The 72,089-nt window shown below is 35.1% G+C and overlaps 3 protein-coding genes across 9 annotated transcripts; 2 read left to right on the forward strand and 1 right to left on the reverse strand.

Annotated features, from left to right (window-relative positions):
- The first annotated feature begins 2,544 nt into the window (after positions 1-2,544).
- LOC108990262 (ornithine aminotransferase, mitochondrial-like) lies at positions 2,545-13,106 on the forward strand. The gene is made up of 10 exons (XM_018964167.2): positions 2,545-2,887; positions 3,770-3,878; positions 4,334-4,564; positions 6,595-6,754; positions 6,940-6,995; positions 8,416-8,568; positions 9,700-9,797; positions 11,092-11,172; positions 12,242-12,475; positions 12,722-13,106. Exons 1-10 carry the CDS (start codon positions 2,745-2,747, stop codon positions 12,879-12,881), a joined length of 1,425 nt encoding a protein of 474 aa, XP_018819712.1. The 5' UTR covers positions 2,545-2,744; the 3' UTR covers positions 12,882-13,106.
- Positions 13,107-27,396: 14,290 nt separating this feature from the next.
- Positions 27,397-29,989, forward strand: LOC108990256 (F-box protein At5g46170-like). The gene is made up of 2 exons (XM_018964157.2): positions 27,397-28,967; positions 29,568-29,989. The coding sequence occupies exon 1, from the start codon at positions 27,792-27,794 to the stop codon at positions 28,944-28,946; it is 1,155 nt and encodes a 384-aa protein (XP_018819702.1). The 5' UTR covers positions 27,397-27,791; the 3' UTR covers positions 28,947-28,967; positions 29,568-29,989.
- Positions 29,990-32,624: 2,635 nt separating this feature from the next.
- On the reverse strand, positions 32,625-43,397 carry LOC108990257 (transcription factor TCP2-like). Of its 7 annotated transcripts, none has more exons than XM_018964159.2 (6): positions 43,153-43,397; positions 42,938-43,073; positions 42,553-42,708; positions 42,285-42,411; positions 40,134-41,976; positions 32,625-32,965 (listed from the first exon to the last, which is right to left on the reverse strand). In XM_018964159.2, exon 5 carries the CDS (start codon positions 41,561-41,563, stop codon positions 40,178-40,180), a length of 1,386 nt encoding a protein of 461 aa, XP_018819704.1. In that variant the 5' UTR covers positions 41,564-41,976; positions 42,285-42,411; positions 42,553-42,708; positions 42,938-43,073; positions 43,153-43,397; the 3' UTR covers positions 32,625-32,965; positions 40,134-40,177. The 7 variants fall into 7 exon arrangements, with proteins under 7 accessions (XP_018819704.1, XP_018819703.1, XP_018819705.1 ...); XM_018964158.2 differs by having other exon boundaries at positions 42,270-42,411; XM_035689584.1 differs by lacking the exon at positions 32,625-32,965 and adding an exon at positions 34,124-34,352 and having other exon boundaries at positions 42,270-42,411.
- Between the last annotated feature and the right edge of the window lie 28,692 nt (positions 43,398-72,089).

Below are 72,089 nucleotides of genomic sequence, written 5' to 3' on the forward strand. Positions count from 1 at the left end.
TAGCATTTTCCTTTTCAAATTTCAAAACAAGAATAATATCAAACCAGTTCTCTCTCCTTTTCCAAAATAATATTAAACCATTTCTCTCATTTCCCAACCTTTTCTCACTCATTTCCAAAAATTCAATAAAACATCTTAATTCAAACTATTTAACTACTATTCACAAAATTCTGAGATACTTAAAGTGGCCAAACGAGTCCTTAGTCCTTGAATTGAGCCATAACAGTATCTTTACATTGACAAGAAAACTTGGCATTACCTCAAAGTTTTTTCTTGTGTTCTTTATAATGGCAATCAGCTTACGTTTTGTTGAGATATTGATTTCTTGTAGTTTATCTGGCTCTCTTATTGATCCTATCGTGCTATTCAAATTTATGTAATTAATCCTGTATAGTAGCATTCATTGTTGTTGATGCTGCCTTTCAACCACAGTTCCTCCTCAAATTTGCGTAATTGTTCTGTTGGAACTATTGTGTCCAACATTTAATTCTCTGTGCGAAAGAGTGAATTGCAACAATGTGCATGCCATGCTGGGACTTTCTGCTTTCTGCTGTAGATCTATTTAGATGACCTTGTTTCCAAAATGAGACTCTCTTGAATATCGGCAGCGATAGAGATGTTCTTTTCTGTAAGAAAATTTGAGAATTTCAAGCAAGCAAGGAGATGAGAAGCTTATAGATAGGAACACTTCCTTGAATGATAGGACAGTTGACAAATCCTGCTGAAAACCATCGTTTTTGCTTCCATCTGTATGACGAAATGTTTACTATAGGGTCCCTTGCCAATCTTGATTATCTGAAAATATATACTCTCTACATTCTCATCTCTATTCATTCCAAAGATATCATCAGTGTTGATGATCAGAGAACCAACGAAGCTGGTGTTGTGTTTTGGTAATCGTTGAGGATATAGTTCTATTATTTGTATTCAGCAGCGGTGGCAGCACAATGTACCATTTGTTTTATGGCAAGTGTATCTTAACAATATATTCCTACCGATTTCATGAATGCTGGTGAAAATGTGGCAAGGTCTGTCACAATTGTAGGTGTGAAATGCTGGTAGTGGGGTTGGAATATACATGTACTTTGCTTGTAAATATTGTTGTTAAACATTAGATTCCAAGAAACAAAGTTCCAACTTGCATTGAATATGCTTTCTGCTTTGACATTTGAGCTTCTTTCTTTCCATGTTTGTCTCGATTCAAGTTCATAAGGTACTGGACATTACAGTTGGGAAGGGGAGAAGATGAAAGAGTATGTCGTGGTTTATAATTGATAAGAGTGAGTAATTGAGGTAACACATGAAAGGGTATTATTTTCGTTTAGGAGCGGGGCTCATTGATGTGAGCATGAGATGCTGCGATCTCCTTGGAATCTCCTTGGAAACAGAGGAAATTAGAGATAGTAGTAGAGTCCTCCATTTAACAACTATCAATTTTTTAAATTATCCCAAGAATAAAAAAATCAGAAAGATTAAAGTAATATAGTTTGTACACTAATTTTCTAGAATTCATTGTGATCAAGCATTTTTCGTAGTTTTATATTGATTCAGTCAGATATAATATTCAAAGAGTAATTCTATATATAATCGTTAAGTGTATAAACGTTACGTAATTTATTGAAAAAGAGTGAGGTCTACTATTAAAAAATTAATTTTTTTCATATAAGTCTTATATTTTATTCATTTTGTTCAAACTGATTACGCACACGATTGTAAATATATTTTCTTTCTCATATTCAAATGGGTGTTAACTGTCAAGGACATTTTTCAGTAGAGATACATGCTAGTCGGTCCATACAACATGATAAATTATGCAATTCCAACATAAGAAGCACTTTTTTTTCCCAGTAATCCGTCTTATTTAGGCAACATCTAAGGTAGTGACCACTACTTTCTTATCAGAACAGTGTTCCTCGTTTTGTACCTCTTGTTTTTTTTTTTTTTTTTAAATGTACGGTGAAAATGTTGAATTTCTTTCTGGGTAATGTTGCGGACAAAGTGAGCCCCGTCATAAAAGCTTTTTGATGGTGGTGGTTGTATATGGTTTAGATTTAGAAGAGTGGATGCAATAGATCTACCCAAACTTGATCTAAAACAATGGGAGCCATGCCAGGTGGTGGAGAGAGGAGATTGGAAATGAAGAAAGTGAGGAGAAAATAACATTAACAAGTCTCAAATGGATAAATTTTACACATGATTTTTGTAAAAAACCTTTATCACACTAAAAAGGAAGTGGAGTTTACTTTTTTTCAAAAAAAAAAAAAATTACGTTGACTTGTCTATTTAGAATTTATACAAATTATTACTTTATTTTTTTTATTATTAATAATAACCTTTTTGGCTAGAAATCTTATTAAAAAAAAAGCTTTCTTGTTGTTTTATTTATGAAATTATATTTAGAAATTTGTTTATTTCTTTAACTATATAGAATAAAGTAAAATAAAGTTATGCAATAATAAATAAACTGCAATTTTATAAATTAGGATTTATTTTTAATGATATGATATATATATAAGTATATTAATTGATTGTAAAATAGTTTTTAATTAATTTATTTTTGCATTTCCTACGTTTATGTGGGATGGAAGGAAATGCATTCGGAGGCGTATCACCGCGTAACGACAGCCAATGATAAAATACCAGCCGCAACACCTTTCCCTTTACATTCCATGAAAGATATTGTGTGTGTGGGGGCAGTCGAGAGAATCGAACAACAAAAAGGGTGATTGAAAACAATCTCTTCAATGGCAAGCAGGAGAGCTCTGCAGTCATTGTCGCTTAGATTTTGCAGGGGAGGAAGGAGTTTCGGTGCTGTCCCTGAAGCCAGCAAGGGTACTTCCTGCTCTCAAAAAATCATCAACTTGGAATATGAATACAGTGCGCACAAGTGAGCATCCTTTTCTCTCCTTCAAACCCTATGCTTATGATTGAAGAACCTTAACTGATGTTTTGGCTTCTGGATTTTCTTATTTTCGTCTAATGCTCTCTCTCTCTCTGGATTCTCGACATTTATGTGCGGGGTCAATTGTCTAATATGGTCAAGAGTATTGTTTTCCGTATTTACTTTTATCAGAAGGGTCGTGTTTTCTGTTCTTTTGATTCGTTTCATTTTCCATTGTTCGTTTCCTTGCTAGTTACTGCTAATTGAATTCTTGGACCTCTTAGCGTCTACTCTCCGAATCTTTTTTTGATTGATTCAGACGTTGTGGATAATCGTAGAACTGAGTATATATGCTATGTTGAAGTCATTAGAACAATAAGTGATTGTCTAGATATCCAATCGATCTCATGCTATGTTCCTAGAGGCATGCTCGCAAGACTGCATTAGATTCTTAAACTACAACGCGGATAAAGACTGGAAACTTACACTTATAAAAAAAAAGACTGGAAACTTACTAGATTGTGCCAGCTTCTCTTTTTTCTTCACCAAACTTCCTTCTTCTGGAAAAGCCCTCCAAATCTTATCTTCACCACCACCTCTCTCCTTAGTGGAGTACAATAGGTTGAAGAATGAGGAAAAGGACTCCTTACTTATAAAAAAAAATAAGGAAAAGGACTCCAATTACCAATCTTGTGCTGACTGAATAAAAGTGATATTAAGTTGTGGAAATTTATGTACTTTGTTTTTGGTGTGTTGGTTACTTCAGTAGTCTGCAATGGAGTTATATTCTCGCTGTCTTTTATATATAATATCCTTCTCTTGGAGTCATTTATCAGGTGTTTCTTGCTAAGTATCCTAAATCTAGCCACTTTCCTGGTTCAAATGCAGTTATCACCCAGTCCCCATTGTATTTTCACAAGCAAAGGGATCATCTGTATGGGATCCAGAGGGCAACAGATATCTGGATTTCCTTGCAGCTTACTCAGCAGTTAATCAGGTTTGTAGAATGAACTAGCTATGATATGACATATGCCAATTGAAGTTATGATTGAAATAAAATCCATCTCCAAAGTTACCTACAAAAAAAAGCCTTCTCCAAAGTTGAAATCTGGAAATTGTTATAAACCTATGTAACTTAGCAGATGGCATGGATCTGTCTTGCCAAAACCTACTTACAAAGTTGAAATACAGAATAATTCTGTTTGTCAAATCCATGAAAGTATCATTATCCTACTTTGTATTCCAAAATCCTACATTTCTCAAATTGTTTCAAGATACTGTAGCAACTTTTCCTCTATCCCTGAATAAAATCTGAAGCTAGAGAAGGAGCTTATGAAATGTAGAAGTCCTTGAGAAGAAATTTGCCTTCATGACTATTGCCTCACTTTTTATTTTTGTTTTAAATTTAAAATGAGATTTTCACTATTCAACTTCATGGCTTCAATGCTGTAGGGACATTGTCATCCTAAGATCATGGAAGCATTACAAAAGCAGACAGAAAGGCTCACCCTCAGCTCTCGAGCCTTTTACAATGATAGATTTCCAATATTTGCCGAGTGTCTGCGTGACATGTTTGGCTATGACATGGTACTTCCTATGAACACCGGTGCAGAAGGTGTGGAAACAGCTCTGAAGTTGGCAAGGAAATGGGGTTACGAGAAGAAAAAAATTCCTAAAGACGAGGTAGAGTCTCAGGACAGTTATGCTTTTTGAGAAGTATCCTACTATTCTGCTTTTCATGTTTCAAATTATTGTATGTGGAGTGAACTCTCCTTTCACCTGAAATAGGGCCACTGAGGCCTCACTTAATTGCCCATATATGCTTATTGTGATATGAACTGGTTGGTAGTTATGTTGATGCAAATAGTGCATAAGAAGGACAAATAGATGAAGCTGAGATAAAAGAGAATTTTTCCGCTGATGGTGATCATAGTTTCAGAAGGCAAACAATGATGACAAAGCACAGTACTATATTAATGAATTTTAATTATGTTTGATACTTTTATTATGTTATGAAAAAAGTGTGTATTACTATTAGTGAAGGAATATATTGAGTTGGAAACCTACTGTGTTTAGTGCATTCAATATAATCAAATAAAAAAAGGAAGAGTATGTATGGAACACCATAGGGATTCGTAAAGTCTAGTTTCAGTAATTGAATAATTGTATGCTGTTAAGCTAGACAAATGAAAACCTCATTTATGGTTCTTGAAGTCTTTAATGGTTGGTTAAAGCTCCTCATCATTTTCCCATACATGAGGCTCTTATATCAAGCATAAGGTGAGCTCAAGTAGTGAGGTATGTATCTTCATGGTGTTTCACAATCTGAGACATGGGCCCCAGCCTCCAGGGGTTTTGGGCTGAAAGATCATGGTTCTGTGCATATTGCTTCAATCTATTCTTGAGTTGGACTATGAGGGCCTCGCATATGTTTGCAAATTATGACTATGAATTTTAGTGAAATGGATTCTTAATATGTGAGAACCACATTCTGGTCTCGGAAAAATAATTTTTTACAAAGATTTAACCCGATAACAGATACATAACACAATGTAATTGTTGAGGAAGATTATAATTGTGCTACTTAAATCTGCACGCGTACATCCTTGTTCTTTTGCTTTTAATAGCTTCAGTTTTATCCTCCTCATTGCTGCCGCTGTCTTTGGTTTTTGTTTTGGAGGAGGATGAAAACATCTTAGCGGGCTTTCTTTATCTTGTTCTAGATCCTTCACTTCTTTTACAAGTTGGATGATAAATTTGGTCCTTTTTACCAATGAAAAAAAATTGGATGATAAAGTTCATGTTTTTATTAAATTCTGAATTTGGTAATGCTGGAGTAAGAATGTTAGAAATTTGATGTTCTATTATATCACCTCTGTATTTCTGCTACAAATACAAACTTTATAGATCCTAACTTGTGCAAGTTTAAGCTTTTCTATTTTATTTGTTATACTTGCTGCATCTATGGCCCCGTTTGGTTTCAAATTTTCAACTTTTAACTTTTTCATCTAATCATTACTAAATCATTACAACTTTTCTAAACTTTTGAACAAAACACAAAAAATAATTCAACTTTTTCAAATCTCAAAACAAAACTAATATTAAAAAATAATATTATAACAATATTTTAACTTTATAATATTTTTATTTAATTATTTCTCTCTCCTTTCCCAAAACCTCATAAAACATCTTAACTCAAACCATTTCACTACTATTCACATATTTCTCATCTCATCTCATCTGTGTAACCAAACGCTGCCTATATGTTTATGTTAGTCTCTTTTCACATCAAAATTGTTACAATCTGTGATATGAGATTAAAGCCTGCTGCTATCCTTTCTCTATTTGTCAAGTTATACTCGTTAATGTATTTGCTGATGGCTACTTAAGGCCCCATTTGGATAGTGAAAGTGTTTTTTCTAATCTAATCTCATCTCATCTCATCATTACAACTTTCTCAAATTTCCACACAAAATATAATAAACAATTCAACTTTTTCAAATCCCAAAATAATAATAATATTAAAAAATAATATTCTAACAATATTTTATTCAACTTTCATATTTCATTTCAACTCGTCTCATCTCAACTTTCTATCCAAACGGCACCTAAGTGTTTTCCTAAAGCTTCTACTTTCTGTTTTTTGTTAAGTGATCTGTGGACCGGTTAAGTTTTTTATTTCAGATGCTTTACTCAAAGTGAGCCATATGCAGGCTATTATTGTCTCGTGTTGTGGCTGCTTCCATGGTCGTACGTTGGCCGTTATCTCAATGAGCTGTGACAATGAAGCTACTCGTGGTTTTGGGCCATTGTTGCCTGGCCATCTTAAAGTTGATTTTGGTGATGCAGCTGCTCTTGAGAAACTATTTAAAGGTTTAAAAATCACTGAAATTTATCCTAAATTAATTATTCTTGTTCTTTCTGTACTGTAGCCTTATTTGAGTTAATTTGGATATATCATCACATAGTTCACCATTTTTTAATCATTCATCCAAACTGTTTTAAAACTGGTAGATGAGAGTCCACTATTTACTGCATGTTTCTGTAATTTGGTGCAGAAAATGGCGATCGAATAGCTGGATTTCTGTTTGAGCCCATTCAAGGAGAGGCTGGGGTATGTGTGCTTTGGAATTGAATATTTGATCACTATAACTACATGGGATAAGTTAACAATGAACAGTTTATAACATTACTAGCGTGGTCTGTAATATAGACACTCTGCTGCAAGCGAATTAGAGCATCTCTACTGAAACGGGAACACACTCTTGTCGTCATTTGGATGATACACTTAAAGAATATGTGCTTAATTACTAGAATCCAATTTGTATCACATGCTTAGAGCATTAGTATTGGCTTCATCAAAAGTCTAACCAAATGCAAAATTTGATGAATTTCATTAAAATAGAGCTGCATTAGATTAGTCAAATAGATAAATATGAAACTTTGAGTTACAGTAAATGTATAGGTTTCTTCAAATTTGAAGGTCTACTATTCATTCATCAAATATATTTTTTATTCACTTTTAATCTCCAAATGTCGTTTTTATTCATGTTTAATCTCCAACCGTCTTGTAATAATAATGTAAGAATCAAATTAAATTATTAATCAACATATGATTAGTGTAATTGTAAAATATGAAAAAAAATAAAAATATTTTTATTAAAAAAATAATATTATATTATTATTTTGATGAATTCAATGACTAATTCAATGTGGAGTTATGGCTAGGAAAGTTTTGGATTTATAGAAATCATGTACTTTTCATCAAACTTTAGAGATAATTTTGATGAAGCCAATGCCAATGCTCTTAAGGGCCTGTTTGGGAACACTATTGTTCTTAGATATTTAAAAGTTATTTCACTACTATTTACAAATATTCTGAGATATTCTTAGTATCCAAATGAGCCCTTATTCTGTGAGTTGTATCCCCAGTTGCTATTCTCAATAGGTAACACTGGCAATGAGAGCTAGCCTCTTTGTCTGAAATCTGACATGTATCCTGTACCACCGTTGTGTCTAGTTTTCTACCAAACCACACGTAATAACCATTTAATGCAGGCAGGGGCAAATAACCAACTTTGCTTGGGAAGGTTTTGAGATTCTTGGTGAGTGATTAGACTTTCTTAACCAGTTTTCATGTCAAAATTATTGATATTGAATTCGTAATTAGTTAACCTTCCTAAGTGGGTCCTTTTTTATATACGTTTCTTGGAATGTATTGAAATATGAAAATAAAAAGCTCCCTCGTTAATACTTGGGTTACACTTTTTCAAGGTAGGGTCCACTTTTTTACAAAAGCTTGTGCAGGGATTGTCTATTTGGGGCTTGTACAAATTATTTCTAAAAAAGAAAAAGCTCCCCTATTGCATCTATAAGAAAAAGCTCCCTCTTTGCTTTTAGCACTGCCTCTTTTTTATTATTTTTTCTCTCTTTTAGAGGGAGGGGTTGCGAGTGTTGCTTTTAGCACATCTTAAATCCACTTTTTTTCCCCATCTCTTGGTTTCCCTGAGAAAAAAATATTTATATGTTGGTAGGTCATTATTCCCCCAGATGGTTATTTAAAAGCTGTCAGAGATCTATGCTCCAAACATAATGTTTTAATGATTGCTGATGAGGTACAATCTGGCTTAGCACGAACAGGGAAAATGCTGGCTTGCGACTGGGAAGAAGTGCGCCCAGATGTAGTGGTGAGCACCGACCAAACACGGGTTGCCAGATTCTTAATAGTTCAATGACTTTTTATTGGATGCGAATGTAACTTACAAAAAAAGTACTGGATATGAATGTAGAAATATTTCAATTAATGGTGTTTATATGAAACATTATACCGTGTGCTAGTTACATCGGATGATACTTAGTTTGTATGTTGGCCTCATAGAACATTCGCATGGTCATGGCACTTGGTCATTTTTGCCTTTTTGGGTACATTTTTATATCCTGATAACAAAGAGTATGAAGACTGGTTGTGAAACAAGTTTATATATCACCCACAATGTTTACTCCAAATGAAATATTCTTGAGGTTTTGATGTATAACCCACAATTTGGCCTCCAAATAAAAAATTTGCAATATAAATATGCACAATTATTTGTAGGGTTGAGATGCCGAGCCGTCCACATTTTGACACCAAAGCTCTCTACATCACTCTTTATATATTTCTGTGTGGGATTAAGAAAGTTTTGCTCTCTATTTAGAACTTGAAACCAAGATCATGTAAGAGGACTTGGAAAGCAAACTCCTAAAAAATCTTTAGAACTTGGTTGTTTCCTGAAGGCTACAGTTGCCTTTGTTGGATTTGTACTCGAGGAAAATTTGACTATACATTGTCTACATGCAGAAGCTTGATATCATGATTTTTTTATTTGTTATAGATATGAATTTATAATGAATTTATTTCAATTGCTCACCTAGCAATTATCTTATTATTGGATTCCATAAATAGTCACACAAGACCGGCTGTGATTGCCAACCATGCAGTACTAGAAACAAGTGAAGAATAATTATATAGGAATTCACATTATACTTAAAATTTACTAATATTTTCATTCTTTATTTTCCTTGCCTGATAAAACTTGTCTCCTTCCATTCTTGTCATGATGTGTCTTGCATGATGAATAGATGTCGTTATTTGAGTAAATTATTTGTTGTATAAGTTAATTTTGAGATATATAGAACAAAACTTGCAGCTGAAATTCACAAATTCTTTTTTCTTATGCTTGGTATCCACTTTGTTTAGCTAACTTTATGATCATATATACTGCTCCAATATACTGTACATAAAATGATTTAGTTTGCCTGCTTGTGGCTGTCTTATTAAGATACTTGGAAAGGCTCTGGGTGGTGGAGTGATACCTGTAAGTGCAGTGCTTGCAGACAAAGATGTGATGCTTTGTATCCGACCCGGAGAGCATGGAAGGTTTGCATTTACAACTTGTATTTTCTTCCCGTGCCCCCATTTTATGTAATCAACCTTTAATTATTAACATTATCTATCTTGATCTGGAGGATCTTGCCTCCAAAATCCATTTTAATATTTTCATTCAGAAATTATCTTTTTGTTATCAGTAAACATTTTCATTCAGAAATTATCTTTTTGTTATCAGTAAACATTTTCATTCAGAAATTATTACCAAGACATGACCCCATTGTCGTATGGATAATCTTTTGATAGAAGGTATATGAATAGATAATGTTATATGGCATATAATAGGCGAAGATGAAGATATTGCACCCAAACACATAAACTACCAACAGGACGATGGTGTGTCCAGGTCTAGGCAGATGTTAATCTCGTTTGGATGGGACAAGCAGTATAGATCCTTTTTTTATTCGGGTTTTTTTCCAATTAATTTGGGTTGTGGTTCAGCTTGTAAAATTGTATACATAGACTAATAGAGTTTCGTAGAACAGATTACCAGAAGAAACATCATCTCGGATTTTAGATCGAGTGTATCAGCCTTCAATCTGCTACCTACCTTTGATCTGTGGCACTCACATTCAAACAGTCAATTGTCTAGAGTCCAGAGTGACATGAGTTACCTATTTCCTTTGTTCTTGGAAGGACGAGTGAGGTTGGAATACTAATTTGATTCAGCCTAGCCTGTATTTGGAACCATTTATTTTTCTTCAAACATGGCTGGAACTTGACGTTCTTATCAAGTCGAGCTCATGTTACCATGTATTGGAGTCTATTGAAGAAGTTGAATATGGCAATATACCTCATTCACTTGGTTCTTGCAGGCATCTTCTGCTTTAAGTATATGGAAATCCAATTAATATGGCTGATAAACTAGTATAGTGAGGAGCCATGACCATAAACTATTTCTTTGGAAAACATTTCACATGGTGGGCATCTTCTCAATTTTCTTTTTGTCTCTTTTATATTACAATATTTTCCATTCTGTTCTATTAAACAGTTTTTATTTCTGTTTCACAAAAAGAAAGAGAAGAAAAAAAACATTGATTTGGAAAGAGTTGTCTGTTTAGGTGACTCTTCAGAGTTTATTTTTCCTAAAATTATTATATGCTATCGTTACAATTACTTTTCTTTTCCATATTTTGTTGTCTTTCATTTAAGTCTGCTACTGTCATTACAATTGCTTCTTCTTTTTGCAATATTTTTACTTTCATTTAATTCTGCTACTTTATTGCATTGCTGTTGGGATTTATCGCATGAGAGTTCACATCGCTTTTGTCTGTTACATTCTCAGTACCTTTGGGGGTAATCCATTGGCCAGTGCAGTTGCTATTGCCTCACTAAACGTGATCAAAGATGAGCAACTTGCTGAGAGGTATCAAATCCACTGCCTATTGTTGTATCATTGAGATCATATAAAGCTAATTGGATAAGAAAAGCTAAGTCAATTGCTTCATGACAGAAAGTGTTTTCTTTTCTGATTACATTGGTTTGGGCATTCAGAAAGTATCAAGGTTTGAAGGGGGAAAAAGACTATTAGTCAAGACCTGATTTTGTGTTTGTCAGTACTTAGGAAAAAACTGCCCAATTTATGTTTATGCTAATGATGCATTGTGATGATTAATGGGGTTTACTACACTTTTCACTTCTGTAAATTATATTCATCCCAAGATTTGTTGTTTTAAAGTCTCTAACATGCATTTAGAATGGCAGCCAATCCCAGTGAAGTACAAATCCTCCCAAACTTGTCTGTAGCCCAAGGCAAGGCATACAGAACAGGTGGCCCTGTTAGTCTTCTATATATAATTGAAAGCTGAATCATTTTTTGACATTATAGGTGCCAACTTTTTGTTTATTCCTATAAATTATAGGCGCATCATCATCGAATGAAGTAAAGTATGTGAATGCATGGAGGAGAAAGTTAACATAATTTATGACTAAGTGTCTGGTGCAAAAGTAATGGTTATAAACTACTGTGTTGGCCTCAAAACCTGAATGTAAACTGCCCCAGATCACTTTATTCAAACGCCAACCTGCCTCTAAACCATTAAAGGCGGGGGGCATGGCCTTGAAACCATTACCATCCCTAGTTCATAGCAAGGGTGGATTTTCAGCATGAAGTGTTTGTTTAATGGATTTCACCAATATTATAGTTTGGAATAACTCTTGGTTTTACTCTGTTCATCAACCTATTTGATTTTTTCCCTTTTAACTAGAGTCCAAAGGTTTTGGTAGAACCCTGTCCTGCCAACTCAATTGAACCAGCCTTAGAAAATAGAAAGTGGGGTTTTTTGCCTCTAGAATAAATTTAGGATTTGATATAGCCATGCTCACTTTCCAGCTTCCTGTTATATATCCATGGTTGTGTTTCTGTTTTCTTGCTTTGATTTTGTTTTTCTCCATTTGATGTGTATATATTGTCTCTATAATATTTGATTCTATAGATCTGCCGAGCTGGGAGAGGAGCTAAGGCAACAGCTACTTAAGATTCAGCAGCAATATCCAAACTACATAAAAGAAGTTAGAGGAAGAGGTTTGTTCAGTGCTTTGGAGCTCAACAGCAAGAGTCTCTTCCCGATTTCTGCATATGATATCTGCCTAAAGTTGAAGGAGAGAGGAGTTCTTGCTAAGCCCACCCATAATACTATCATCCGATTAACTCCTCCACTCTCAATAAGGTAAGGAAGCTTGCTTGTTGCATATTCAACATCTTTATGTGGTTGAAACTCATCATTTTTACTAGTTTTCCAATGGTTTCATAATTTTTTTTCTCAAACTTTTGACATAATTATGACTGGGAAAACAAGGTTGGTAAGTGAGGGGACTTTTGGATGCCAAAGTCCCAGACACCAAATAGAAATTACGATAGACTGAATAACTGTATTTTTATAATTGTATGACTTGCATTATATATGCATTCTCAGTTTGGATGAGCTCCAAGAAGGCTCAAAGGCACTTTGTGATGTTCTGGAACTTGATCTACCAAAGATGCAGAAAGCAAAGCCAGAGCATGTCTCAATTAGTTCTAACATATGTGACCGTTGCGGGCGAGACTTGTATGGTTCTCCGGATAAAGATATCTGAGAAATATGTAATTGCAGAAATGTTTGTCGTGCGTATCTATGACATGGATTTTCTGAACTCCATTTCCAGTTTTTTAAATATTTTTCAAGTAGTATTTAGACATCATGATATCTCATCTCAAGCTGGATGATGTTTTTGGTCTATTCATCAAATATTCTATATGATGAAAGAATATTTATAAACATGTTAGCACAGTCTAATTATTTTCACTTCTTTATTTTTTGAGATTTTTCCAATTTATACTTATTTGCAGTTGAGTTTTTGAGTGAAGCATAAGCTATCCATAAATGTTGGGGCAAATGCTTGACAACGAACTAACCTGAGCGTGTAGGCCCAGAGACTAGATACTGATCGGAAGTGAAAACATATATGAGTTTGAACATTTTAGATGTTTCCCATTTAGTATATAGAATTTGGAGAAATGTCTTAGCAGAACTATGGAAAATGAAGTTCATAACTAGAGCTGCCATACATAGAGATCTAGCTTATTGAGTATATGTTGTGCTTTTTTCAAAGCATGGGCTGGAATGGAGCAAGGCATGTGTACTGGTCGTGGTCGGTCTGATTGGAACATTCATCATGATACCAGAAATGTGCACATAATTTAGTGTAATCAAGGAAGATAAATTCAGGATGAATAATAGCATCGCTTTTCTCGTGTGCGGATATTGATCCACATGTTTCTTTTTTCTTTATATATATATATATATATATATATATGTGTGTGTGTATATATTCCCTTTTTAAAGAATAAAAAGGGTAAACTAACATTTAGATTCGGAATACCTGATTTACTATAGCTTCGTTGTTTTTTTTTTTTTTTGTTCTATTTGATCTCGTATATACTGCTTTTCTGACTAATATTGTTCTATGTTAAAGGAGACATGGAATAGACTCAATAATGCTAGAATTTTGGTGCATATTGAATGCTGCCTCTTTTTTTCATATTGAACTTTAGGAAAGGTAGATTATGTTAAACCCAGAGAGATTCGGGAGCCTTTTAAAATGAGACATGGTCTAGACATTTTGTACTAACCTTAGCTGGATATATTATATAATGCAACTAATTGCTGCGAAAGTGTGAACTGTTTTCTGATTATTTTATTGAATGGAATTTGTCACTTTGCATTCAGTAAACTTCAGATCGACCTAGTAAGCGTATCTGCTCATAAATACTATTTTATGCATAGATAGTCAACTATTATAAAAATAATTCTACTTTTTCTTGTATAAAATATAGAAAATATGTTGGCTTAATAGCATTCAAAGAAAATGTTAACGAAGGTGGGCCCTCAATTCTGGAAATGGGAATTTGTTGAGACCAGGAGTTTAGTACATGTATAAAGAACATAGCAGGGTAAGGAATGTAGACTCTACAGACTTAAAAGCTCATATTTTGTTTAGGTATCATCAATTAGGGCACACAAGTGTTGGACTCGACAGACCAGATGAAACTGACAAGAAATTCTCCATATGGAGGAACTGAGTTGGAGACCAAAAAAGCAAGTTAATTGACATGCTTGTACCTATGGTAGACTGTAAAAATCTTCTGTATGGTTTACTTAAAGTTGGAACGGTAGTTGTTTTCAAAGAGTTTACCTATTGATTTGTGGACTAATCATTTTATCAGAATGGGTGCGATTATTTTTATAGGCATTTTCTGCATGCACATGTGCATGTGGGTGGCAGGTAAGGTCGGCCTGTTTGTGTATGATCTTCCTTTAATGATGTCTCAGTTTCTGTACTAAAATAAAATGAAAATAAAAAAGAGAATGATTTCTCTGCAGCAGTGAGGTGTCTGCATGCGGACGATCTGAGGGTGTTTTGATTACTTGGTTCTCTTGAAGAGTGTTTTAAAATGAGCTTATGGACACAGCATATAAATCTCGTTACATTAAATGTTATTCATAGGTAATGTGAATTACCCCAATATATAATATGCATAGATCGACATGTTTTGTCAATGAATTATAAAAAAGTATTTGATTCAGAAGATTATAGAAAATCTTGATCGGAATTTCTTTATAATTGCTTTGTTGACATGGGGAAGTATCCCACTTTTTATGCCTGCCCTGACTAGAATATCCAGTACTTGCAGCAGCAGTATAAGATCTTGGTTTTGAAAGTTATGGGCAGCTATCAAAAGTGTACTAATGCAGGCAGGTGCATCAGACAAAAGGTATGTGTTCTTTTAAGTTATAGGGATTGCTAATCATTCCAAGAAATGTTTGATTCATTTTTTAGTCATAGCTCCTTCACATCACTTATACGCCAAAACTTCACAAAGTTAGATGAAGCAGCTTGTCCAAGAAACACAGAAAGCTCACCAACATGTGGTTGGAGGGTCAAAACTAGAATTTAGTTTGGTATTTCCAATTGATTGATTACCCAATAAACTTGTGTTTTCAAGGAGATGCTTCCATAAAGAGATATTAGTTTAATACCATTTTCAATGAAATTAACACTTTGTTTCTTCCCCAGCTTTATCTAAACTAACAACATTGGAAAAGGTGGATTTTGGGGACAATCCGACAAGTACCTTGACCAACTTTATGATTTTCTATCTACTCACACTAATTAATAACAACGTTTGGCCTTTAATCTCTGTCTCTTTTTTTTTTACCCTTTTTCTAGAGAGAAGATTTCTTCATCTTTATATATACACACAGGTGTGTGTATATTTATCAATATATGAATGAGTTTTAATTGAATCGAGCTAACGAGTCAACTCAGGCATAAACGAGTGGGCCTTAATGAGCATTAATCGAGTCGAGTTTAGTCGGGTATGTGTCATTTATTAATCGAGCAGGTATCTACTTTCACGGTCGAATTTTTTTTTTCATGAGTCGAGTTCGATTCAGATTTAACCTAGTGAGTACCGAGTGGGCTATTGAATAAACTGGTTTATTTACAGCCTTAATTTTTATATATCATGCACAAAGAAAGGAATCACTAATTTCGATCAAAAGGACAATATTTTTATCATTCTAGAATAGTGTCTATCATTGCAATTATCTTATTAATTACAATAACTATGCTAGAAAACAGGAAGAAGAACCATTAATTAAATCATATCATACAAATATCATAGACTAGAAAGGTTAGGTGCCGCCTATGTATCATTGAGGGTGGATCTTTCTTCATAGAACCTATGGAGGAAATTGCATTTATAGTTTTAGATGCATTATACAAGCCTGTCACTATCAATTTTGGGTACCACAAGTAATTACTCAATCTTGTTAATATGAACCCCGTTAGCGGGGCCCTGCCAAGCCCCCCGCTCCGCTCTACATATATAATTTATTTATTTATATATATAAATAAATATATTGTATATAGATATATACAATTTATTAAAGATTTAAAATTGTATTCAAGTCATTGGGTAGTAAGTCCCACATTGCTTAAGGATGACTATTGTATTGCCTTGGCCTCCTATATAAAAGTTGGCCTAAGAGGCTAAGACAATCCAAAATCTAACTCTAATGAGTTTAAGTTCATTTTATATTTATAAATTTTAATTTATTATTTAAATTATATTATAATTTGGGTTTAAAAAAATATTTTTGGACCAATTTTTTTTTTTTTAAACATAATGTGTTGGCCTAAGCTGGGCGGATGAGATTTTTTCCCCCACCCCTGACACCGGGGCGGGGGGCCGGGGAAAAACCCCAACCCTCGCACCATGCGAGTATCACCCCTACTTCACCTGTCACCCCACCTCACTCCATCCGAAAAATATCTCCTCTCAAATTTGGACAAGTAGAGGATGTGAAATGAATCTTACAGTAGTTATTATTTTCCATGTAAACTTCTAATGCAGTATTAAATGTTTAATAAATTCTGTGAAACTCATTTTATATGTTTATTTATTTCTCATTTTAAGTAAAATGTTAAGAGAGTCTTAATCTCCACCTAAAAAAAAAAAAGAGAAGATAAATAAATAAAAGATAGAAAAACAAACATTTACATGGTTAAGGGAAATAATAAAAGATACAAATAGAGCAATTTATCAACAACTTAAATGCTGGTTAATTAATTTCCTACTTACCAAAGAAAATAAAATTGTCCATTCTCTCTTATTGAAAAAACATCCCTATGCTAGGCGGTTTTTTTTTTTTTTTTTTAAGTAATGCTACAAACTATACTTCTATTTCACTTTTATCTCATTATATAAAACGCAACACTTTTCATCACCATTAGATCATTTCTTATTTTTTATTAAAGAAAAATTCAAAAGTTGATGGACAATGTTGCCTCGTGAGATAATAAGATTAAGAGTAAGATGAGAGTGTAATTTTTTTAAATTTTTATTTTTTTGGATGTTGGAAAATGTGTCAACTCATGGTGTGTTGTCTAGGTGGGTTAAGATGTTGGGTGGATAGGTTATTTTATTCATTCGACATTAGTTAATTAACTCTCTATCAATTAATTAACTCTCCAACCAATCTAGAAGTCTTTTGTTAGTTTTTGGGCGTAGGATAATAAAATATACAAATGATCTCTCATTTCTATCTCTCTCTCCAATTTTTCTAAAGAAATTATTTTATCTAAACTCTTGATCTTCAAGTGTGAAATCATTTTAAGATACTCTAATAATCTCTTAAGTGACGTAGAAGTACAATCTCAAGAAATGGACATGAAATCCAACTTATGAGAATTCCCCTTTATTTGAAGTTGGCATATCTAATAAACCTCATCTAATATAGAAAAAGAGTAAATCTTCTAAATGGTTGGTCTATTAAAAGGCCGAGAACAGCATCCAAGGCTATGCTACCACGTAGCCCACCCATTAGATGGGACCTACATCCCTCACCCCCTTCGAAACCTAATCCCTCCCTCACCCTCGTCTCCCTAACTCTCATAAAATCCCTCGCCCTTCAAGCGCCGAAACCCACATCCCTAGAGGATGACAAAACCCAATCCCTCCCTGATCCTCGTCTCCCTCTCATCAATCCCTCACCCCTCAAGCATCGAAACCCACATCCCTCACCTCGTTTCTTGGGTGCTCTTTGACGGAGGGTACATTAACTAAAAATGTTGGCCATTTCAGCAGATCTAGTGGTATTGACCGAAAGTCTATTCGTGGGTGCATTGTTAGTCCAGGACCTGTTGGTTCTGAATTTGGTTATTGTTGCTACGGTGCTCTGTTTTTGTGGGGCTAAAACAGGGCATTTGGCTTTTTGTGTGTTTGCAAGCAGGGTTGAACGTGGGGCAGCAGTTGTTATGGAAGGGAGTGAAGGTGGTGGCTTGAGGAGATGCAATGGCTTGCTGCTGATTTGAGTAATAGGGGTGGATTGAAGGGTGTAGGTGGTCGTGCGTGGTCGAGGGAAAAGAAATCGTGAAGACTGAACGACTTGGGAGGAACTGTTGTGCATGGTGAGATCCCTTGGAGGGCTCGTTGGTGGTTTCCTAAACAGTTGTTCAGGGCTTTGATGATGGTGGTTTGGGTTGGCATGGAGGGGAGGTTGCAATACAATACAACATGGTCTGCCCGAGGGGGTGCCGTCAAACTGCGTGGTGGCTATGGATGGTTGCGTCGGGCTGCCTGCCATCGGCCTGGCTGGTGTCAGCAGGCTGCCTGGTGTCGAAATGGCTGGGCGGTGACTGGATGAGTTTTCAAAAGGGGCACAACGGGTAGCAACAAAGAAAAGGGAAGGAAAATATGTTAGAGTGTTTTAGGTAATAATTTGATGTAGTAATCCTCATGGTTTTATTTTGTATACTTCTTAGATGTCAGTGTGTTATTGGCTGCGGCTCTAAGGCCTAAAATGGTCATGACCGCTCTAAAGCGAAACTCTATATAAAAACACATTACATAAGTTGAGAGACAAGTACTTCAGCCTTATTTGTTTTAGAAATAGCTTCAACTTTGACCTTGAATTAACAAACTGATGCCTTATCCTCCAATTTCTTATCCATTCTTGCTTTACATGATCTCCTAAACGGACGGCCAGCTAATGAAACAAGGTAACAAAGCAATGCCTGTTATCTTGAGTCATATCCATGAAGCTGTGGAATTCTTGAATAAAAAAGCATAGTACCTTTGCTCAAGATACCATTTTTTTTTTCAACTTCCCAGCAGCCTCATCACCCTAAGAAAAGTCAGCATCAACCACTTTAGAAACCTTTAGCTTTTAACACTTTTTCTTAGAATATTCAACGCAAAGAAAATTTATGGGCATATATGCTAGACAACATGTGTTTGATCAACACAAACGTTCCCCGGCCTCGAGTTAATAGCGCCCTAGACTTTCATCAACCCAATTTCCTCAACTTTCAGCACCAATGAGTAGCCTAGCATTGCGACATTTGATTTATTCATAGGAACTAGAAAACCTAGATATATAGATTCATTGGAGAATATGCATGCCTCCCTATGCCCAGTAGTAATCAGCATAATAGATCTTCTAGAGGTCTTCAAAAAGCCTGTACCCAACTCTGAATGGTTATTGGACAAGGGTGGGAGCCGCATAGCTACTTTAGTTGTCTCTAAAACAAATTAAATTAATGCCAATACAAAGTTTGGACCATGCATGTTATGGTCGTAATCTAATCTCCAACAATGCAATGGGCAATCTCATTTCCCTACTTTTGGATCTCAAGTTTTCATTTTACATCATGTCCAGAAGATAACAAGGGAGGACCACTCCTTAATTGGGAGCCCCAACCTAAGGACTAACATCACCTTTGATTTTGATTTTGAGTCTTTAGAATTGATCATTGTCTTCTACCAACCTAGAGAATTGGTTATGTATGTGTTTTTCTTATTTTGAAAAAAGATTATATATCTCAAGTTCTTATCGGATATAGATAGCAAATAAATGTTGTAAGGTCCACTTTATATATCCATATCTCGTATTTTGGGCCCTCGTGTTCAAATTAAAACTTATGCAGAACGTGACGTTCATTCTCTATCGAAAAGTCATTTATTCATTAATCATTCTAATTCATGTATATAGAATTAGTCATGCAATTTGTTAGGAAAAAATATATGAAAATAACCCATGTTCTTTGGTCAGAGTATGTAATGAAATAAAGTTGAATATAACTTGCTTGAAAGAGCTCCCGCATAAGTAAGGTAGAAAAGAAGAAAAAATCTATTCATCATCCATTTTATCATATCCTCGCATCATCCCATGATGTGAAATTAGATAATAGGTTCATAAATGAAATCTAATAAATAATCTCCAATCATTTAATACCACATCATAGGATAATGAGAGGATGATGAGAATTTGGATAATGAGTAGCATTACTCAGAAAAGAAAGGCTAGATGATCTTGCTCTTGCTCAATCAGCTCTGTTATATATAATGGGCAATCCCAAATTGCGTTTAGGACTATTCATCTAGGTCCCAGCCTAGGAACCTGGGTTTCAAACCCGGGCTGCAACTCGGATGAATACGAGGTTACAACCCGGAACCCGATTTTTTTTTCTTTTATTCTTTTTCATTTGCTTTCTTTTTATCTGCATCCTTTGCATGTCCATTGCTTGCTTGGGTCTCTCAAGGTATACAATGGGCCAAGTTGTCTGTATCAAGGCATAAATCATAATGTTGGGGGTGGGTAGTGACTATTTAAGCGCATGTATTTTAAAACTTGAAAATGGTGAAATCACATGTATGGCCTTTGGGGAATCCACTTTTAAACTGAGGAAAAAAAAAAAAAAGGTTCCGGGTTTAAAACCGGATACCCGGATCGGGTGTACCCGAGTTTTGCAACCTGGGTTCCAGTCCGAATTTGTTCTGGACCAGAACCTGAAACTGGAATACGATTTCTTGGATACCGGGCCAGGAAAAAATCCGGTCCGAATGAACAGTCCGAATTGCATTCAAGAGCGGCAATTTAATTGCATCTTCATGATGCCTTTATTATTGCATACATGCTAAAAATTTATTTTCTAATTTAAATCAAGCAAAACCAAAAAAAAAAAAAAGGCAAGGAAAGAAGAAAAGAAATCTAGATGTTTTCTTTATGAACGTATCACGGCCAGTGAGTTATTTTTTCTTAAACCCCAGTGTGTAGAACTTACCTTTCACTCAAATTATTTATGTAAATACTTTAGTAAATGTGCTCTATGTATATACTGGCTTGATAATAGAATTTTTCATCACAATTAACCTATGCAGCTTCTTCGATCTTGCTTAATTGTCTTATAACTAACATGTATTGATCTTAATTGTCTTATGACTAACAAGCATTCTTAATTATCCTATAACTAAGTTGTCACCCACTGCAAAGTATACTAGTCATGCAACCACGATAAATTATTAATTATCAATTTTATTTATAATTTGATTGCAAGTTTTTAAAATGTGACATTTGTCAATTATTAATTACAAAATACTTGACATAGAGGAAAGAAGAAAAAGTTATATAGAGTAAAAAATGCAAAGTGTTCTAAACTTTTAAAATCCCAAATTATCTAATATTTATTTATACAATCTATTATAATTCTTCTTTCATAGTCATAAATATGGCGCTGGATGTAACATCATTCACCTCCTAATTCATTATGGGCATGAATATTAATTACAAAGTGGGTGTCACATGATGAATTTAAGATAAATATGTTGTCTAAACAATCACTGAGGCATTAATGCATATCTTTCACATTTCCACTGACAGGTAGGCCAAGGTCACCATACAACATTTCCCAAAAGGAGGGGGAGGGACCATGTAATTACAATGTCCATTATCATATTGGATAAAGGAGATCATGGATTACTTTACAATCATATGCACAATTGGGTGACAAGCAAGCACACATGACATGATCGATCATGTTGATTATTGTTCCTTATTCCCATGAAACTTCAAAGTTTAATTTGTCCTTTCTTTCCCAACAATGCAATCATAGTTTTTGACTTAGCCTACATGAGTATCATGGCTTTGATTCCTTCCTCCCCATTGTGTGTAATGTATATGACACTCATGTCTTTAAAGGCCTCAAGTTGTGGTAGGTTATATATAGGTTCTCTTCCATTTGGTATGGGGATATTCTTTCACTTTCTCATTGCAAAGTTCAAAAGCACATTTCTAACTTTTGACTTAAGTTCCTTATGCATGACAAGTTGATAATATGATAAGAACATATATTTTGCCCTACCCTATTCTAATTATCCTGCTATCACGCAAACTTGTTAGACATACGTGAGATGTCTCGATCAAGCAAATTGACTCTCTAGACATGCTTGAGATGTCTTGATCAAACAAACTTGCTTGGGTTTGATTCTACAATGTCTCATAATAAAATTGTGCTAGTAATTGAAGTAGGAGCTTACTTCTCTTGTAATTGGTAACACCTTCTAGAAGTAAATTAAGAGAAGAAATATTCAATTTGAACACTTGTCACACAATGCAGTAGAGTGAACATTAGATAAACCTCTAGTTAAGATGTTAGCATGCAGGTTGATTGACAATAATTATAAATGGCCTGAGGGATCTCATTTACTACCTTACATACTCAATCCAAGGTAGACAAGGTTTCCAGCCACCCACATCAAGGAAGGGTCTATTGTGGAGTAGGTAAAGTCCTTTGTTGCCATTAGCGATAGATCATTAAGAGATGTCCTTCACCTATTGGTGTGGTATGGCCACCACATAAGCCCATTGGCTATGTAGCAAAGGTTAGCTCAAGGAAAATACGCCTCCCCCACCTCCCCCTCTCCCTAAACTTGGGTGGGAAAGTAGACATGATGAGGAATGAGTCTCTTTTTCTTATTTATTTATTTATTTATTGGTAATCTCCTATCTACTAACTACTACATCATGTTCGAAAGTAAACCACAAGAACTAAATAATATTTCTCATATTTTTATTTACTATCAAATTCTATCTAAAAGCTAGAGACAAGTGAATTTGCCTTAGAAAGAAAGGGAGAAAAAATTTAGACCATGTTTAGATAGTGAGATGAGATGAGATAGTTTTAGATGAAAGTTGAAAGTTGAATAAAATATTGTTAGAATATTATTTTTTAATATTATTATTGTACTGTGATTTGAAAATGTTGAATTATTTATTATATTTTGTATGAAAATTTGGAAAAGTTGTAATAAAGATATGAAACCGTTTTTATATTCAAACGGGGCCTTAAACTTGAAGGTTTTAGTATTGTAGCATTGTTTACCAAACTCCAACCCACCCTAACAAAAAACTAAAAGGAAGAGAATTAAACATCTATTTGCAATTGAGAGTGATTGTTGAGTTGTTATCTCTGCTAAAAGTGGGCCAAAGTTTGATAGAATGTCACAAGCTTTAGGCTATGTTTGGACACTTAGATGAGATGAGATAATCTTAAAAATTTACATAATTTTCTTTCTAAATATCACTCAAATACGAAGCACTTTTTAATTTCCTTGTTTTCAACTTTTTTTATCTAATAATTACCTAATCATTACAACTTTTTCAAATTTTCAAACAAAACACAAAAAAAAAAATACAACATTTTTAAATTTCAAAACAAAAATAATATTAAACAATTATATTCAAATAATATTTTAACTTTATAATATTTTAATTCAACTTTTTCTCTCTTATTTTTCAAAATTCAATAAAATATCTTAACTCAAATTATTTTAATACCATTCACAGAATTTTCATTTCCTTTCATCTCAAAATAGATTAGATAATTTTGAGTATTGTTCAGCCTACTCCCTCCTCGATGTGAAATCCGTGTAAAAAAATCTAACATTAGGAAAGAATGGCCAAGATTTAAAAGAAAAGTTTTTACAATGATGAAAATCTTAAAGTAAAGGGCCTTTATCTTTTCTTATATGTAGTTTTTTTAACATTTTCGTCCTTACTCCTCTTCTATTTTTGATGGAAGGTTTTATTTGATCTTTTGACTTTTTAACCGATTAATGAAGAATTTGAAGATGATAAATACTGATGAAAGAGATCTGTCATTGGGCCAACCATTTATTTGATGGGCTTAGCATAGTATTGGGTCGGCAAGCTCATCAAGTCGAACCGATCAATACCAAGTTGGGCCATGAAAGTAAGCCCATCCAACCTGCCTAGGTGACTTTACCTCATTCACAACTTGAAGCAGAATATTGTCGCCTACATCCTCTTGTTGTCATTACCTACAAGTCAATAAGGTCAATTTTACAACTAATGTTAACTTTTTTTTGTGTATGTATGTATGGGAAAAGGGCTATTGAACTTTTGGGGTTGGGATAAGGCTACTTAATTTTTAAGAAAAGTTAGGGTATTTTTAAGGCATGGTTTTGTTTCACAAACCATTTCATTTCATCTAATTATTATAACTTTTCAATTTTTTAAAAAAATATAATAAATAATTCAACTTTTTCAAATCTCAAAACAAAAATAATATTCTAATAATATTTTATTCAACTTTAAAATTTCATCTCATCTCATCTATATAAAAAGTACCAAATAAGACCTTAAACTTTTCCCTTTTTAAATGGGAGGTGAATGGGAAGGAAGTTTCCCACCTTCCTATGTTGGGCTAACTAGCCCATTTCCGTGAGAGCCTAGTTGGTGGGTACACAACCCACTCCTAAAGAGGGGTCGAGCAAGACTCGCTGGGTACATACACAGGAAGAGAAAAGAGAATCATCTCACCTGCACGAACAACTCCTCATGCAATTGGACAATGGATGCCACGCCGCACAAGTCAAAAGGGGCAGCAGGCAGTGTTCGGAGCCTACCACCAGCCTGTCCTTGAGGTAGCAGTGGTGGGCGCACCTTCCTCACTCCTGCCACAAAGGACAGACGTGGGAGTAAGATTAGGTCATGTACGATGCGACATGACAACAGCTGGCATGATAGGCGGACACCCTGCCATTAGTGTGGCGCTTGGTATATACATTGCACTGTAGTTAGGGAGTACTCGAGACCACCCTGCCAAGGTATATAAAGCCATTTACTAGCTCAGGTAAAAGATACTCATTTTCTCGAATATTTTCTATATGCGAACTTCTCACAAGAGACTTGATCATAACTTATGCATCGGAGGTATCCCTTACCAACCTGAGCCCTCACCCTGGTGGATTTTGTAGATTAACGATGAAATCGATGAGTTGTCTGGAATATGAAACACAACATCAACATTGAAGATAAATTAGAAAAAGAAATTACGTACTTGGGATGTTACCAATTTTATCATGAAAATCTGATACAATTATTTATTGTCCAAGTCAGTGAATATCAAATTGATACATGAAACAAGCTGTTAACGCCAAAAAATGGCGCAGCCCAGAAAGAAGAAAGATCCATTCCTAGATGCGCAGAGGTGAGCTGGGCCTTGATCGGTGAGGTGTGGAACCCCTGGCGATAATTTGGTGTGGTTGTACAGTGTTTGTGCGTATGTCCATGGCAATGAACAATATTTAAATGCATAAAAAATAAGGAGATTCCACTATAATATGCTTGTTTACAGTCTCTCATAGCCTCTCATTTCTCACTGTATAATTGGAGTTGTATATCTACTTGCTGGAGATAATATTATCTTTGTCTCTCTCTAGAGGTTGAAGAAGCAGCCGAAAAAGAAGCCCCTCAAGAAGCATGGCCAAAATTCCCTCTAAGCATTCAAAATAAAAGTATTTGAAACCGTAGGCATGTTGTCCCCTTTATCTCTTGTCCTCTTTTGTTTTATGTCATTTCTCTTTACTTTACATCAAATCACCAATTTTCCTTCCTGACACATTATGCCTTGCCTTCCCTTGTCCCTCCTCTTCTCTTTTCCCTCTCTCTTCATTTGTCTTCTAGTTATGACCCCTTAATGGGCTTGGCTTTGAGAACCATTTTGAGCCTGGTGTATTTTACACCTTGACACAAGCAATTGGAGCTATATTATGTCATTCTAACACCATTTTATCTTTTTGTACAAGAGTTATTATATTTTCAATACGATATATAGAACACATTACCCACATTATTTATGTGATAAGATTTGATTTTTAAATTTTAAATTTTAAATTTTAAATTTTTTCTTCCTAATCAAATTATGTTAGATAAACACTTTACTATGTACACACCGGCTCATAAATATAATTTTTCTTAGAACAATCATATAATTTCTAAGAAAAATATATTGTTAGTAAAATTTTAAATATTAAGATTTTATAAAGTAAAATTATTAATCTTCACACTGAATATTAAAATTCATAATACAATTAAATATGGTTTCATATGGAGAAATAATATATTCTTTTATCAAGAAAGAGTTCTTCTAGGGAGTATCCACTGTAGTGGTCCACACATTGCACACCCTACATAGTTACTATTTTTATTATTTTTTTTGTTATAATGCAAAATGTGCGTTTTACTAGTTTTATGGTTTTGTTTTCTTCCCCAATTCAAATTTGTCCCGTGCGAAAAAACTCCTCCCTCGCCCGCGTCACGTCCTTCCTCTGCCCACCGCCACCAGCGACGCTGTCTCTGTCCGGCGACACCGAGCGACATTCCTCCGTCTGCACAGCGCCTCTGCCCAGCTCTCCTCCCTCCCCATCGCTCGCCCATCTTCTTTTGTACCTCAATGTGAGAGGTAGAGAAATCGAGGAACATGACCGGTGAGAGTTTACCGTGAGGAGAAATGGTGAGCCTAGGGTGTACCGCCAGCGTCTTCTGGTTACACTGGTGATTCACGACTGCTCCGTCGTGGGTCTAGAGTGGGATCAACTGGTGGCAACGTGAGTATTTTTCTCTATTTTAATGGAGAAACATAGAACACTCCCTCTATAAATTTTCTGTGGCTGATACGGTGGAGGTCAGAAATTATAGTGATGGTGGTCGGTGCAAGTCTGTGGGAAGCGTCTCATTGCTAAGGCACGATGAAAAGTGGCAAGTGGCTGGCAACTTGCATCGCTGGCGACAGAGGTGCAGAGCGAAAAAAAAAATGCTCCATTTTCAGGTGCTTAAAACAGAGGGTCACTAGTAATGGTTTCTAGTGACTTGGGTACACGTCGAGGTGGCTTAGGTTGCTTCCCGAACGTGGAGGCAGTTGCTAGTATGAAAAACTGAGTGGTTGAGCAGTGGCTATGGCGTATGAGATGCGCAGATGGGCTTGGTAGGGAAATTTCGATTTTGCATGGTCTGGGCAATGACAATTACATGACGGCTTTGAGTGGAGGGAGGAACAAAAGAAAGTGGGAGTCGACGCGAGGGGGGGGAGAGGAAGAATAGAATTTCATCTATTGTGAACTGAGTCTAAGAGGAGGAAACAAAATGTTCTAATCGACACGTAAAGTGTGCGATGAGATGCATTCAAACAGTGGCTGATCATAAGATTTTTTTTGTCAAGAAATTAGCAAAAACTTTTAGAAGGAAAAATAATATACAAAAACACAGCGCAAACATAAAAAGTCGCTGTTTTGTTTGAAAATTTTTATTTTTTATTTTTATACTACACTATATATAATTTTTTTTATTTTTTTTCTTATTAAATGTGTGGTATATAAATAATAAATAAAAAAAATTAATTAATTTTAGAAGAAACTAAAAAAAAAAATATAGCATATGGTTTGTAACAACGATCACAGCAAAACTCGTTTTGTTTTTCCTGAGCTTTAACGCGCATTAATTAAGATCCTCTCTCTCGTCTGTCGATCTCGATTCCGTGAGCCGTCTCGTTCTCTTTCAACGATCCTCTCTTCTTCCCCGAGGTGTCTCCTCCACCATTTCCACAATTCTATCTCCCTGTAAGACCGAACAATTACGGTTTTTTATGTTTTTTGGGTTGGTTTCTCATCTCTCTTTCTCTCTCTCCCAAATCTCCATCTCAATCTCCAAATCAAACCCATGCCTTATCGTCTCCCAGATCTACGCCTAACCCACTTTCCCCGCACACTTCTTCTCATCTTTTAACCGACCCTTAATCTCTCCCTCTGCCTATATATCTCTTTTCAGGTTTAGGCGGAAGCTGAAGCCCACTGTTGATACAATGTCTCCGTCGGCCTCTGTTCGACCCGATTACTTACTCATCGACCACTTCGACGGATTACCCGACTCCCTCCTCCTCCTTGTCTTCAACAAGATCGGCGACGTCAAGGCTCTCGGCCGCTGCTGCGTCGTCTCCCGTCGGTTCCACTCCCTCGTCCGCCAGGTCGAAAACGTTGTCGTCCGTGTGGACTGCGTCATCTCCGATGACGATTCCACCACTTCCTCTCCTTCCTCCTCCGACAAATCCCGCAACCCCTTCTCCAATCTCTTCCGTTTTGTTTTCTTTGGCACCATCGTCAAACCCTTCCAGTTCTTGAACCAATTCCTGGGCGGCCCCAAGAGACCGTCTTCTTCCGGGGCGTCCTCTTCCTCGTCGTTGTTCCTCGCTGAGGATGGTGAGGTCGACCAGTGCGGCGTCACCCACCACTCCCCGACCCAGGTTCTCAAAAACTTTAACGAGGTTCGGTTCCTTCGCATCGAGCTCCCCAGCGGCGAATTGGGCATTGACGACGGCGTTTTGCTGAAGTGGAGGGCCGATTTCGGTTCTACTCTCGACAATTGCGTCATTCTCGGCGCGTCTTCGGTGGTCTACTCTTCGAAGAGCGCGTACGACAATGGTGGAGATGGATTCTGTACCAATAACAATGGAGGTGGAGGTGACGATAACGGAAGCATTCCGGAGTCATTTTATACGAATGGGGGCCTCAAGCTACGAGTGGTTTGGACTATCAGCTCCTTGATCGCGGCCTCGGCAAGGCATTACTTGCTCGAGCCGATCATTTCGGAGCACAAGACTCTTGATAATCTGGTGCTGACCGATGCGGATGGGCAGGGCGTATTGTGTATGAACAGGGATCAGCTCGAGGAGCTGAGAGTGAAGCCCTTGTCGGCTTCGTCGGCATCAAAGAGGACGCAAGTGCCTGCGCTTAATATGCGCCTTTGGTACGCGCCGCACTTGGAACTGCCAGGTGGGATGGTTTTGAAGGGGGCGACGCTGGTGGCGATTCGTCCCAGCGAGCAGTCGGCGGTGGCAATGTCGAGGAAGGAAGTTTCGGATGTGTCATGGGTTTCCACGGCTTTTGAGGAGCCGTACGGCACTGCGGCAAAGATACTGGTGAAGCGGCGGACTTACTGTCTTGAGATGAACTCCTTCTGATTGTGAGCAATGGGATCTGAGGTAAATGTTGCATATCGTTATTGTTAAAGTGAAGAGCATTGGATTTCTCTTTCCCTGAAATTTATCTGATGTATTGATTTGGTTTCGTGTGCTGTTAATTTTGGGCTTGAACTATTAGAGGGGGGAAGGTTTACGCATTACCCACTAGATGGCAATTCTCTAGGAAACAATAATTCTTTTGGCTTTGAGATTGATCCTGCTGTCAAAGTGATGCATCTTTTAACGTTTTGGGCACCTCAATATTATTGTGCCCAAAACATAGAAAAAAATGTTTTGGGCAGTTTCAATTTTGTTGAACTTCTAATTTGTTGTGGTTAGAGGGAGAACTAAATGATTCGAGTTAAGATGTATTCTTGATGGGGAATCAAAAAACAGAAATGATCGGCCTCTCCCCCACCCCCAACTGGCTCACTGCATATCACATCGACTGAGGCTCAGCTGTAGTACGAATGCATCAGTTTCCTGCATTGTTTTCTGTTTTGAATTTATGCTCGTTCTCTCCTGTAAATTATTCTAGTTGAAAGACGTAAATCAGAAATTACCGACGAAGTATTCTTATGTGTCTTGTACACCTCTCTCTTTGAACTTGGACTTTTCCAGGGAAAGCGCAATCACTCAAGAAGAGAAAATGGATTTGACATGTTTTTGGCAAAACAGGGAATTAGAATACAAATTTCCTTGTATCTGGATTTGGATGCCAGTCCAAATAAATCTTGCTTTGGACTGCCAAGGAAACACCAATCCCCGGTTAAAAATGCAAGCAATGCTAGTCTCTCTCTCCTTTCATGCTTAAACAGATGATGGAAATGCATCTTCTAGTTGTTTTAAACTAAAGGCATATGCTTGTAAAAAAGGGTGCACACGTGCAACTAGAATGATGTTGTATGATCTTTCAGTTTGTAGTCTTTTACTTTTCCTTTTATCGCATCTGTATGTGAATATTGCAGGTGCGAGAGTATGTCATGCTTGTCATATATACTTTTATACAGAAATGTACTTACTATCCTTCTGCTTTGTTCTAAGTTACTCGTAGCATGAACATCAGGCAGAGCTGGGGGAATAATCAGGTCGGTCGTGTAGTAGTGTGGGGGTAAAGGGGGATTTACCATGGCGTTTATTGTCATTAGAGGTTTCATGGGTCCTCCTTTTCTATTCCCTATTAACAAATATTCACAATTTAACGGCCCGACTTTTTTCTTGTATGACTGGTTATTGGTGTTTCTGGTTGTCTTCTCTGAAATTGCTTTGGATTATTGATTACGCCATTTTGAAATATTGAAGTTTTTTTTATTTTTATTTTTCATGCATAAGATTGTCTCTAGAGGCAGGTTTGGGGAGTTAGATGAGAATTTTGTATTTTGTTTTAGTGTTTAAAATATTATATTTTGGTATTATTATTATATTGAGATTTGAAAAAGTTGAATTGGGATTTGAAAAATTGAATTGTTTATTATATTTTGTATGAGGATTTAAAAAAAGTATAATGATGAGATGAGATGAGAATTTTGCTACGTAGAATTTAGATCAATATTAATTTTCTTTGATTGAGGTGACTTCAGAAAGAAAAGCATGCCAAACAGTGAGATTCATGGGCAAAAATTTGAATCGCTACGATTAGCATTGGAGTTTTGCACAGGGTAAGGTAACACCCACACTACTTTTGATGCTGCTGGTAATTGCTGGTGAGAGAGAGGCTATAGCCTATAGGTATAGAGTAGAAAACCCCATTTAGTGCGTGAAACACTGCAACTGATGGTTTTGATTCAGTGTAATAAATACTTAAATACTATGCAGTTGTTTTAAAATAATAAAATTAATTTATAAAAAATTAATTTTTTTTATATAAATTTTATATTTATATTTTTTTAAATGATTGTTCGGTACTCACCTATTCATAATTGTAAGTATATTTTTTTTTTTATTGTATAAAAGGCTTTGTTTAGATCTTAGAACGTATTGAGGTCAATTAATTTAATATTTAAATATTTAATTTTTAAATTATGAAATATCACTCAATTTAAAATCATTTTATATATAAATTTTATAATTTTTTTAACTTAACATTTCTTTACATATAAGATTTATAATTTTTTTTAATTTTATATAAATTTATTTTAACATTTAAATGTATTTTAAATAAATTTTATAAAATTTATTTTATTATTTCAATTTACCTCATCTCAATTAAATTCAATATTACGTGAAAGTGCTGGGGTTGGGCTGCTCTCGTCCCATCTTTTTGTTATGGGGTTCTTAGCTTGCCACGTTACAACTGACACTTCATTCAACAGCAAGCATTAATTATGAGAGATTGGTTTTCATAGAATTTATTCTCACTAAATGCTCACCTAACTTCTTTCACAAGATTTTATTTTCAATAATAATAATAATAATAATAATATGAAGTGACTTTTTTTATATTATTATTATTGAACCATAATTAATCCTGCATTCAATTAGGTTTGGCTAACTAGAATTATTCAAATTCATTCAAATACTCTTATTATTATTTTTTATTTTATTTTTATTTTTATCTGTTTTTATTTTTATTATTTATTTTTTACTATTATTTTATTTTTTTTATTATTATTCACAAATATTCTCAAACAATTTTACTATCTAAACTTAAAATTTTAAAAATTTTAAAAATTTTTCATCTTTTTATTATAATTTTTTTAAATTTATATAAAATAAAATAAATAATTTATTTTTTTTAATTTTAAAATAAAAATAATATTAAAAAATATATTTTAATAATTTTTTAATTTTAACTTCAACTCGGGAGAATCTTGATTGGTTTTTTTGTTTCGAAGGAGGAGAGGCTTAGGCTTTTGTAGGTAGCAACAACTAGACTGCATGCCCAAACCTTTATGTTGTCATGCTCTGCATTCACCACCTACAGGCTACAGGTCTACCTAGCTACCCTACTTCAGAAATTTTAACCTTCACTTCCATTTTTCCTCCTTTGCTCCCCAAGCAAATGCTTAAAAATCCTCGGCTCAATTTGGGTTTTCAATGGTCAAGGCCGGGCTAGCTAGCTAGCTTCACAAATGTTCCCATGCATGCACATGATTCAACGAGTCAACTTTTTTTTATTCTCCTTTTTTACTTTTTCTTCGTTGGCACTAACTACTTGGTAGTCAAAATTTCCATTTAATAATACTTTTCTTGTTGTTAATTGTCTATAATTAATTTGTTTATGTTATAATTTCGATTCTAACTAAAAGGAAATTGTTATTAATATTAATAATTGAGGATGTCCTAACCATATTATTGATGATTCTGTTAATTATAAATCCTACTACCTGTTAGATCATCATGAGCAGACAAATGGATCCAATTAAGGGGATCGAGAGGAATCTGGTGAGAAATTAATATATACACACTCAAGCTACGTACGGATGTATTACATACCATCTTCATCAACTCATTAATTCTGATATATGTGATAAGAAGAATAGCTGAGTAATGTTATACATCATATTTTCATATTATTTTAATCATACTAAATAGTATGTGGCACATTAATTACTATTAGATAATAAAAAAATATGTAATAAATAATTATTTAATAATAATAAATGTGTCATATCTTATTTAGTAGGATGAAAATAATATGGTAGTAAGGTATATAAAATTTTCTTTTTACAGATCAAGTAAATATTCAAAAGAATAACTTCAATTGAATTGTAATTATGTCATATTATTTAATTAAAAACACACAATATTGCGAGCTAGCTAGCTAGGCCCGACTAAATGATCATAAATCTATCCAGGCAAGCCGAATGACTTGAAATCAGACGTAAAAATAAATAAAAAAACAATTTCCAAAGCGTAAAACGTAATTGCATTAATGGGGGTGGGGGGGTACTTATTAAGCTATGCAGCTAAGGCGTACGTGCATTTGCTCACCCACGTACGTACGTCTTGCCTGCTGGCCCCTGGCCTGCGCGCGCTTTAGATGATGATGATGATGATCTCCTTAATTCATAATTTCCCTGCATTAATATGAGCGTTTGCCACCGTATGATATCAGCAGTGTTCATCATCCAAATTATATAAGAAGACTTTTTGTCATTGAAATTAATACTGCACCAAAAATCATTTATAAGTATATATATATTTCACTGAGGAGAAAAGGGATCGATCGCAGTTGGAAGCTGCTTCCCAACATGCAAACAATTTTTGTACCAATCAAAATATGACATATACAGTCAGATAAATATATATATATATATATATATATTATCTCATTGAAGAATGATAAGCTTCGTGAAGAAAAGGTATATATGTACCAAGTCATGATATTAATGTATTGAAGTATTGTTGATCATCACATTGTCTAGCAGGCCAGTTCTGATCTTCGTATCATTTTATATTTGGATTATCAGATTAAATAATAAAAACAATCAGATTCTCAAAGGAATAGATCTTCAATCAGGACATGAGTGATGGCAATATTTCAACAGCATTCTTTATATATACTAGATGGCAATTAAGAAATACTAGTCGAAAGGAAGATTAATCAAAATTCAATGAGTAGAGACAAGTGCAGATCAGGTCAAAGCATGACCCTCATATATATATATAGCACCAACGGTCACAATCATGAGAACTATGAAAGCATCGGCCAGAAGTCATAAATTATATATGTACTTGATTTTCTAATAGAAAGTGTAAAGTGTGGCATTGTATGTCCTTTACACGAAGAATCAGCACGAATTCTAGGAATAAAGAAAACCGAAAGATCTACAATGGGTGATCTAGTGGCAGCCAGTATAGGATTCATGTCTTTTCCAAAAGGAAGATCGAAAAGGAATGAATTCTAGCACTAAAAGGCATATAAGGTAACAGAAAAAAATAAATAAAAAATGAGAAGAAGGGGACAATATAAGACCATATCAGCATAGGATATGCCAATGAAACAAAAGGCCAAAGACAGTTCTAAGTGATTCACGACTTCTAACCATATACATTATAGATTTATAAGTAAAATATAATAAATAGTCTCCAATTATCTAATGCCACGTCATGAGATGATGAAATGATGATAAAAATTAGGATGATGAATAACATTATTATATATATATATATATATATATATATATATATAGAAAGTTCAAGAAATCTCCGGTGTGAACAATTACTGTCGAAAAAAGCCAATCAACTCACTATATATAATGTAACTGTTCCGGCCTTTATCAGGGAGTGTGCTTTAAGACAATTACTTTGAGACTCCAATCTAAGCATATATATAGATCAAAACCTCAAGGACCACTGGTATGAATATGTGAAATGCCCCTTAGTGAGAGGTGCTCATGTGCTTATTGAGCTTTCTTCAATTGGTATTCCTTCTGCAGGTTACACCTTCATGATGTGAAAAACCTTCAAAACATTTTAAACTACTCTTTAATTATCAGTATAATGGATGCATTCATCATATTTAGTCAACAAGTTGTTTTAGTACATGTGTAGGCTTTTTAGCTGATCATAGTTAATATTCTAATTTAAACATGGATTAGAGAGGGTGGGAGGCGGTGGGTTTGAAGGACAAGCCATGGACGTTAGTCCTTAAAAATTCTCTGATACCATGTTAAAACTGGAAATTACTCTGGTTCTCTCTATTCATTTCTTGACCTTTTTACAGGAATGCTATGTACATTTATAGCTAAAGGAAATGCTTTACAAAGAATATTCTAAACTTAGGTTTGTTACAAAAGGAAATGAGGTACACTGCTGCATGCTGCAGATGGTTATTACGTGCTTCTGGTATATTTCTTTGGTTGTACAGCAGATGGTTTGTTACGTGATCCTGCTATAGTCATTTGGCTGTGAGGCTTGTGAGCTGGATTTTATTGTTGAGACAATATTATCCTTGACAAAGTTCATGTCCAAATTTTAAAGTCTTAAGTGAGAGAAAGATAAAAGTATGAAATAAATCCTACAATATTTATAGTTGTTACAGACACTTAATTAGAAGATGATCTGAACCTGCTAACAACTTGGTGCCTAGCAAAAAGCATGTGAATGTTGCAGGTAAGGTGGGAAATAGCTTATGAAAAAGATACTAGAAGTATATGTTATTTTAAGGACTTGTTTGGACACTCAAAATTTTGTAAATAGTAGTGAAATAGTTTGAGTTGAGATGTTTTATTAGAGTTTGGGAAATGAGAAAAAAAAAAAGTTGAATAAAAATAATATTATAAAGCTTAAAAATTCTTTGAATATTATTTTTGTTTTGAAATTTGAAAAAAGTTGTATTGATTTTTGCGTTTTGTTTTGAAATTTGTAAAAATTGTAATGATTAGGTAATGATTAGATGAAAAAATTGAAGATTTGAAATTGAAAAGTGTTTTACATTTGAGTGATGTTTGGGAAGTATTTGTAGTAGTACTTTTGAGAATTTCTTATTTCATCTCATTATCCAAAGATGCCCTTAAACTTTGAGACTGGTTTAAACTTTGAACCAAGGAAAGCTGTTATTTAAAAACAATCAAATTCATACTATATAAAAGCAAACTACAAACGTCCTTGTATGCAAATTAATTTATGCCAATAACTGTAGTTGAGCTTTCTGGAGAATAGATCAATGGGAGATTTGGTAATTAGATTGGTCTTTGGCACAGAAAACATCAAAACACTGCATGCTATGGGTGAGATGTGGAGTACTGGTAGTGATCATATCATGATGTTATGTGTTTTTCTGGTAGTGATCGTATATAAACTAATTAGTAGAACTCTTTCTTAAAACACTCTATATAAGCGCGCAGTCTAGCTACTTAGAAAAACTAATTCACTATATATTTGAAAATTAACTTACAAGAAGTCTAATTACAAAATCTTTACAATTACCATTCCCTTGAACATGATGAACTCTCTAGACAAATTAATCCACCTGAAATTCATCATCAATTGAGAGTCCCATGAAAGTTTATAGGAAAATATGTGGACAAGCACTTTTGACCACCACATAAATGTTGAAACTTGACTTGAAAATCTTCACAAAATATGAAGTTGAGAACTTTGAATTGTCTTTCCAAAGCAATGGCCAAGATTTCTTTAATTAATTCCGATTCCAAAATTAAAAGTTATGACTTTTTTACTTTAACTAGGTATATTATATGGACGACATGGAACAGATCAATGTTAATTAGGAGTTTTTCATTTGAGTTGAGGATTAGTACTTCTACTAGTACTGCTGCATGCAATTTCTTTTGTGATCTGCCTCTTTAATTCGATTATATATATATAATGTTCTTTGTACGTATTAATTAGTTATTTATCCCTTTTTTTTTTCTCTTGAACGATTGTTTTATTACCTAAAACACTGATGCAACTAAACTGCTATATATCTCATTATTCATTAATCAGTAACCTTTTAGTCTTCAAAAGTTTGAACCCATCAATTATCAAGTACTAATCAGCTTAGACCTACAACGTGTGCGAATGTTTAAATTTAGAATTATTCTATTCTCAAATTAGTGTGTAGAACACACCACCCACATCACTTAACTGGTGAAATTTGATTTGTAAGATTCAAATTTTAAAATTTCTCTTCCAAACCAATTATGACATGTAAGCACTTTTCTAGGTGTGCTATGATCTGCACTGGCTTAGAAATTGATTTTTTTTTTCAATTTATTAAAGCAAAAATACTATATGTTAGTGATGAGAAATCACAAACTTTGATTTAGAGCAAGAAAAGCAAAAAGGTATTCATATAGTGGATCAATGTAAAATAGAATAAATTGAAAATACAAAAAGTATGTGATAGAAAAACTAAAAGATCACTACTAATTTTAAATAAATAAATAATAATTTAATTAAATATATTAATTAATTTTATATAAGAAATAAACTTTAAATATAATGAGTGATTTAGTTTGGTAGATTGTTTTCTACTTTATACAATTTTGATTAATGATATACAGTGGACTAGTTGGTAATTACAGGAGCAAACCTTCTTGCTTTGATAATTTGCAGTATATATAATATATTTTTAAATAAAACTAATGCTTCAATTCATGGACATGTTATTTTTTTATAAATTTAACTTGATGGTAATACTATATAATAATTACACCAATATATAGTAGGTGAATGATCATCATGTGGCTTTTACAAACCCTAATTATTATTTAACAAATAGTATTTGGCATATACATATATGATATATATATATATATAGTATATTGATGAAGTGGCTTATATATATATAAGAGCAAAGCTCCAAGCTTTCAAAATTATATGGGATATAAATTGTATCTATTAATGGTTCATGAAAATGGAGCTAGCTCCCAATATATAATATAATTCCAAATTCAAGCTGTAAACATAAAATTCAAAAGAAAAATGAGAAAACGGACGTTAAAGAAAGATGAAGCTATAATAAAAGAGAACTTCATGGCAACTTATATTAATAGAATTCAAGATTTCCCTCTTCCTTTACTAATTAGAATATTATAACTTCCCCTAAGATAATGATCAATATTATTATGCGCGCTCGATCGTCAACCTTAAGACAAAATAACCTACAGAAGTATTTTAATCAAGTAATTAAGTTTCTTATGAGTGTGTGTGTCATCATGTATATGTATATATGTTAAATGTTGTCAGTTATTAGAAGTGCGATGACTCAGTCTCACCCTTGTGCAAGGTCGGACTAAATGCCCCCACCGTGGGTGGTGAGGAAAGGGAAGATCTCGATCCCCCTTATGTACAAAGGTGGACAGTGAAGATATCATGTGGGGAGGAGGGAAGAGAAGATTTCTCTCTGCCATTTGCACGATGGTGCGTGTGCACACAACAATGAGGGTATATCCCTTCCGTCCTGCACAGTACATATATAGAGAATATGTCCCTCTAGCTAGCGCAGAGATGGAATCTCCTCCATGCATGAGAATGGATCATAGAGATCCCTTCTCTACACCTAGTGTTAGCTAGAGTCGAGAGTTAGATCTCCCAACCACACCTTCTTCCCTGCTTAGTGAAGTGACAATTGGGACATGTACTTGTAAGGCAGTACTGCATGGAGATATCTTTGCTCTCCCTTGTGGAAGTTTTTTATACTTTTTTGGGTTGAGAATTCTTTTCTAAGGTGTTTTCATGTTGTGTTGGCAACTATGAAATGTTCTTCATGTTGCCAAACCAAGCCCTGGGTGCATTAATAACAATTTTTTTGAGAAAAAAAAAATATTTTCATTGTTAATTTTAATTTCATTTGTTTAAAAGTCATTGAGGACTTTATTAAAAGAGCTTTGCTACACAACCTCCACCACACTCCACACTCCACACTTTTTTAAATTTTTTAAATTTTTAATATTTTTTTTAAATTTTTTTTTGAGTTTATTCTTTTTAAATTATTTCAAATTTTTTATTCATTATTCATATAATAAATATTTAATAAAAGAAAAAAATAATAAAAATTAAAAATAATGTGGAGTGTGAAGGTTGTGTGAATAGTAGGAGGTTGAGTAGATTTTTTGTTATTAAAAACCCGCAAAGGTATGTACACTAGTGTCATCAGTACACAAGAAGTTCTATACAAGCAGCTGGCAGACGCGCGCTTATTTAGAAATAGAAAAAGATAAATTTTACTCTCAAATTAGTACGTTGAGTACTATGTATCAACATTTATATCTAAAGTAAAATAATTAATATATTAAGTACGCAAAACAGGAGCCGATATTATATATGAATCTAATTTCCTCTTTCACTTACTGTCTAACCTAGCTCGCTGATGAAATACAGACAAAAAAAATAAATAAATATGTGTTTTAATTATTACTTCTTTTATTTCTTTCATTCTTCAAATTTCTCCAAACGTCTCATTCATCTCCATCTGTTATGATCTCCTGTACAAATTAAGGTACTTTTTGGGGGCTTATGACATTTAGAGTAACGAAAAATTATTCTATTGTTCATGAAAATTTTTATACATTATATTACCATTCTATTTTCATCCCATTAAATAAGATGTGATATATTTATCATTATTAAATAATTATTTATTATATACTTCTTTATCATCTAATAGTGATGAATGTGTCATATATTACTTAGTATGATCAAAATAGAATAAGAGTGTGGCGTATAGTATTACTCATTATTCATTATCTCACACCCTATATTCTATAAAAAAAATTCTCACATCCTATAGAAAATACTCCTATAACCTATAAAAAAGTTATAAATATAGAGTATAAAAGAGAATAATAACCGATCTTACATAGCATATATATAGTCTAATTCATTATTATTTATAAACAGTTTATTACTATTTATATAAGAGTAATGTTATATACAGTCGTAGAATGTGTAAACGTCGTGCAGTCGTTTTGAGAAAGAGGAATTCACTATTAAAAAATTAATTTCTTTTCATGTAAGTTACATATTTATTCATTTTTTTCAAAACTATTATATGATACTTAATAATCAAGATTATAAATATTATTTCTCATTCATATAAATAGTTTACTACTATTTCTAAATAATTTTACTATTGATGCAACAGTGATTTTCCTTACTGGCTACGTGCATGGCCTTTTCGAACAGAACAGCCGTAGCCTCTCGTACGCCTATTGTCTGAATCACCAGACAAAAAACGACTTAACACCTCAAACCCTAAGCAACGCTTTCCAGAACCCGACAGTGCGCCGAGCTACTGCCATGTGGAACAGCTTAAGTTAATTTTTGGGGGCAGAAAAGAAAGTTGGGATTCTAAAGCTAGCTACCGCATGGGCTAATTCGTATCATTTTTATTAAAAAAAGTATACCTTGCTCCAGTACTACTCCATTCAGTGCCTAACACATGGCCTCGCCAATACACAAGCTAACACCTGTCGTGGAGTTGCAGATGCTAGAGATAAGGAAACCAGGAAGAGATCAAACATGGAGACAACCACCTGATCTTTATTCACACCAATTCATGCAGGAATTAAATAAACATGAGGTGACGCCCAAAAAAATGTGCTCTGCGGTTCAGTTCTTTATGATTACCGAGAAAGCAAAACAGTTCATGGTATTGCACACAACACGTAGATCCAAAAAGGAGAGAAAAAAAATCATACAAGCACAGGTATAGAGAAGCAATGTAACTAAGATGGAGGCAAAAACTAATAGAAAAAAAAAAAAAAAAAAGTAAGGATCGAAATTTCTGTAGCTTACCAGGAAGAAGATGGGCGAAGATGATAAGTTCATCTAACAGGAACTCAGTTCTTTCCTTTTCCCTTCTGCTCTGAATGCCGGCTAGCGTCGCCATAGCTGAGCTGCAAGCGACCGTCAAATATTCCAGGTGAGAACTGGTGGTGATGGTGATTCTCCATGGCTAAAGACGCTGAAGGTGCCGAAGCCATGAAGAAGGGTACGTTTGGTCCGTCTATAGGAGAAAACCTCTGGAGGTGAGGCAAAAGAGACGGTGAATTGGACTGAAGGGTCCCCCTATTATTGTAACCAGCAAGCTGGCCGGATGAAATGGTGAAATTGAGGTTGTAGTCAACCGGCCCACCGCCTGGCTGTGATGTCGCCGAAGCCACCGGGATGAGAGGGTCAGGAACGAATGAGAAATGTTGCAGCTCTGAATGATTATCCCCTGATAAATTGAACGCTGGAACCGACATCGTCATTGGAAGGGAATTTCCCAGATGGATTTGACCTGAAAACCCCGAAGAGTGATGGGCTCGGGAAGAAGGCCCCAGAAGCCCCGAGTCGAAGTAGTCCATTGGTGTCGAACCAGTCCACTGCCTCGCCGCCGCCTTATGAAACAAATTAGCCTCACAGCCGGGGTTTTGATGCGCTGAGCGAGTGGGACTATTTGCATTGTTGTTAACACTGCTGATTCCACCGGTGAGAAGCTCCGTAAACGAAGCATTGTGGGAAATCTGGTTCACGTTTTGAGCAATGCGGGAGTCAATTTCCTTCTCTTTCTCTTTAGCTGCTCTTTCCCTTGCCCGCTCACGAGCCTTGACCCTGATTTCGGACCGCGAGAGCGACAAACCGGAGCCCTTGCTCGTCTCCGAGGTGCTGCTACAAGCGGACTTGGACAAAGAAAGGTGCTGGCTTTGGTTTTGGAAATTTGGGTCACCATCTAACTCAACCGCAGCTGAATCAAACCCTTGTTCCGTACCCCCATTCGCCCGCTTCTCATCGCTCAGTTGCTTCGGGGTATCGGGAAAAGTATTTAGTGATGGAAGCTCAGCAATAGAATCGGCCGCCGCCTTGATCAGCCACTCCACAGCTTTGCTCGGCTGATCGACACCCAACCGATCTTGAAGATCATAGAACTGAATCGCCGTGGTTACCGATAGTCTAACCCTTCGGTCCCTCAAACCCTTGGACGTCCAGACCTTGCTGTGGCGATCCTTGCCACCCGAGGCCCGAGGAACCCTAATGATGCGGGAATGGTTCCAGCCGCGAAGCCGGTTGACATTCCCACCGGCATCGCTTCCTGGGCCAACCCTGTTGAGTTCTCCATCTTCCTCGTCATCTGGGTAGTGGTCAGGAACCCCTTTCGAGCCTATTTTGCCAGAATCATTTCTGCCATTTCCAATCCTTGGGAACTTACAAGCTGTTGCCTGCTGAATATCCTCCACCTCCATACCACTTTCATGCCTTTCTCAAACAGAAACTCGTACAATTGAACACACCTACTGAGTTTTTTATTTTTTATTTTCTCTCTTATCCTTCTGCTACTTCTAGAGAGAGAAATATAAATAGAGAGATGGAGAGAGAAAATCGATATTTTTTATCCTTAGATGGAGAAAGAGGTGTGATGAGAGTGCAGGTGGGGTTGCAGTGTCCTATGCATATTGATGACGATAATTCATTGAGTACTTTGGCTGTTTAGCGATAAAAAGGCAATTTTTTACGCTACCGATATATCACCGTCCAAGTCAGTGAAGGCTAGCAGTAGCTCTTGCTTAAGCTTTTTGCAGTCGCAGACCACACCAGAGACCGCCTTTCAAAAGCAAAGCCTGAATCGGCCTCAGAGCCTCAGCCTCCTCACAGCCCCCTGCAAACCCCAAAAGCAAAAATTACCCACCAAAACAAAAGCGAGTTAAGAAAACTAAAAGGGTCAGATGCTTAATAGCTAATACGTATACACGCTGTACGCTACTTTAGCATCTCATCAGTCCTTACAGAGCTCAGAGAGAGTGAGAGAGAGATCAGAGATCTGACTTTGGTTTTGCTTCGTCCACGCACAGATACGAGGCTTCAGAGTCTTATGCCTCCTCTCTCATTAAAGACTTGAAAAGCTTAGTGGACGCTTTTAAATAGACGAGAAACTTTAGCAAAGGTACTAACCCTATATATTATTACCATGATCTGAGCCTCTGTGCTTCAGATTCAAGCGAAAGCAGCGGCAGAAAATAGCATGCCACTCACCGATCTGAGCCTAACCCTCTTTTCGATCTCCCGTCCCTATTTAAAGCTTTCGCTGGCCGCCCTAAAAATGCCAGACATTCTACCAAGCTTAACCATTTCACTAATAATTAATTCAAACCCATTAATAAAAACACTGTCCGTATAATACCAACAAAAGACAGGGAAGAGAGAGAGAGAGAGAGAGAGAATCAATTTTGCATACTTTGAAGATTGGTCGGAGTCTGACATGTGTTAAGCTCTCAGTTCCTCGGCTTTGTATTTGTTATAGTTATTGAGAAACTTCGTTTGATTTTAGACAATTTGGATAAGCACCCAGAGCTCACAGCAGATCTGTGGTTCTAAAGCTCCTTGTCACAACCTGCAATTTCAGCTCATTCGAAAATACATCCATCAACTTCTTAATTAGATAATCTCTTTCTTACTAACCCACACCCCAAAGAAACCAAACCTATAAGTTTTTTAACAATATTCTTCAAAACTCTCCGATATCTTTCTCTTCGATTTCCGAAACCGTGAGTAAAAGATCCAAAAAAGCTAAAAAAAAAAAAAATAGAAATTAGAAGGTAAGAGAGATCAAAGAGGAAGACCTTTCTTGGAAGTTCTGTGTTCCCGGAACTCGCATCAAGAGGGCGGACTTGGTGCACTTCGAGTTTCCAATTATTATTTCTTTGTTTCAGTTCCTTCCCGTCACTTTTAGTTCACTCGTCGTTTTATCCAGTACAGCTAATGAAAAAAATATACAAAATTCAGTTCGACAGAGGAAAATTAAGGAGCTAAAATTTGGAAAGAGAAAGGCACTTACAAGTACGGGACTGGTCGAAGAGGACAGACATATATATATATATATATAAATAGAGTGAGAGAGAGAGAGAGGAATAGGGTTGGTTCGTTTGTTTGGTCGGTGAGAAAGAGAAAGTGAAAGGAAAATCCGGGGATGTGGGGGAATGTAAGGGAATTGCAGAGAGAGAAAGGTTCAAAAGAGCCCTAAAGGAGAGAAGTAACAAAGGGTTCTTCTTCCCCGTTCGAGCAAAATCACCGGGCTTATCGGGAAATGACACACACAGCGCCGTTCCCTCAGTTGTTTTAAAATCTCCTTTCCATTTTGCCCCTCCTTCTCCGCCTTTCTGCTATTTTGCCATTATCTTTTATCTATTTTTCTTTACATATATAAGTTTCTATTTAATTTGGCTGTAGAAATATAAAATAAATAATTACCCATTTTCTGGACAAATTGTGATTCAATATATATATATATATATATATGATATAAGAAAAGTTGTCTTGAATTGGAATTATAAATTAAATGATCAAACAATTTAATTAAAATTATTAGTGATGAATCAGATAAATGATATTTATAATCGTTGCGCACTGCTTTTAAAAAAAATGAATAAATATAAGATTCACATAAAAAAATAACTTTTTAATGATAAACCTTACTCTTTTTCAAAAGAAATGTGTCGTGCTTACACAATCTATCAGAGGAGGATTTCATTGCAGTCTATAAGCTAGTGGAGTAATGAATTTTAGTGGTTAAGATGTTTGTTAAATTTATGGGCAGAAGAAGAAGAAGAAGCAGGTGGCAACAGATATAGCATTAATGTTCAGTTGGACACCAAACTTGTATTTTCATTTCCACTACTTCCATTTAGATCTAGTACTTGTCATTTTCTTCTCATTCTTGCAGTACTATTAATGATTAATTAATTGAGATTAATTAATGGAGGACTGGGGAGATATATGATCAAGATCAGCTATATATATATATATATATATATATATATATCAAGGGAACAAATTAAGACTAGGGTATTTGTCAAATGAACTCATCTTGGATCTCATGCATGTATGCATATATGCATGTACTCATGTTGATCTGGTTGAATATATAAATAAATTGAACAGATCATGATCAAAACAAAATTGATAAAAATTACAACAACAAATTAAAACTCTAGATCATCAATATAATTAACAAAATTATATTTCGAACCGATCGAATTGATCCAAAATTTAATATTGTATGGTATATTAATGTCACAAAATCCTAATCTAATTGTCTTCCATTTTGATGCAAAACTATAGGAAAATGCATGTAATCCAAAACAAATTGAAACTAGAACAGTACAATATATATGACAGCAATTGGATTTATTGACCACAATATATATATATATATATATATATATATATTATTGAAAATATAGTACTGCATGTAGTTTCTCCGAATTCTTTTTGTTTCTGAGTTAATTATAATATGAGAGAAATAAACAATAAAATGGTTTCTTAAATTCTTTTATCAATTTAATTAATAGTGTTTATATTTGAAGGTTTATAAAAAAAAAGAAAAGTAGAACAAAAAATTAATAAATAATCTATTTATCAAGAGATTAATAATTATGAGGTTCCTTGAAGAAATTAATTGGTGAAAGCTTGGGAATTATTAGTAATTTTGATATATAGCAGCAAGATCACTATATATATTCAAGCAAAGAAAACATCAAAAATAGAATAATCTCTATAATGGGGGCCACAGCAAAGCTAGAAAATAGACATAATGGGGGGAATGAAGTGCATTAAAAAAGTTTTTTTGGAGTGACCACAAGTAAAAAATAAAAACATTTTTCAGGTTCTTTTGGGATGCTGAAGGGCCATGCCAGCCTGCCTTCAGCATAGCTAGCCTAGCTACTAATTCCCCCGTTTTAAAGATCCCCACCTAAATATTAATGGAGAAATTGAAGGCATGGTTTAAATTGCAAGAATTTTATTTAATCTCATCTTTTTTTTAATATTTAAATATTATAAATATAAATATTTTTTTAATTTTTAATTTTTTATCTAATTATTATAATTTTTTAAATTTTTTAAATAAAACATAAAAAATAATTTAATTTTTTTAAATTCAGAAATAACAATTATATTAAAAAAATTCTATTCTAATATTATTTTAACTTTATAATATTTTTATTCAACTTTTTTATCTCATTTTTCAAAATTTCATAAAATATCTTAACTCAAATAATTTTATTATTATTCACAAACTATCTCAATACTATTTACAGATCATCTCATATCATCTCACTGTCCAAACTAAGCCTAAGTTCACAAGCTCTGAGTAAAACCTAATTAATTAGAGCACACCCTTCATGCAGAGTAGGGCAACAAGCAAAATTAGCTATATGTTTCTAATTTCCCATTAATTAATTGATCAATTCTTTTGTATTTCTCTCAATAATACTATATATATATATATAATATTTTTCAGAAAAAGTTAATGATACATATTTTTTTTTTTTACAATTATTTTCATAATCGTGTACGGTTAACAAAATTTGAAATTCAAATCAGACAGATCAAACTCAAAGTTGAAAAAAACTATAATATTTTTTATTATAATTGCATTGCACTGCTAAAATTAAAGCACTGTCATTGTCTAGCCAAATGCCAATGATTAGTCAAATTTTATCTAACTATTATTAAAGTAGTCTGTATTGAAATAGTCAAAACTTCAATGCTTCATTTTTGAATTACAGTAAAGTCAAATTATTTTTCAAGTTTGGAGTTCTATTGTTCATCTCCAAAACAGTTTTTTAGTCTAAAAATATTCTCCAAATTCTATGATTCTACAGTTCTACTATTCAGTTCGTTTTTTCCTTTCTTTTTTTTCTTCTCTTTCTTTAATTAGAGTGTATTTGTTGAATAATTAGGTTGAAAAAAAATATTTGGAAAATAATGATTTTAAGTAAAAATTAAATTATTAATTAATAAATTAAGTATATTTGTAAATTATTAAAATATATAATATTATATTATTATTTTAATTTTAAAATAAATAATCTAATATAAATTAATATCTTTAATGACTTTAACTTTAACTAAAATTTCAATTTTTAATAAAATTTTAAACTTAACATAACTAGACTATTGCCATTAATGCTCTTAGGTAGCTAGGCTGGCTAGCACCATATAAAAAGGTCAAAACATAATGGTACCAACATTGGCTTTGCTAAAAGTAAAACAGCCAAGGATTTTAGATTTGCTACAGTACTACAAGTGGCCAAGAAAATTTTATGATCTTTCATTATTATATTATTCCTTTATTTATTTTTTTTTGAAAAATATTTCTATCACAAAAAGATTTGATAAAAATAAATACATAAATTGACGTAATTTTATATGATAAATTAAATCTACTTTATAATAAAAATAACTTTACAATTTAATACATCACATTAAATCACGTCAATTTATAAATTTATTATTATAAAAATTTAGTCTTGCATGCATTTTACATATGTGTAGTATGAAATTTAGGTTTGCAAAATATATAAAAAAATAAAAACTTCAGGAGGGTTTACAATATTGTTAAGAGTAACTCTACGTATAGTTTTAAAGTATGTAAAAATTGAGTATTCTCTTCGAAAAAAAAGTTTGGTTCTCCAGTAAAAAGTAAATTTTTAATGTAGGTTGTAAATTTGTAACTTTTTTCAATGAGAGTACTAAGCGAGGTTCGCACAATCAAAAGCTGAACAAATCATTTCTCTAACATTGTTAATAAGTACCGTGTAGTTTTTATTATAAGAAAACTAGGTTAAATATTTGAGAGTGATTGACTATTTATAACTCATAAGATCATTCATGTTTACATAGCACAATAGATAAAATGTGTACTAGCACTGATCATCAATTAGAACTGGTACCTCTCTCCTCCCTGATCCCTCCCTCCCTCACTCCTTCATCCCTCTTCTTTCTAGTTTTGTATTTATTTTATTTATTTTTTTGTGTTTGTGTGTTTTTCTTTTAAAGTAGGGCGAAATGTTGATATGCTGTTCTTCGAAACTCGACGACCACCACGCGCTCCACTGCAAGATTTTCAAGATGCCAATCCTTCAGACGGGCGAAGAATCTCGTCAAATAGAGGCGGTGCGTGAGCTACACGCACGGTCCAAAGTGGCATCCACACGCCACTTCAAGGGGAGCTCTACTGCCATCACTCGCGACATTTCTAGAACTAGGGTTATCGATTTCTTCAAACGCGATTGTTTGTTGTACTTCAAGAGTGACGAGTGTCCCTCACGCGCCACCACAGTCCCTGTATTTGCTTCTTTTATTTCTTTTAAAGTTGAAAATGCTGATCTATAGCTTTTCAAGCTGTATTTCGCTATTTTTTCATGTATTATTTATATTTTCTGTTATTTCCTTTGTTTTAGGTTAATAAAAAAAAAATAGTCTCTTGAACATTTTGTCTATAGAGTGAAAGTCCTCTCCTCTTCTGGAGGGTGGGGTTTGAAATTTCTGCATTAGGCAGAGTGTGGTCTTTCAGACGGTTTGTCTGTAGAAAGTTCTATAAGTTAAGACTATACTAGTCACAAAAAAATTTGTGTACTGGTGGAGCTTCAACCGTGAGTAGTTAGCTTGTAATCTGAATTTTTTCTTGTATGTATCAATTATAGTTATAATTTCACTTTTATGAATGAATGAAGTCTATTTCTCATTAAACAAAAAATAGAACTGATATATGATCGATGCATCATTTTGGAAATTATATATTAACTTAACTCCCAAGCTCTCAAGTTCATAATCATGTTACTAATATCCTAAGAAAGAGCTCTATATATATATAAATATATATATATATATATAACCATATATAGATATTTATAAATTCAGATCGCATATAATTTAATATTTCACCCACCCAATATTACATGATATCGTGCATCAAATAATATCAGAAAGCCTTAATTATTATTATTATTATTTCTGGGCAGAAAGTACCTTAATTATTAATTATGGAATTATAAAAAGACCTACTCCACATACCAACTTAAAAGCTTCTCTTGTACAATTACAAATGTTCACGTCTTTAATGTGCATAAGTGTTCGTACGTTATATTAATTCATGTACTACAACCACGTTAAAGACTTTCTGAAAGTACGTACTTAGCCAATATATTTCTATATATAATTAATTATAATAATGGTTGAACATTAGATTTCAAACTACCTACATTTTCACGCCTAATATTTTAAAAAATAAATTTTATAAAAATTTATATTATTTTAAATTTTCATATGATACATTAGATCTATTTTATAATAAAAATAATTTTATAATCTAACGTATTACATTAAGACATGTCAATTTATAAATTAATTTTTATAAAATCTATGTACAGCTAAAGTATTTTTTTATTAATATATGCAAGAAAATGTTTTAATATTTGGGTTTCATGAGAATTTTTTTTTTTTAAAAAAAAAATCAAAGTTTAGGTTAAGAATATTTATATACTGAAATTCCGATATGGTGCAAAAATTAAAAAAAAAACAAAAAACAAAAGAACTGCTTTTGAGATATTCATGTACATATAATTTAATATAACTATTTATAATTTATTCTCAACAAATCTCATGCATGATTAATCCTAGATATTAGAGTACGCGCGCACTTGGCTCAAGAAAAGAAAAACATCCGGGTTTTTTTAAATTTTATTTTACTTAATCCATATAAATTAATCTAGCTAGGATAGACAGACTTGAGAATACTACTTTTTTCATTGAAAGTACAAAATACTCAGGTACAAAATATATTTATGATTGTAAATATATTTTTTTTTCAAATAGATACTTTAGTTATTATACAAAAATAAACTCACAAACTGACATGATTTTATGTGATATGTTAGATTGTAAAATTATTTTTATTATAAAGCAGATCAAACTTGTTATATAAAATTATGTTAGTTTATGAATTTATTTTAATAAAATATCTATGTGAAGGTAGCACTCCTTATTTTATTTTATTTATTTTTTATCAATCATATATAATACTAAAACAAGCTGGTCATATTATTTCCATGAAACGAGCAAATATAGAAGTTATTGATTTATTCCTGATCAGGAAATTAAATCTAATTAAGTTGTTTGTGATCATTATGAGCAGTGCCATATAATATATACGTTTCTCATCAAAAGAAATATTGGTCCTAGTTTTATGTATATAAGAGATCATCAAAGAATCAGGCTCTGAGTTTGAGTGAAATTTCATTTTTCAATGTTATTTTATCTAATGCTGATGTGATCATCATGTATAGATCATCAATATCTATGGTGCATGTATGTTGATCAGGATTTATATATGATCATTACTATTGTATATATAGAGTTTTTCTATTCATTATTCTTACATTACACATCTCTTAAAAAAAAAATGTTCCCGTTTGGAATTTAAATTGAATTTCTCAATTCAGTATAATTTTAAACTGAATCTAACATCCAAACACTCAACTTTCAAATTACTAAATTCATCTCAATTAAAAATATTTTTATAGGTGGGACTCACAACCTTTTCAACTCAACACTTTTTTAAATGCATGACCCATAATATTTTTTAACTTCTTAATAATATATCTAAATTTATCTTAACATTTAAATATATTTAAATTCATCTTAAGTAGATTTTATAAAATTTATTTTATTATTTTAATTCACTATTATTTATATATATATATATATATATATATATATACACACACACACAGTGAGGTCTTATTTTAATATGGTACTATCGATCCCAACAGCTAACTAGCTAATTCTCAAAGACATTTACACATGTAAATCATTCAGAGATCAGTAGCTAGCTGGTAAGGGCACTCTTTCCAGATATCGAGCTTATGAATACATGCAGACCTAATTTTATTAGCTGACACGTCATTAAATCCATTGGAAATTTTGAAAAAATAAATATTCATGAATGCACCTGCTTGCATGGTCAATATTTGCATGCGGGTATACCTACCTACACTCAGGCCCGTCAGGGTGACTGCATATTATTAATATGAAAGCCGCTTTGGAGCAGTCAATCTGTTGTGAAGTATTTAATAACCTCCAAATGAAAGGTTGTCACATAAAAAATTATGCATAAATTAACTTAAGATCATCACATCTAATCAAGAGTCCTGAAACCAATATCGTCCAAGCCTTCAACCCTACTATCGTCCAAGCCGCAGGAGTCGAAGTTCTAGTATACAAAATTGTCGTGAGTTTCTTGTTCTTTGTCGAAACTCCAATATACACATCGAAGTTCTAGTATATGAAATCAAAAGATTAACTCTTTATTTTTCCAAGTCAAACATGTCGGACGGCTTTGCGTATTTTTGGGACAAATCAAGTTAACAATAGTATTCCATCTCTATCTGTCTCTCTCAGGACTAGAATTATCATAGAGACCTACGTAGAAGTGGAGCATTTTTCTTTTTCCTCGTTTGCGGCAAAGACTTCAACACACTCTTGCTATTTTATGGAGTTATGTATGTACATAGACGGCAGTGCATATCAAGTTTCCTAATCTGGTTATTCTCGGTCTCACTTTAATTTCAAGTGAAAAGCCCAGACGAATGCAGACGAAAACTTGCCCTACGCCACAAACTCGGTCTGAGATTTTATTAATTTTTCTAGAAATTAAATATTGGTCAAGAAATATTTAGATTTGAGAAAAAAAAAAAGAAAGAAAATAATCATGCGGATATGGAAATGAAGATCTTCAGATCACAGAATCTACCAAACAAGCAAAGGTACCCCCAAATAAAGAGATTGAAATTGGAAATAAAGATCTTCAAACCTACAGAGGAGATGTTCTGGACTTTGGATGGTAAGGGGTGGAGAGGGGTGTTTCCGTGCTAGAGCAGAGAGGGTCGTCACCAAGCTATCCTCGTGTGAGTTCTGTGCCACGAGATGGAGAGGGGATGAGGGATGGTCACCGTGCGTGATCTCTTGCAGTGGGTGAGTGGGGGCACATTCTATAATTAGTGAGATGCCTATGTGGCACTCAGTCATTGGATGACTGTTATTTAGATATAAACAGCTGACCGGTTAGAAGATTAACTCTATTAATATACGTATATCTCAAACTTTTTATAACTCATAAAAAAAACACAAGAAGTATTGTACATGTTGCATGTGTATGCATGCAATATGCATACATACATACATCCACATATATATGTGCATGTATAGACATAGATCATGATATTATTCTTCTTAATTATCATTGGCTAGCTTAATTTATAGGTCATCTTGTTTCCCTAATTTTAAATTTTTAATTAGGGAAAATTAAAAACAATAATATTAATTAGTGAGTGTTAAAAAAAACGATAACTCATTGCTTTTTTTAACTTAGAGATAAGAATCCTATGAAACGAAAATAAAATTGTAATTATAAGTAAAAACGAGGGTTGATTTCAAGGAGGATTGGGGGGCAAATTAGTAATTTTAACACTATACAGTACCACCACCCCAAATGTCGAGTTGGGAGAAGAACTGATCATGAGTCTAGTAGACATGAAAGATAGCTTTTGAGGGTCATTGTCTAATTAAACCCAATTTGATTTGTTTAAAGCAAAGATAGATTTAAGGGCTTTTAGGATTTAATTAATGTATGATAAGACTTATTGGTCCCTGCGATCAAGCAATGATGTGTCTCTCTAATGTGCTTCCCACATTAATTAATTATATATATTCTTGATCATTTAATTTAATATTATTATTATTACTCTACGATCCTACATATCTACTATACTATATATATTTTAATTAATTATTTAATTAATGAAATAATTACATGATATATATCATGTGGATAGCAGTAGCTGTAGTAGTACTAGCTAGCTAGCTAGCATTTGATGGGCCATGCATGCATGCGTGCTTGCTTATATGGCCATGGAAAGTTGGAAACAGCACTGTAACCCACTGCTTCCGGTGGGAAACAGAAGTACTACTCATCATTTATATACTAATGTTAGGTATAAATTTTAAATAAATAAATTTTATAAAAATTTTTACTTTTTAACTTTTTTTTATAAAAGTTATGCCTATTGTTAATCTGTTTTTATAAAAATTAAAGAACATGCTATAATATAAGAATTAATCTGTTTAAATTAAAAGGCAAACAACAAAAAATTTAATTTTAATATTTAGGTCAAACTTATAGTAATGAAACTTATTATATTATTTATATATATATATATGTCATAATTTATTGAAGAATAATTGGAATTAATTAACCCTGGGGACGAGGAACTAGCTGAGTTAATTCCTAATTAAGGACCTAATTAAAGTACTAGATTATCTCTAAGCTACTAGTTAGCTGGTCCCACATTTTATCTTAGCTAGGCATATATATATATATATATATATATATAAGAAATTAAATACATGAATTAATATTCGACTTTGATCACGTTTGGTTAATTCTTATAACTAACTCAAATAAGTTCTTTAAGGTTATTTATGGACTTGTCTCAACTACTACCTACGTACGTAGTACTCGAAAGTCATGTCAATAAATAAATATATATATATATATTGACTTGTAAATTATGCCTATTGTTAGGGGTGTAAACTCAAACCGGAAAACCGGAAAACCGGACCGGACCGGACTGGTTTTACCGGTTTTGAACCGGTCCGGTCCGGAACCGGTTTTTAAAACGTAAAAACCGGCCGGTTCCGGAATTTTTTGGACCGGACCGAACCGGACCGGACTGGTTGATTAAAAAAAAATAAAAATTAATATTTTTATATATAAGTTTTATACAAAATATTTTATATATATTAAATATTAATATATATAAGTTTTATATATAATGTATAATTATAAATTTTTATGTGAAATTTTATATATAACATATATATTCATATATGAAATAATTTCTTATTATAATTTATAAATTATTACATAAAATGTTAATACTAAATCACTAAAAGTTTATAACTAATACTAATATATAACTTATAACTATACCAATAGTCTAATATTAATACTATTATATAGTCTAATATATTAATAAAAGTATAAAATAGTTTTTTTTAAATCAATTTTTTTTTTTATAAACAAATTTTTAATGACAAATTGTGAAATTTATATTTTTAAAAAACCGGAAAATCGGACCGGACCGGACCGGAAACCGGTAAAACCGGAAGTACCGGTTTAGGAGGGTAACCGGTGCGTAATCGGTTTTGAAAAATATAAAACCGGTACATACCGGTTCGGTCCTAGATTTTATCCAAAACCGGACCGGACTGGACCGGTTACACCCCTACTTAACATCGTAGTACTATTTTGTATGTCTTTGGATTAGATTTCAGAAACTCAGATCTTTAAAATTGGACATGCAAAAATGAAAAATAAAGAAGCTAAGAAAGGGAGGTATTGTGGTCGGGAGTCTCCGATATTAAAATCACTAGAGTATTTGAACAAAAACTTGATTTGATCTTTTAGCCTGGATGCACGGAGCGATATTCTCATATTGGAGCTCGGGTCCAACGGAGTACACTCTTCATCCATCTAATGTTTATGAGTTTTGAGGACATAGATCGACATAGGATTTAAGCTAACGTACTGCCATAGGATTTATTAATTTGATGAATAACTATAGTTTTAGGTTTTTCAAATCTCACGTCATTCTTTTGAAAAAGTGGGTGTTGGGGAAATATTTTAGTTGATTGGTATATTCTTGTGAAAACTTGTGTAAAATTGAGTTGTAACAAGTGTTGAAGTTGTGTAACATGAAAAAGATTGAAGTGTGCTCAACACGGCTCAACTGGCGCTTGAGCGGAACCTTGCTCAATGTGCACTCGACTCAGCGGTCTAGTGGAACCCATACAGAGAGGTTCGCTCGATGTGCGCTCGACTCAGCGCTCGAGCGGAATCCATACAGAGAGGTTTGCTCGATTTACGCTCGACTCAGCGCTCGAGCGGAACCCATATAGAGAGATTCGCTCGATGTGCGCTCGACTCAGCGCTCGAGCAGAACTCTTCCAAAGAGGTTCGCTCGACTTGCGCTCGACATCTCGCTCGAGCTAATGTTCAAGATAACTTAAAATTCAGGATTTTGAGCGCCGTGATTTGTTGGGACTATATATAGAACAACTTATTTCTGTTATTTTGTGTGGAGAAACATAGCAAAAACCCTAGGTGCTTCCAAGAGCCATTGAGAGAAACTTTCCTTTCATTGTTGAATCTCTCTTGGACAAACACATCTCCACCACACCACACTCAAGATCAAATCTTATTCAAAGTCCATTGAAGTGGACGTGTTGATTGTCCAGAAGGTTTCCAGAGCTGCTGTTGATACAGAGATTGAGAGGTTATCGTGGGAAGCTATAGAAGGTCGGAGTTCTGACACTACATGCGTGTAGAGATCGAGTGGGTCACTCGTGGTGTTGCAAGCCAAGTTTAGGAACTACAAAGGTTTTGTGAGTGCCTCTATATTGGTTGTAACAAACTTTTTTCTATAGTGGATTTTAGATGGTGGCTTACACCCGGAGTGGTTTTAGAATTTGAAGACGTTCTTCAAATGAGTTTCCACTTCGTGACCAAATCTCTGTGTTGATTATTTGTATGATTTGTTTCATCTTTTAATTGCTTATTTGTCTTATATTTTATTACACCAAAAAATTTGAACTGCACCTATTCACCCCTGTAGGTGTTGTATGGGAAAGAACCACTGCTTTTTCAGTGGGGGTCTATCATTAAAAGAATAATTTTTTTTTTTTTTTTTATGTAGGTTTTAGATTTATCCAATTTTTTCAAATAAAATTGCTAGAGATACAAAATGATTCTATAAAAAGATCTCACACACTGATGTGACATACTGTCAGTGTGCCACGCTCTCCCCTACTCCCCTTTTTCCTCTCCCTTTCCCAATCCCTCATTGACGTCGCCGCCGAAGCTTCCTCGCCGACATCGCTACACACCCCTTACCTTCCTCGCCACTCGCTGACATCGCCCTTCACCGCAGCTCTGTCATCTTCCTCGCCTCCATCACTGACATCAGAACATTGTCGTCGTCGTTGCTGCCGCCCCTCACTAACGATACGAGATCTCTCTCTTCTCTTGGTCAGGCGGAGGGGGTGGGGGAAGTAGAATTGAAAGGAAACCAAAAAAAAAAAACCTTAACTGGCATGGTAGCGTGCCACGACAGTTTGTGGGATCCCTTTCTGTCTATATAGTCTATTTTTTTCAAATGGGTGCGCAAAATTTACATACTCTAAAACTTCAAATATCATTTCTCTTATTTCATTATTCTCAATGTATTTTTCAGTTTCTTGACAAAACCTGCTCCTATCTATATCTTTCCTAACCGTACGTCAATTTCCAATGAGGTACCTTTAGATGAAATCAATTAATTTGTAAAAGATCCTTTAATTGTATGGAGCTAGCTAGCATGATCCCGTGTAAAAATAACTTGCGTGCTTATACCCATTTGAAAAAAATGCCCAATACATCAGTTTTTGCAAGGCTTGGGAAAAGTTATGCTTCGCTTGGTGCGTTGTCATGATACTAACACAAGTTCGATCCGTCCAGTATCGCTTGCTTATAATATAAACAACTTTGTGTCGAAATGCTCCATTCTTAGCTGTGCGCCTGTAATTTTGTGATTGAGCTATTTCCGAATATTCAAAGAGGTGCACAAAATTTCAGCTTGTACTTTGTACCAGTTTGGCTAGATCTGTGGATGTGTGGTCGAGTGGTACTTGCCTTGAGTTGCCTTTTGTTCTGTGTTTGTTTCGCTACCTAGGTACCTTTGGTATTGGAGGGAGCTCACTTGATTCGATCCTTCATATATAGAAGTTGATTTACTTTCATCTCTTTTCGTCTTGTTATGGGGGCCGGGAGAGGTAGAAATAAGGAATATTTAGAGGCAGCTGAAGGGACTGGGGAATCAATACCATGTACACAATACTCCACATGCATGCATTACTCTCAAGATTTGAAGCTCCAGTTTTTTTCTTCAATTAAATTTGTTTTGTGTTTGTCTTTTGAGTGTGTGGCTGCCCGCGGGCCAGTGCCTCCGTGCACGTGGTTGGTTGGTTGTGCAGGCTTGTGTGTAGCTTAGTGCAGGTGTGCATGGATTATTGTATGTCATGGAGTCTTTGTATCGAGAGATCATGTGCGCGCGCGGCTAGCTAGTCGGATAGAGATATTAGATATTGCTGGTGTTTATAACTACTGTCTGGCTGTGAAATTATATAGTAGTTCACGATACTGCAGATAATACATGCGTGGATCGTGAGTCAGGCAGCTTGATTAATAATTTGGGTTGCTGGACACAGCTAGCTCAAGTGTCGTGCAAGAATATATATGATAGAATACACGCTGCATGGATCTCTCGTAGATTCATGAGACCAGCTCCCATGCATTTAAGGAGATTAGGTTAGCGGGTTTTGTCAAATAAGGGAGTGGAGTGCTATGTACATTGGGATCATCATTCTAATTTAATGCTTAATTTGAGTTTCATACAATATACCTTTATATTTTTTTTTTAAACTAATACAATTAACATTTAAAAAACCTACCACTTGTAAATTTTGAAAAAGTATCGTGTGTATGTTCTACAATATATACTAATCTAAAGATATTTTTGGATTAACTTAAAGTGGTAGCGGATACTCACTACAACAAATAGCTTCTTTTGCCACGGGTTCTTTTAACGCGGTATACCTTAGTGGCAAAAAGTGGGTTGTTGGCACGGAAACAACTGGTGGGATTAGAACCAGGCTTTTTTTCACGAGATGGTAGTGGTGGATAAATCTTCGTCGTAAGAAACCTTATGTAGCGAGAAAGCAATTTCTCTTGACGAGATTATATCATGGAATTAAAAAAATATAATGCCATTTGTTGCCTCTTGGGAAAAACTTTTTAGAACGAAATAATAGTCAAATCCCAGCAATTGTTTCTCGTCGCTAGGTGATTATACATTTCCCCGCCCCCGCGATAATGAATGGTCCAAATTAACGAAAGAATTTGGACTCTTCCTCTGCAGCAAAAAACCCTGCCCTGTCTTCCCCCTAGTTGTTCTTCCCCCTCCCCCACCCGCAGCCAATATTCCCACCCCCTCCCTCTCCTGCAGCCGCTAATCCCCACCTCCTCCTTGTCGCGCATAGACGAAATCACCACCCCCTCCCTCGCATACCCAGTTCATCTCCCCCGTCCGTCGCGCAGCAATTTCCCCACCCCCTCCCTCCCACGCAGCCCCGATTTCCCCACCACCTCCCTTTCGCCGAGACTCGCTTCCACCAAGGAATTCCTCTTCACGCGTGGATTTGCACTCCCTCGCGTGGACCGCGAAACCCATCATTTGTAAGTTTTATATCCATTGCTCTACCCCATGTAATTTTCTGTTGGATTTGTGGCTTCATTTTCCCATATTTCTTGTTGAATTTCATACGAATTGAGGGTTCGATTTACACGCCGTTCCTGGTGGTAATCTCTTGGTTGTTAATCTGCTGCATGGATTTTGCCGTGTTTTATTTTCCTCCTAATATGCTACTTAGTTTGGGTAGTGCTTTCTTCTACTACCCTGATTTTCATATTCTGATGCATGGATTTTATAATCTTATTTCCATCTATTTTGCTTATACTTTTGAGATACTACTGTCGTGTTTTTGCCCTTCTTTGATAGTTTTACTTTGAATTTTGCTGTCGAGGATTTTGTTTATAGTTCTGGTAGTCATCTCTTTCTGCAGTAAGTGATTTTGTATTCAATTTCATTGAATACAACAGAGCATAAAACGTTAGTGAGGTCAATTCATGAATATGGTTAATGATACCTTTACGACTTGCTACTACCTCTCTCTCTCTCTCTCTCTCTCTCTCTCTCTCAAGTCCCTCTTACTCAGACAATGTTTCTATCTTGCCACAACTTTGCAACTAGGTCAGCTCTGACCAAAGGATTGAATTGTGATGGGTGGTTAGATACTTGGATATATAGTGAATTTGTTTAACCAATCTGTTGACGGTTCCTTTCCTGTCCTTCATTTCCTGCGTTCATCTTATGTAAGCTTTGACACAATGCTGGATTGAAATTGAAAACACATCAAAAGACAACATACATGCTCAAAGTTAACTATAAAATTGGTCGCTGGTCATGAAATTGTTGCCAAGTTCTTGTTCAGGCTTTTTTCCAAAAGTTTTGTTGCATGTTGGAGTCCTCCTTTTTAGTTAAGTTGGTGGGTACAGTCAGTGGATGCTATCTTTTGAACTCTTTACACTGTTGTTCGTTTTGATCATTTCTAGGATATTATTTGTTGGGACTCTCTAAAAGTAAGGAGATTCTGTTTAGATCGTTTTGTAAGGCATTTTGAGCAACTACAGTTTGAGCTTTCCCTTGGGAGAGTAACTTGCCTGTGCTGCTCCTTGCAAGGTGGTTTGGTCTGCACTTTTAGTTGTGTTATATGAGAATTTTATGATGTGAAGAAGATGCTTACATTGGCTTGTGTCACATGTGTACGAGGATGGTGAGACTTAGATTTACGTTGTACCCTTATGCTTTAAGGTTCCAAGAGAGGCCTGCCCTTTATTGGCCTTATTTCAATTTTGTTGGCTATGCCTAATTCACTGGTTTTCTGTGTTGCCTAAAAAAGAATCTGGTTTTTTTGGGATTGTTAGAAATCAGGGGAAGTTTTGAGGTTCAGGGTAAAGAAATTCAGTGATATGTCCACAAAATGCAAAATATTGAACCCATAGATGCTCTTACATAATGATCGACATATTTTGGCTAATACCTGGCCCACAAGATTATTTTTTTTTAAGCTTCCTTACCTTTTTTGTGAACTTCTTCTCCATGTCTTTGTTAATTACTTCAACTACTTGCTAATATGTTGAAAAGAGAGAGCACAATCTGAATGGCTTCATTGAATTTATTTATTTTTTCCCTTTAAATTGTGGTTATATATGGTGTTCATGTCCCATACATATAAAGAAGAAGTGTCCAAACCTACTTGGTTGAACATTTAAAACAGTTATAACTTACTATCCTTTATTTCTATATTAGGAAAACTAAATTATGTGGATAATTATTAGTAATCCAATTAAATAAACTAACTTTTGTTTAATAATTTTTTTTCTTAGGTATTTAATAGGATATATTAATATCTTTTTTTTACAAGTTTAACTTAATGATATATTATTTAATTTTTAGTTCATGATAACACAAATGAGTGGATAATGTGGTATTATAACAGTAGTTGTAATTTAATAATAATATAGTGGGATAGTTGATGATATGATTCGATGATGTACTTAGATTTATTCTACTCAATCATATGGAATAGAGATTTTTCAATAGGAGCAAAGCTCTATTCTTTTGAAAATTATATTGTATATAGTTTTTCAAACTTGATTTAATATTGAGCTTTACTCAAGTCCAACATTATGAGTTCTACTTTGCATTTTATCTATGGTCTATTTGGCACCTTGCATTTGGGTTAAAGAGATGTAGGAGATACATCTAAAAAACAGTCATGATGTATGAAGACACAGGCAATTGAGATGGTCCCCTTTGGTTAGTTGAGATAGTCTCTTTTGGGGTTTAGAGGATGACTGCCTTATTGACTGAAATTATCCTTTTAGAAGAAAAATCATTTCATTGCCATGTTTTCGGTTAGTTATTACCAGCTCTAAACTCAACTGCCTTAATCCTACTTGTATGGAACTAACACCGCAAAACTTTTCACTCTCTGAGTACTCCCTCTGGATATCTGATTCCATTTTGCCTATTAAATTATTCCTTTCCATTGTGGACAAAAATATGACACCTTCATTTTTCAACCATATTTTTTACTCCATCGTGCAGTTTGTTCACTTCACAAAAGTCATGTCGTGTTACATAGAAGCATTAAAACAGCAAGCAGCCTTTGCACTTGTTGACCTTATGGAAATTCCATAAGGTTCAAGTCAACCCAAAGACTAGTCAAGTAAGGCCAAGAGTTGTAGTCTTTAGTAAGTATTATCCAATTTAGGCATTTTAGAAAATATGCAGAAATTCGACTTTGCCAGGCTGGATGGGGAAACACTTAAGTCTTATAAATTATGTAAACATCTATTGTAGTCATTTTCATATCTTGATGTAGTTGGGAAAAAGACTTACAGATAATTCATTAATACTTGAAAACTGAATGATTGAGTTCATAGGGAGATCTACCATGGACAATCTTTAGGCTATGGTGCTAAAATTGACATGGTTATACTAAAAAATAATTATGATTACAATGGTGTTTAAAATTTTACCTGCATGGAAGTAGAGTCTGTAAACTGTTGCCCCTTCTCAAACTATCCACAATGGTGGCACCTCATGACATGATGATGGTTTTTGAATTAGCTTTAGGAATGAAATTAATGTTCTCACTGCAATGCTTTATTGCTTCTCAAGGCTATGTTATCCCAAACGAACTAACCCTTTATGTAGAATATTTTACATTCCAAGTCGAGTTGACTAATGGTAAATAATCATTAGTCATATCGACTTGGATCTACTTTCATATACTTCTACCACGACTATAGTTAGCTCTTATACTTGTAAGTCGAATGTGAGCATTAGCTTTGGTTATCACATAGGTATTGTCACTATAAGTTCCAACAGATTCAACTTTTGCTTACTAGTAATGTGCTTGAATTCCTAGTTATTTAGCCACCTATTCTGTGTTTCTAAGGGTGGGCTGAAAAAGACTAGGTGTTTTGCATCATTTGAGCAAAATGCATACTACTACGTCATACACAACATCCAGGTTTTAGTCATGGCATGTCTATTACGATCTAATTCCAGCATACCCTTCTACCTATTACTTCCGATTCTGATTGTTGCAAAATAAAGGAGAATTTGATGAATGTGTAGTACACAATTCCTATTTAAAGTAGAGACTCATATGGATCATCAACATTTAGTAAGGATTGTTTATTGGCAGCAAGTTGTTTCTTTAGTTTAAGCCAGTCCTATCACACTAAGTAAATCCAGCTACCTGATTTGATGTTGTAACTATGGGCATGTTCTTGTTATACAAAACTATGCGTATTTTGTTCCGAGTTAATGAGATACAAAGCTGGTCCCTGGATGAGGCATATCACTAATATTTATTAATTTTCTATTCGAAGGTCATTGCACAATCTGCCAAAGCTATCCTAATTAGCTTTTTCCCACTAGCTGGGCAGCTGCATAAGATGGATAAGGCTTGGATGCATATTGAAGACAGATTGCATTCCACTGAGTATGATGAAGGTGTTAGACAATTCTTAACCATGGCGCAAGCTCATGCATCGACAGCTGATCAGATTAGGTGTCCATGTCGGAGATGTAGGAATAGAGCTTTCCACTCTATTCGTATCGTGGAAGATCATTTGTTTTTGAGAGGGGTTGATCCAACCTATACAAAATGGATTTTCCATGGAGAAGAGGATCCGATCCTAAATTCTACATTCTCTGACGAAGAAGATGATGATGCATCTTCTTACAATCACTACATCGATAATGTGGACGAGATGTTAGATGACATTCGTCATGGGTCGTTTATGGATAATTCCTTTTGCAATGATGGAAATGCAAATGATAATTATCAACCCTCCACCTCTAATGCGCCAACCAACTATAATTTCGACGAGTTGGTTGCCGACGCACGACGGCCACTTTATCCTGGATGTGCTAAGTTCTCGAAGCTATCATTCATCGTCAAGCTGCTTCACATCAAGAGCATAGGTGGTTGGACCGTGAAGTCATTTGACATGATAATCAAGCTTTTGCAAGATGCATTTCCCGATGCTTTATTCCCAGATTCATATAATGACGCTCGTCGCATAGAGCGTGGGTTGGGCTTTAGTTATGAAAAGATACATGTGTGTCCAAATGACTGTATGTTATTTTGGAAGGAGAATGCATCGTACAATGAATGCCCTAAATGTAAAGCATCTAGGTGGATTGTGAGCACAAATAAGCAGCGAATGGTACCACAAAAGCTTCTTCGATACTTCCCCCTAAAGCCGCGCTTGCAGAGGCTGTTTATGTCAACAAAGACAGCCCAAGCCATGAGATGGCATAAAGATGAACGTGTTGATGATCCAACGTGCATGCGACATCCAGCAGATTCAAAGGTATGGAAGGACTTCGATAACAAACATGTTGCATTTTCCCACGATCCTCGCAATGTTAGACTTGGTTTGGCGAGTGATGGGTTTAACCCATTCAATAACATGAGTAGGCCATACAGTATTTGGCCGGTACTGCTTGTGCCTTACAACTTGCCCCCTTGGTCATGCATGAAAGATCCATATACCATGTTGTCGTTGCTAATCCCTGGCCCTAAATCACCAGGGAATGATATTGATGTGTTCTTGCGTCCACTAGTCGATGAGTTGAAGGAATTATGGGAAGAGGGTATTCGGACGTTTGATGCGTACAGTGGACAAATGTTTAGCTTGCATGCAACACTACTTTGGACTATCAATGACTTCCCAGCATATGCCAATCTTTCTGGATGGAGCACAAAGGGCAAGATGGCATGTCCTTCATGTAGATCTGACACAAATTCACAGTGGTTGGTATATGGGCGAAAGCATTGCTATATGGGGCATCGACGGTGGTTGCCACCAGATCACTGTTGGAGACGGAAAAAAAACTCTTTTGATGGGTGCGAAGAGCATGGACTCCAACCATCAAGGGTCAATGGAGAGGATTTGCTAAAACAATTACGTGAGGTATCACATGTACAATTTGGCAAATCTTCTTTGAAGAGGAAACGAACGCCCAATCAACTCAATTGGACCAAAAAATCTATCTTCTTTGAGCTTCCCTACTGGTTAGACTTGGGCTTGAGACATAACCTTGATGTCATGCATATTGAGAAAAACATATGCGATAGCGTGTTGGGAACATTGCTAAATATTGATGGAAAAACTAAGGACTCTGCCAATGCCCGTCGTGATTTGGCAAACCTTGGGATAAGGCGTGAATTGCATTTACAACATGATGGGGACCGTATTACTATGAGTCTTGGTTGTTACATGTTAAACTCCCATGAGCGAATGAAATTTTGTGATTGGTTGTCAAAAGTTAAATTTCCTGATGGTTTTGCATCGAACATTGCCCGTTGTGTGAATGTTAGTGACGGAAAGATCAGTGGAATGAAAAGCCATGACTGTCATGTCTTCTTGCAAGCATTGTTGCCGGTTGTGATTGGCAAATTCTTACGGTCAGATGTCCGTCAAGCGTTAATAGATTTAAGCAATTTCTTCAAAGACTTATGTTCCCGAACTTTGAACTTATCAGTCTTGACATCTCTTCAAGCTAATATTCCCATCATTCTCTGCAAACTAGAAATGATATTCCCTCCAGCTTTTTTTGATATCATGGTGCATCTTGCCATTCACTTGCCAGAAGAGGCATTCCTCGCAGGACCCGTGCAATACAGGTGGATGTACCCTTTCGAAAGGTATCTAGGGAAGTTCAAGCGGTACGTCCGCAACAGAGCTCGGCCAGAGGGCTCAATTGCTGAGGCATATGTGCATCTCGAGTGTCTTACATTTTGCTCTATGTACCTCCATGATATTGAAACTAAATATAATCGTGAGGACCGCAACAATGATGTTCGTATTGGGACAACTAAGTCAAAAGATGCACCAAGTTTATCTGTTTTCTCACAAAAGGTTAGACCATTAGGAACAGCAAGTTCCCACAAATTAGACGACACACTATTGGGCAAGGCCCGATGGTATATACTTAATAATTGCATGGAGATTGAGCAATACATTGAGTAAGTGCATCATTTTGTGATTGAAGTTCACTTTATGATGTGTTATATGTTGTTATTTTTCTCCTGGTAATTGATTGGGTGACATATAATTTCGACAGGGAGCACTATAAGAAGATCCAAGAAGAGGACCCTCAGGATATCGATCGTAGGCACCAGAGTCAATTCCCATTATGGTTCAGAGCACGCGTAAGAGTCGAAACCATTTGTACATATAACTACATTCTTCTCAAATTACACATATAACTAATTCATCTTAAATCTTCTCTGTGTGGTAGATTCGAGAGCTGCGTTCAGTTACACCTACTGCGGTCACCGATGAGATATATGCTTTGGCATGTGGTCCGGATCCATGGGTGGCATCTTATGCTGGATGCATAATGAATGGTGTTCGCTTTCATACGAAAGCGCGTGAAAGTCATCGACGCACTCAAAACAGCGGGGTGGTTGTGCATGGCGAGCATCAGGGAACCCATGTTGATTTCTACGGTGTGTTGCATGATATTATAGAGTTACGCTACATGGGTTGGCGTACGGTATTTCTCTTTCAATGCGCTTGGTATGACATTGGCGACCCAAGAAGGGGGATACGTGTCAGGGACAAATTGACGTCAGTCAATACTGCTAGGCAATGGTATAAAGATGAGCCTTTCGTCCTTGCCTCCCAAGCAAGTCAAGTCTTTTATCTCAATGATCCGATATTGGGGAGAAGTTGGCAGGTCGTCCATAAAATTACAAGTAGAAATGTTTACAACATTCATGCAACTAATACTGTTGTGGATGAGATGGACGATGACGAAGTATCAGACGGTGACTCAGATGATGATGTTGACAATAACACTAATAATTATCCCCCTATTCTTGAGAGTGGACCAGTCATGCCTGATCCATTGAATCGAGACGATTCAGAGCATTTGCCTGTTGATCCAGCTTCCATATCGCGTCGAGACCCGATACAATCAATCGACAATGAGTTGGATATTGATGATGAGCTACTTGATGATGACTTGAGCCTGGAAGACGTATGTGCCGATGATGACCCTGGTAGCGAGGCCGAGAATCAGTTGAATGAAGAAGCTGATGATGATTTTTAAATATTAAGCTTTGTTTTTGTGACTTGGTTGACAATGAACTTAACCTTGTAGTAATTGAATTCATGTGGTTGTACCTTAATTGAATTCATGTTCATGTATAAGCTTAATATTTATGATGTGAAGTTGGATTTGCTTTTCCATTCATTGCAGGGATTTTAACACAAACAAATCCATGCGCACCCATTGTGGTGTCATGAATTCTTATGTGTTGTAAAAGGGACTACAACACATAAGCTCCAAGATAGAACATCTATTAACTACATTCTTCTCTGGGTTACTCATAGGTTCCTTTTGCAATGTTACTAATTACATGCTCGAGGCATTTCCTTCTTGGTTGCCTATAGTTAGTAGATATATCTTGGATTGAGTCATAAAGTGTATCTTGGGTTATATCTCTGAAGCAGAATTTGTACTAGGAATATGTAAGTATCAAAATTAGTTTCATTTTCTGCATTTAATTCCACACTGCATGTGTATTGAAAAGAACCTAACTGGAGTGTTGTTATACAGGTAGAGCAAAGTGCAGATGGAGTTGGTCGCCTTGCATTCGCAACCAAACTACTTACACGACGATCTCGAGCAATATCCCAGAACAAGAGAAGACAGTCATGGCAGTTTGGAGCTGTTTGGTATGCAGTTGTATATGTTGACAAGGTTGGATTTCCTGTAGTTAATGTTAGGTAGCATAAAAAAATCTGTAGGCCAATATATTATTTACTTGTTGAATTTACCTGGTATTGCTGTTTTTTTGCATTATGTTAATTAATGTTATGTACTTAGATATAAAGTACGCTACTATGTACATCCTAAGGTTATATCGAGTAAACTGAAGGTCAATTTGGTTGCTTAGTTGTTTAAAAAATATGCATTTTCAAACAAATAATGAAAATTGAGATATGATAACCATGCCTTTCACATCATGCTTCCTTATCTTTGTTATGCAATTTTTGCCCGTTGTGTTGATGCATGTGGGAGTATCTAAAAACATGGTGCTGCACCTGTTTATTGCGTACTGGAGTACTACTTATGCATAGGAGGGGATGGGTACAAAGATTAGAGACAGGGGCTGGAAATTTAATTTTATTATCGATGTCTTGTGAAAATAATTTCCACTTGATTAATTTGTGTGAACATAATATTCATGTCTTGTAGCATAAATCTGATTATTTTTGTATATCATGAGAACATCAGACATCTTATAATTTTAATTTATATTTCCACTTGATTAATTTGTGTGAACATAATATTCATGTATTGTAGCATAAATCTGATTATTTATGTATATCATGAGGACATCAGACATCTTATAATTTTAATTTATAAAGATCTTCACAATGATTTCGGATTGCAATGGCTACCAGATTTTATTCGAGAGCCTCTGCAATCGTTAGTCCAAATCTGGAAATCCTTCATATGTAATAACTTTCAACGTGTGTTTTCGATATGTTAGGAAGTTAAGAGGAACACATAACAACACCATAGATGCACATTAGGTACAACAGTATATATCAGCTTATTGAGATTTTGGCATAATGGGGAACTATATATGGGGTTCCTTTTCATATAGATGGATGATGACAGTGTGAAAGGAATATATTGAGAAAATGATTTGACTTTGGATGATGTTTCTCAATTAAAGTTACAGCAAGGCTATTGCTGTGTTCATTAGATTTTTTCTTTTTGCTCTCTGGCCAAGAAAGTCTAACAATATGGTTAAATGTATTGTGAGAGTGAACAATGCTTTGGGAATGTTTTATTGGGTATTGGAATACTAAAACACAGCTGAGATGTAAGAAAATGGGAGATTCTTAAGTGCAATTGTACTATTGACTAGTGAGTGACCCAAACTCTAGGTTTGTCCAAAGTATATATATATATATATATATATATATATATATATATATATATATATGTATGTATATACACTCTAGGCTATTTTAGCATACATAAGTTTAGCTTCTTCTTTGTGCCCTGTTTTGTACTTCCAGTGATTTTATAAACACTATTGTAATGCAGGTGATTGGAGTTAATATGCCAGATTTATGGGTATTGTTGGGCTGAAATGTTAGGACATTTTGTTTGAGGGCACTTCATAAGATATTCCACCCACTCCTTCCAGTACTATTGTGTTATTGTTGCTGCTTTGAGTACCTGGCAAGTCTATATATCGGTTAGGGTTTAATGTGTAAGAAATCAGCCTCTTCTCTCTTTCTACATGTGAAATACATGTCTGCACCAGTGTATATATACTGTGTTGGATGACCAGAATCAGCCTCTTGATGATCTGCGACGAAATGAGGTCTTCATAAGAGAGAGCATTCCCACATGGGTTGCATGTACAGGGTACACACTCTTCTCCATTGTCTCCATCATTGTGATTCCACTCATGTTCCCTGAGTTGAAGTGGTATTACGTAGTTGTTGCTTATGTTCTTGCACCCTCTCTGAGCTTCTGCAATGCTTATGGTGCGGGTTTAACTGACATGAACATGGCCTATAACTATGGGAAAGTTTCTCTTTTTGTGCTTGCTGCCATGAGTGGAAAAAACAATGGCGTGGTTGCAGGGCTTGTGGGCTGTGGTCTGATTAAATCCATAGTTTCCATCTCTTCTGATTTGATGCATGATTTCAAGACTGGCCATCTCACTTTCACTTCCCCTCGATTGATGCTTGTAAGCCAAGGTATTGGGACAACTATAGGCTACGTGGTTGCTCCTTTCACATTCTTTCTTTTCTACAAGGCTTTTGATGTTGGGAACCCAGATGGAGAATACAAAGCCCATGATGCCATCATCTACCGCAACATGGCAATTCTAGGTGTTGAAGGCTCCTCAGCTCTTCCCCAACACTGCTTGGAAATATGCTGTGGGTTTTTTGCCTTTGCCATAGCAGCCAACTTGCTGAGAAATCTTAACCCAAAGGGTATTGGGAAATGGATTCCACTTCCTATGGCTATGGCTGTGCCTTTCCTTGTTGGTGCTTACTTTGCCATTGATATGTGTGTTGGGAGTTTGATTGTGTTTGCTTGGCACAAGCTCAGGTGGAACATGCAAGTAAAGAATATATGGGACAACACCATATAATGCAAATCAGGAAATGCAAACAAATCTACATCTAAAATTACAAATCTATAAGCAATTATGCATTTAGGTGGTCTTAATTTTGAAATTAAGATTGTACTAAAAAAGATACAGCTTTGAGGTGTTGCTGGAATCATGGAGGTAATTACACAGAATACCGGAAGCTTCTAAATCTGATGAAGATTTTAAAATGGAATAAAAAACCTTTAGGTATGCCAACTAAGGATGTTTATTATTGTTGACCCGATACCAGACTCGTGCAAGTGTGTTTTATAATTTCTGACTATGGGATTCAGAACCATACATCCACACACGCCAAGACACTGTTAAGGAATTTAAAATGGAAAAATTAGGTGTCCATGCAACTAACCATGTTTATTATTGATGGTATTCTCACAACTCCAGCCTAAGTGTGATATTTAATTTCGGATCATGGTATTCAAAGGAATGGTAAGCAATTTCTGGAATATTGTTGACCCTGAAACAACTAATTTTTGTGATGATAATATATAACAAATGCTTTGCTAATTGGACTATGTAAGGGGCGGGAGATGAGGTAAAGGGCGGGATGGTCATTTTTTTGAGATGGGAAATGGCGCCATGGGTCAAATCCTAGTTGCTGCCAAAGTTTTACTCCCATGGACAGGTGGCACTAGCTGGTCTATGTTAGACAAAGATTTATTTTGTCTAAGTTGCTTCCCTTTGGTTCACTTCAAGACGACACACTCTACAGTCCAGAAATATCCAAGGGGTTGAGCTGCTGTTCTTGTTCCAGCATCTGTACTATGCTTCCAGCTGTGGCATCAGGTACGCTTCAAAATTTGATTTGCATGCCTCTGCTTCTTTTCTTCCACTTAACCAACTCTAAACTATCTTCTTCACATAAAATACGCTTCAAAATTCTCTCATTCACCTCTGTCTTCCCTATGCTTGGAGCTGCTTCTTTTCTTCCACTTAAGCATTTTCAAAAGTTAAACCTATTACATAAACTATACACAAAACTTCTCTCATGAACCTACTGCCACGAAAACCAGACCAACAACCAGGTGCTAACAAGCCTTTTGTCTCTCTTGCCTTATCCTTATTATGTGACTGAGTTTTTTGTACTAAGATGTTAGCTGCAGTTTAGACAGGTCACCTACAACCATTTCATTTTAAAACAAGATTTATTTTTTCATTTGAGTTGAGCCAGTTTTTTATCTTTTTAGAATACTAGATATTATTTTTATGGTCTACCACCTGAATTTTAGTTATTACAGTGGGCTGATGTTATGCATGTCAATGCGTGTAGAAACCACATATCTGCCCTGTTATACTTCCATGCTAGAAAACAAGTCAGTGAAGGTTCAAATACATAGTATAAAATTTAGAAAAGGTCCTGGATGTCATGAGAGTAGATGTTTCCCTAATCTATGAGATTTAAAAACACTTGTAAAAGTGCTTTTAACAATAGCAGGAGCTGACTACTTTTGCTATTTTATTATTTCATATATAACTTTAAAATGTTCATTTAATGGTGTGGTTAGTGTGTTCACTCGACCTATTAAATTACTAATATCAATTCAAGTGGCCAATTGTTTTAGCTCGTCTCCAGTTTGTATGCAATATGTTAAATGAAAAATGAACAAGATGTACTATGTGTGGCCAAAAACTGCCCTGATTTGCAATTGGTTAGTCCGCCACCTCACTCTCTTTGTCTCATTCTCTTACAAAGAGAATACAAAATTTTTCAGATGTGGCTTTGCGTCCATGATGTTCATTTTTCAGTTGGAAACAGAGGAAGACAGGGTACGCATATTAATGGCAAGAGGCCATAAACTCGAGTGTTTTGGTTTGATTTTTCCAGATGTGGCTTTAGTATGCTTACAAGTAGAGCAGTATAATGGTACCAACAGAATAATTAGATTTTCATATCAGTTTAGATGATATTTAGTACGTTAAATAGCATCTAACATATTCTCTCATAACCGTGATTGCATGTTACAACTGAGTTGTAATTGAAATTCCAGCAAAGCCAAGGATGGTGAAATCTATAAAGTTTCGAGGGGGCCGAGTCCGACATGGGAGAACTCTTGTTGGTAGCAGTCCAGAAGCAGATGCATTGCTGCCGAGAACCACGTTGCGGGACGAGCCGGAGTCAAATGAATCGACGCAGGACATAGGAGGTGGCGGTGGTCCAGAGGCAATGGGTGGAGCACATGTTGGAGAGAGTTGCACTAATACAGGTATGGCTACCATTTTTTTCAGGGGAGTTAGCATATTCCATGTGGTGTGGTCAATTCATAACAATCTTTACAAGTACTACATTTCTCCTGGTTCATGGTTTAAAATAAGGTGATTGGATTAAGCGAGTTGATGTCTTAATGTAGATCCACCTAGTAAGAAACGAGGTCGAGGGCCAGCGAAGGGCACGCTATTTGAACGACTTTGGAAGGTGGGTAAGATTCCTCTAGTTATACAAGATGGTCATCGAGGGCCATCATGCGAGAATGCCTCCATATTCACTGGTCGATTGACGGGGATTATTAAAGAACATGCTGACATGAGGCATGCAAGTTGGAGTTGTGTACCCGAAGACGAGAAGCAAGAGCTCGTTGACCGTGTTAGGGTAGGACTTATTTAATTTGTACTAAGAAAGCAAAAGTGTGTTGCATACTCATTTGGCCTAATTACACATGTTTGATGACAAACCCTTGTAATGAAGTGCATATTTTGATATTGCAGGGTGATTTTGTTCTGGATTGGACAAGAGACAACCATCGTGAGATGGTTGTAACACATTTGGGCTATAAGTATAATGCATATCATTATGCACTACACAAAGTGTATTTAAAATATGGATCACATGAAGAGGCCCTACGTGGTGGGACGGACATGGTGGAGAAACTTGTATGGGAAAATCTATGTGAACGGTGGGCAAGTTCGACATTCAAGGTATATTGTAATTTACCTTTGGATTGTATTAAGTGATTAAAATGCTGGTAAGTTGATTTTTTTACATAGTGTTGGATGCCTCAAATAGAAGTATATGATGGATGGTTTTTGCTTATCATGTTAAACTCGAGAAATACAGTATTTGTAAATAAACCCTTTATTTTTTATCCACAAATGCAGGAGAAGTCCAGGAGAAACAGGTCAAATAGACAAAAATTGAAAGTCAAACATACCGGTGGGCGGAAATCCTTTATACGGATATTAGAGGAGAAGGTTTGTGATAAGTATGGGTATATATAAGTCCTAATTAATATGTTTAATTGGGTATAACTTTACTGTTATTGGTTTGTTTCAGCGGGAGACGACGCCAAACATGGTTGCATTTTATAAGGAAACACATTGGTCAACACGAAAGGGTAAATTCATTAATGCAGCAACTGAACACAACTATGTAAGATTGTGTTCAATTTAATTTAAGTTAGACTATAGGCTACATAGGTGTTTAAGAACAATGATGATTTTTCTTTCTATTATTTTTTCAGAATCTAATGGTGGAGAGGTTAGGTGAAAAAGAGTCCGAAGAGGATGTTGAAGAAGTTGCTGACACTATCTTCAAAGAAGTGTTGGGACGAAAATCTGGGTATGCAGTAGGGATGGGGCACATGGTCATTCCGGACCCCTCTCCTACCATTGTGAAGAGTAGAGCATTTATTCGTCTATCGGAGGAGAATCAACGGAACAAGAGTGATGCAGAAATGTACAAAAGCAAACTAGAGAAGATGATGGGTGATATTGAAGCGTTGCAGAAAAATTTTTCTGAGCATGATAAACTCTTGCAATACTATTGGATGTCTGAGCTTGAGGGAGGTGGTGAGTCTCATAGAGAGACTCATCAAGATGCTTAGGCATCTCACTTTCTTGACTATTTTGTGGAGGGTTTTTTGTCGGTTTTTTTGTGGATTGTTTTATTGGATATGTAACAATCCAATGGCCATGGACTTATGTCCCTCAATACACATTTTGGTAGTGATATATTATAGTTAGGGTGGATATCTATAA

Source organism: Juglans regia, chromosome 4 (genome assembly GCF_001411555.2).
Source record: "Juglans regia cultivar Chandler chromosome 4, Walnut 2.0, whole genome shotgun sequence".
NCBI classification, from domain to species: domain Eukaryota; kingdom Viridiplantae; phylum Streptophyta; class Magnoliopsida; order Fagales; family Juglandaceae; genus Juglans; species Juglans regia.

Coding starts and splice junctions, on each gene's coding strand:
- LOC108990262 (XM_018964167.2), top strand. CDS start 2,745: ATGGCAAGCAGGAGAGCTCTGCAGTCATTGTCGCTTAGATTTTGCAGG. Junction 2,888..3,769: donor TATGAATACAGTGCGCACAA/GTGAGCATCCTT, acceptor GTTCAAATGCAG/TTATCACCCAGTCCCCATTG. Junction 4,565..6,594: donor AAAAAATTCCTAAAGACGAG/GTAGAGTCTCAG, acceptor AGCCATATGCAG/GCTATTATTGTCTCGTGTTG.
- LOC108990256 (XM_018964157.2), top strand. CDS start 27,792: ATGTCTCCGTCGGCCTCTGTTCGACCCGATTACTTACTCATCGACCAC.
- LOC108990257 (XM_035689582.1), bottom strand. CDS start 41,563: ATGGAGGTGGAGGATATTCAGCAGGCAACAGCTTGTAAGTTCCCAAGG.